This window comes from Gossypium hirsutum, chromosome D11 (assembly GCF_007990345.1).
Source record: "Gossypium hirsutum isolate 1008001.06 chromosome D11, Gossypium_hirsutum_v2.1, whole genome shotgun sequence".
Taxonomy (NCBI): Eukaryota; Viridiplantae; Streptophyta; class Magnoliopsida; order Malvales; family Malvaceae; genus Gossypium; species Gossypium hirsutum.
The window spans coordinates 68,407,309-68,478,867 of NC_053447.1; the positions used below are offsets into that span (position 1 = coordinate 68,407,309).

General features: G+C 33.9%; 5 protein-coding genes across 7 annotated transcripts; 4 read left to right on the forward strand and 1 right to left on the reverse strand.

The window, feature by feature from the left end:
* Window positions 1-334: 334 nt before the first annotated feature.
* LOC107963165 (probable ADP-ribosylation factor GTPase-activating protein AGD14) lies at window positions 335-5,965 on the reverse strand. 2 transcript variants are annotated; one of them, XM_016899745.2, is made up of 14 exons: window positions 5,619-5,965; window positions 5,016-5,077; window positions 4,417-4,504; window positions 4,266-4,327; window positions 4,084-4,180; window positions 3,527-3,979; window positions 3,311-3,445; window positions 2,218-2,892; window positions 1,941-2,051; window positions 1,747-1,863; window positions 1,559-1,645; window positions 1,010-1,118; window positions 883-928; window positions 335-783 (listed from the first exon to the last, which is right to left on the reverse strand). In XM_016899745.2, the coding sequence occupies exons 1-14, from the start codon at window positions 5,712-5,714 to the stop codon at window positions 729-731; spliced, it is 2,193 nt and encodes a 730-aa protein (XP_016755234.2). In that variant the 5' UTR covers window positions 5,715-5,965; the 3' UTR covers window positions 335-728. The 2 variants fall into 2 exon arrangements, with proteins under 2 accessions (XP_016755234.2, XP_016755239.2); XM_016899750.2 differs by lacking the exon at window positions 3,311-3,445.
* A 6,278-nt stretch (window positions 5,966-12,243) lies between these two features.
* Window positions 12,244-19,946, forward strand: LOC121223484 (TMV resistance protein N). Of its 2 annotated transcripts, none has more exons than XM_041105013.1 (8): window positions 12,244-12,937; window positions 13,214-14,315; window positions 14,414-14,454; window positions 15,133-15,373; window positions 15,516-16,601; window positions 16,697-17,463; window positions 17,813-17,899; window positions 19,534-19,946. In XM_041105013.1, exons 1-6 carry the CDS (start codon window positions 12,450-12,452, stop codon window positions 17,456-17,458), a joined length of 3,720 nt encoding a protein of 1,239 aa, XP_040960947.1. In that variant the 5' UTR covers window positions 12,244-12,449; the 3' UTR covers window positions 17,459-17,463; window positions 17,813-17,899; window positions 19,534-19,946. The 2 variants fall into 2 exon arrangements, with proteins under 2 accessions (XP_040960947.1, XP_040960948.1); XM_041105014.1 differs by having other exon boundaries at window positions 19,559-19,946.
* Window positions 19,947-21,820: 1,874 nt separating this feature from the next.
* LOC121223280 (disease resistance protein RPV1) lies at window positions 21,821-23,256 on the forward strand. The gene is made up of 2 exons (XM_041104435.1): window positions 21,821-22,305; window positions 23,142-23,256. The coding sequence occupies exons 1-2, from the start codon at window positions 21,821-21,823 to the stop codon at window positions 23,254-23,256; spliced, it is 600 nt and encodes a 199-aa protein (XP_040960369.1).
* Window positions 23,257-24,487: 1,231 nt separating this feature from the next.
* On the forward strand, window positions 24,488-30,333 carry LOC107963290 (disease resistance protein RPP2B-like). The gene is made up of 7 exons (XM_041104436.1): window positions 24,488-24,839; window positions 25,022-25,551; window positions 25,644-25,737; window positions 26,472-26,560; window positions 28,980-29,419; window positions 29,509-30,052; window positions 30,085-30,333. Exons 1-7 carry the CDS (start codon window positions 24,488-24,490, stop codon window positions 30,307-30,309), a joined length of 2,274 nt encoding a protein of 757 aa, XP_040960370.1. The 3' UTR covers window positions 30,310-30,333.
* Window positions 30,334-42,068: 11,735 nt separating this feature from the next.
* On the forward strand, window positions 42,069-47,188 carry LOC107954954 (disease resistance protein RUN1). Its single transcript, XM_041105015.1, has 6 exons — window positions 42,069-42,575; window positions 42,851-43,952; window positions 44,051-44,091; window positions 44,750-44,990; window positions 45,135-46,223; window positions 46,314-47,188. Exons 1-6 carry the CDS (start codon window positions 42,088-42,090, stop codon window positions 46,893-46,895), a joined length of 3,543 nt encoding a protein of 1,180 aa, XP_040960949.1. The 5' UTR covers window positions 42,069-42,087; the 3' UTR covers window positions 46,896-47,188.
* The last annotated feature ends 24,371 nt before the right edge of the window (window positions 47,189-71,559 follow it).

Below are 71,559 nucleotides of genomic sequence, written 5' to 3' on the forward strand. Positions count from 1 at the left end.
AAACCCAAACCATCAGATCATAAGTTTGACATATCTGTTTGGTTCAAAATAAATACATTATTAAAATTTTTTAAAAATAAAAAAAATACTCAGAGATCAACCAGATTGGTTCCCAAACCACACAAATTCTCTTAAATCTAAACCACCAAATTTTGGAAGCTACAAAGCAGAAAATACCAATCAGATCATCGATTGAGACGTGAAGGAAGGCATTGAAATGTTTACAGAAAGCAAGTTTGCAGTCTAATATCAAAACCAAAAAAAAGAACACAAAAATTCAAGTACTCAATACTAGAATAAAAGTAAAAGCAAGTATGCATAACCTGTAGAAGGATTCAAGCAAAAACCGGTTCAAGATTGCTAAAAACCTCTCCAAATTTGCAAGTGAAACAGTCAAAAATAGAAAGTTGCTAACAATTACAATACCATTATACTTTGTCACCCTAAGCACCATTAAACCAAAGCCTATCTCCCCCTACAACTCTTTCCTGGGTGCTTCTAACAAGTGAATCACATACAAGCATGAGGCCTCCAAGACACAAAACACTAAACGGAATTTTCAGCCTCAACAATGGTATTATTTTTCACCAAGGGAAAAAAAAAATGGGAATCACTTCATGGTAGAATTAGTTCTAATGTACGCACTGAAAGATTGATTCCATTCTGGCAACCAGGTAACTACCCAGACTGAAAATGTACTAAAAAAAGCTATTGTTGCCAAGTAGTTTCTACGCGAAAGGATTTCCTCCGATGGAAGCAACAGGACCTTGAGCTGGGACATTCCTGTTAATATAGAAGTTGCATATAATCGTGCATGGTTACTTGTGTATGAATATTGTATTGACAATGTGAAGTTGCCTATAACATAATAAAACAACTTACGGTAATTGCGAACTTGGTGTTTGGCCTGACATGTAGACTAATCCACCTGCAGAAATAACATCCATTAGCCAAGTATGAAATTAATAATTATGGCTCTTTTTCCAAGAAGACAACATTAACTACCTACCTTGTGGTGGTGCGGGATTCTGAGGAAGCCACGGTTGCGATACACCAAGAAAGGTGGAAGGCAACTGAGCATTAGGAAGTGTGCTTTGTAATGAACTCATATCAAAGAACTGCAGTATGCCATAAACCAGTAAGAAGTTGATTAGAATAAATATTACATCTGCCGTATAACATAAAAACAAAAGATTGTCTCTTCTCCCTACAAAACCTAAACCATTGATCTTGAAAACAATTAATTAGCATTGAAAGCAAGACTCAAAGATTATGTCATCTCTCTCTCCCCCATAACCTTTGGCCTTGAAAGAGCGCAACTTCTCAGCAAAACCAACGAAACACAAAGTGAACAAAAGCATGCAATAACAAATATAAAATCACAGTAAATATTCCATTGAAAGAAATCATAAGCAAACCAAATAATCCATCTCCATAGGACAAGTGCAAAAAGATTAACCATTTTTAGAGAGAGAGAAAAAAAAACTAAGTATAAAGATATTGAATGATCAACATGTGTCATATATTATGTTAAAAAACACACACATGTATGATATACCATATCACTTTGTTCCAATTCAGAATCAAAAGGAAGATCAAATGGGTTGGTTGGTTTAAGATCAGCAGCTTGCGTCTCTTTCTCTCCCTGCAAAATTAAGTTTAGAACCTAAATTAGATTAAAGAAGAGCTCAATAAGAATCCATATGATATAAAGAACAAAAGAACCAGTAAGTTAAAAGAACAAACCGGAAGTGGATTCATCGATGGAGCATATAATGGTGCTATGCCATTCTCTGATGGTAGAGTAGCAGCAGGAAAACCAATATGGGAGTCAGCAGCTTGGATGCCATAATTATCATGGTTCTGCGAGAATAGATATTTTAAACATAAATACAAGAAATGTGAACTTTTTGGCATAATTAGAAATAAAAGTAGCAAACCTCTGAAACTGCTAAGCCCAAATGTTCATCAGTGGTGGCCATATGTTTGTAGGCTACTACTTGAGGTTCAAGAGGAAGTGATTCAACCGAATCATTAAAAGCATTCCATGACTGTTCAAAGACAAAGGGTCACTTGAGCATGCAATTGACAGGAGAGAAAATTTTATATTTCAAACCGTAACCATATGTAGACGAAGCAATAAAGCCGTTGAATAAATGCATGCTTAAAGCATCATTATTTCTTATTCTTCACAAAACTGCATGTGAAATGGCTTACCTGAGTGCCAGTTGCAACAGGGGGGGCTTGGCCCTCATGTCCATCTTGCCATCTAGTAGACATTGCTGAAGTATCCCCAAAAGCACTAAAATTTTCAAAAGGTGACCACTGCATGGTTGTGTTTATGGATGACTGTTGGTCAAACTTCACTGACAAATCTTCATCACAGGGCATCACAGCAGGTAAAAGATTTTTGGATACTGGATCAGATACTGCAGGCTGAGGAGTATCAAATGTTGCCCATCCTTCATTTTTAGGTACAGGTAACTCAGGTGATTTTCCATCAAAACTTGTAGCGGGGTGCTGCTCAGCAATCTCAGCAAACAAGTCTATAGATGGAGTAGATGAGGGAGGTTTATATAAATCCCCAGGTGGCATTGAAGATACAGCTGTAGGTTGAAATAAATCTTTGGAAGATTCTGATGATGTTGCAGGTAACTGAAAAAAATCTAGTGGTGGAGAAGCAGAAGCCTCAGGTGTATTAAAGAGATCCAGGGCACCATAATTCACAGGAACAGATGATTGCATAATAGTAGATGTTTTAGTATGATCGAACTGATCAATTTGTTCAGGTTCAGAGACAACATCAGGTCCAATTCCAATGCCTGAACTACATGACTTGACAGGCATGGCATTGCCATCAAATGACCCATAACTTTCAATGGATTTAGTTCTCTAGATAAAAGAAGAGTTCTGATGTCAGCTTATGACGAGATGATTTAAGATATAAAAGTAGTGTTGAGATTGCAAATGATAATGCATGTATTACTACTGCAAACAAAGAAAAACAGTTTTTTCTTGAAAACACTTGCATTTCACACATTCGGTAACATTATGGTCATGCCGACCTGTATTAGCGTTCTTCTAATAACACACATTAAGAACATTAGCTAGATTCATATTCCACCAATCAAAAAGTAAGCAAAAACAACATTGCTACTTACAAGAAACACCGATATTATCTCTCAAATGAGAATATACTTATAGGTCTTTGTATATGCATCGTGCATTCATAGGTAGCAACTCACTATAAACCAAGCATTCATCATGTCTGAATTTTGAATGAAATGATGGAAAGAACTGGAGGCTCAACTGCAATATTTTTAGATATGTTATGAGCTACATGATTTATCATGAAGGTTGAGCTCTTTTCTTGATGTTTATAATCACCATATGGAACTTTCCCACTAGAGTACATCAAAGTCAGCATGCCGTTCCCATAACAATCCTTCAAATATCATATATTTTGAGATTTAGTGAAGGACTTGAAAAGAAACTTCTCACTAATTAAAAGTATGAGATATGTGACCTGTCGGGGTGGAATCCCTCCACCATTGTTTTGGGAACTTGGGTCCAGAGAAGGATTGATCATTTGATGATGTGCATCTTCACTTAAAACATCTCTTGGAGGTTGAAAAGTTGGGCTGCTAAATCCAATGTCCTTCCGGTAATTCGGTGACCCTGTACCAGATGCGAATGGATCACCTCCACTAGATACAGAGTAGTCTGAAACCCTAGGAGCAGATCCCTCATTTGCAAACCTGTCCTCAAACATTTGATCACTTAAGCGACCAGGGCTGTAGACAAAACTAGAAACTTTCCCCACATAGTGCCCTCGATCTGAACCAGGCTTCCTAGAAAGTGCAGCAGCAACTTGTTTACCATAACGCCGATCCTCATATTGATAATCATATGGTGGACTTTGAGAATAAGAATGATAAGAACTGGCACGTCTTACTTCATCTTCATGGTTTCTATTGCTCTGTCAAATTCATTTAAGAATCCCGCATTTAAACAACTGCTCCAGGATCTAGAAAGGTGTACTCAAATAAAACTCAAAGAAACCCTAATATCAAAAGAAATTACCTGCATGTCTCTAGGAGGCTTGTCGGATGATTTTCCTCCAGCATATTTTCTGTCCACATATACATTCTTTATAAACTCTCGGATTTTATCAGCATTGCTGCAATGAGAAAGAGTTATTAGAAAATCCCACACCTATCAAGAACAAGCCTAGAACTTTAAGTGAGAAATCACATATTTTGAACCTGCTGTCCGGCAATCTTTGCCTCTGCAGGTCCCAATCCTTAAGATAAATATCTCGTGCACGCTAAAAAAGTAAAAAAAAAAAAAAAAAAGGTATTATAATAGGCATCACAATCTTGCTTAGATAAAAACAAATGTAACAGTAGTTCAAACCTGATTACCACCATTCTGAAGAGCTTCAACTTCCTGTTTAGAGAACTTTGACATTGATACAGACTTTACGCGATGAGTGAACTCACGGCTACAATACACAAATGAATCCAGAAAAAGACAAAGAAAGGGTAAAGATTTGAAAGGTTCGATATGTGGTGACGTGTCACTCCAACATAATCACGCAAAGTAAATAGAAATGAATTATCAAGGATCAAATAGGAAAAGAATGATGCATTTACTCCTTTCAGTTAATGAAATTTAAAATCATCACATGAGCAATAACTAAAGCTGCAAAAAACTTTAAATTTCAGAAATCATAAGGCATCGATCTATGTTGCCCCTATTCTTCATCTCAAGTACCCGTGTCCAACACTCATGTCCGATAAAAGGATAAGGGCATATGAAGGATCCTCCAAAATATGGAAAACCTCGGAAAACTTATCCGTGTTGGATACATACCATATATGACATTCACACCCGAGTTCGAATAACATAGCATTGACAAAGTTAAATACTTCCAAATACGCAAAGGTTAGCAAAGTGAAATAATTTCCAAGTCAAGATAGTAGATACTGAAATAACTAAAACAAAATACTCACTGAATCCCACTGCATGTCATGCAAATGAAAGTCCAGAAATTTGTGCAAACATACTGAGGACCCTGCAACAATAACCACAAATTAATATCAAAGAAATAAGGGATACTTGAAAAAAGAAAACCCTTTACATTAAAACATAAATAAAAAGCTAATCTAAATCCATCTTCAAAATCACTATTGAGAGATGCATTGCATTCAAGAAATCAAGAAAACCTCAATTTCAAAAACCATTTCTAAACCCCAAATCCATCATCTTTAATTTTTCCTTTTTCATTTTCCTAGCCTCCAAACAAACGTTGACTATCAAAACGGTAGTTAAAGAAATTACAAAACAATCAAGAAAAGGAAAACCCAATTGCAAAAACCCTTTTTAATAACCTCAAGTCTATCTCATTTTCTTCTCCTATTCTTCTTTTCAAGCTTAATTATAATACCCATCTGCTGAAACCAATACTTCCAAGAGAGTTTTAAAAAAAAGAAACCATTTTTCCACTTTACCATATTTTGCCAGCATCACTAGCCGACCTTAACTACAGAAACCCACAATCCAAAAGCTTTTTTTAATCTAAAAAATAGGAAGAGAAGTTTGAAAAAAAAAATTACCAAGCTGTTACAGTTAATGCAACGACGATTTGGAGGCAGTTTCATGAGACCTCTTATTATCTTCTCGTTTCTTTCTTCTTCTTTTCTACTTCCCATTGCTGAAAAGAGATATTTTTCGATCTTCCAAAATTAACAAAAGCCTCAAAAGAACCCTAAGAGCTTCAAATTTTATAAAAAACCCAGTAGGAATTTGTAACTTTTGGCTCGAAATAAACCTTGTATGACAGAAATGAAAGAAAATTGAGAAATTTAGAGGTTTCGGGTTTTGGCCTTTCGAGGGGATTTTTTTTGTTACAAGAAAAGGAAAGTCTTTGTTTTAGTCAGCACTCAGCAGTGATAATTAATTTAAGGGAAAACAAAAAATAAAAAAGGTTATTTATTCATTTCTTCATTGATCATCTTCTCTAAGTAGTCCTTGTAGTACACATTTCTTTCAAATTTAGTCCATCTATCTTAATTTTAACAATTCTAATTCCTTTTTATATATATATAAATCTCATTCATGTCACGAGTGAATAAAATATCAATAATTAAAAACGTATTATTTTTACAAATTAACAAATATTACTAACAAATATTTTTTTATCTTTTATATTTTTATAAAAAATTTACAAAAAAAACTCACAATAAATCTAAAAAAACATTAAATATAATAAGACTTCAACTTAAATATGCCTACATAATTTTTTTTTATATTGTGGGGTGTGACTCGCATTTATCGAACATTTTACAGGCATTTACGACAAGCAAGCGACAACATTGTGACGAGGGTCATTGGGACAAGCAAAGATCTCTTGAGGTAGGAGCAGGGGTGACGTCACGAAGAGGAGAGTCATGATGTCACAACGATATCTCACCTAATGTAGCTGCATTTTAGACTTCAAGCATGATGTCAAGACGAGCAAGCGGCAACGTCGTGACGAGGGTCATCGTGACGAGCAAAGATCTCTTGAGGTAGGAGCAGGGGCGATGTCACGAAGAGGAGAGTCATGATGTCGTGACGATATCTCACCTAATATTGTAGTTGCGTTTTAGACTCCAAGCAGGACTTCTTCTCTCAGTTGAACTCTAATTACTTCAGTGATATATATTTTAGTCATTTTAGCCCTTCTTTCTCTGTCTATTTAAAGAGGTCATTGTATCCCTATTCTGATACGCGAATCAGTAATGGCTCTTTTTTAAGGGTGACAAGATGTAGGTACATATGTAGTTTTAGTGAGAGTTTAAGAGGATTTTATGAAATCTCTTTTGTGAGAGCTTTGGGTGTGAACTTTGTATTCGGAGTTTGGGTTTTAGTGTTCTCATTGTACTCTTGTTTTGTTTACTCCATTAATGTTAAGTCGAAGCTTCCTTTGTCCGTGATTTTTATTCTCTTTAGAAGAGTTTTTTTATTTAAAATAATTGTGTTCGTTCTTTTCCACTTTTATTATTTCATTGTTTATACAGACAATCCCTAATATATATTATGAGTGAAACTTGAATTTCATCAAACGTTTAATATTTTTAATATTAAAATATATATCCTTTTAAAATACGTGAATTTAGGTCAAATTAAAAGAAAAGAGGAACTGAATTTCAAATTAGGTGTTAATGGAATCTTTGATTTTAATACAAGTGCTTTGTTAGTTCATATATGGCTTAGTTAGTTTATGGTTACGCATGGATTAAATGAAAAAAAATTAAATTTATTAAGTTGATAAGTATTAATTTATCAATAAAAATTAATTTAAAATTTTTTATAAATTAAATTAAGTGAAATAAAAATTTGTATCGAATTTATTTGAGTTAATTTAGAATTTTAATCAAATTAAGTTAAAACATTTTTTAATTTATTATTTAAAATTTTGGATATCCAAATTATAAAAATCAAACTCGACTCAAATCCAAAAAAGTCGGAAAACTTTAATATTTCCCTAACTCAAACTAATTTAGCCACCCATTAAAACCACTCTATCAAAGCCACACCATCGTACCAAATCATAATAAAAAGAAATTTTTTAAAAATTACAAAACCAATCCTTAAAATTTTAGATTATCAAAAGTCAAAACTTATCTAAAACCTAAACTCGATGATTTTAATGGTCAACCATGTAGGTACCAAAGTTGGTGCCTTTATCATGCTTTTTCTTCTTCTTTCTCTACAGGAGTTTTTTTTTTTTAAATTTACATATTTTTTTACACATTAAAAATTAATTATATATATTGGCATATTGTATATGTATGTCATGTTTACATTACTTACATATTATAATATATTTTATATAGCTTGTCATAGTTATTCAATATATTCGTTTCATTGTTTATATTTGAAGCTCGTGACTATCCTCCTAATAATATTTGAAGTCGCGCTTATTCTTTAAAAATATTTATATTTATCTTGAATTTTACATAATTTCTCATATTCATTTAATATGTATATTTACATTATTTTTTTTCTTCGAAGTACTATAAATTTAAATAAAATTTGACATGGTAATGATTCATTTTACGTGAGAGTTTAACATATTTGTTATTTGTGTCATGTATATATAATCTTGATGGCAGCAGAACTATGTGTTTTAATTATTTTACATTATTTTATTATGTAGGTCTTAAAATATTGGGATAAATCTTAAAATTATACATTATACATTAACTTTGATTCAATGTGCAATTTGATAAATGAGCTTTGATTTGGTGTAATTATACACGTAGAACTTTGATTTTGATTTAAATGTATACATGAAAATTTGATTGTGATTAAATCATACACATTTAAAGAAATAAAATACAACAATCTATATTTATATTGGATAAATATGATTGTATGTGTATGCAATATATTAACATAAAATGATACTGTATTAATAATTTGTGAGAATTGGATACAAATCAAATTTTCATGTATAAAATTGCACATTAGACCAAAATTCATGTATAGTTTTGAGATTTATCCCCAAATTATTTCATATATTTATATTTAAAAAATTCCATTTATCCTCTTTCATAATAATTTAATTTTAAATCTAAATTTATTTACTTAAAATTATATTATTACGCTAACATATATTAATATAATGGATTACGTGATGTGACAGGTTGTTACAAAGGAGGTTGTCATCATGGAGCACTTAAAGATCGTGTGTTGTAGGGTCCATTATGGTATTCATTTAGGCAGTATGAAGTTGTTATGCATAAATGAGTCCTATTGATTGCTCAAGAGAATGTTCACACTGAAAAACGAGTTGCTAGACCATGGTGAGCAAGTAGCTAAGTATAGTAGGCTAGGAGGTAGATCGATTGAGGGCAATCCGGATGAGTGGATAGATGTAGGACATTCTCTATTGTCTAGATGGAGTCTCCTAGATGTGCCATGTGTCAGGCTCGGGTGATAAGTATAACAAAAGTTCATGTACAAGTATTAGTCTTGCTTTTGCCAGTAGTCTTGTTTTTCTAAATATTTTTAGGGATAAATTTATCTTCTTCCCTTTCAGTTTAGTAAATACTTAGTTTTCTTACTGATTTTGCCATCACTTTGGACTCTTGGGATTGGTTTTCTTATCATGTTAGTTGCTTACAGTCACTTTAGATATGTCGTGTCTGAGTCGTGACAAAATCAGTTGTCAACATATTGTAATGTTCTATTCTTGGTATGTTGAAGTCTTTGTTTGTGTTGATAGAACTTGTCCATTATCAGTGACAGTGAGTGTTTGTTGTATCTTTATTTTTCTCCGAATTGTGTGGTCCCATTCATGAATGAATTAATTTTTCTTTCACTTTTCTTCATATGATATAAATCGTATATATAAAATAAATGAAAACTAATATATGATAAACTTAAAAATTGGTTGAGTTGAGTTGAGCTTTGAATATTAAAGGCTAAATTCAACTTATATTTTAAACGAGTCTAATTTACCCAAATCTAATTTAAGCCTAATATTTTTGTTCAAATTCTCTTAAATTTTGAACAAGCTTTTGGACTTCAACGATTTACTCTTGAACAAATCTAATATTTTTTAAATATTTTATACAACATTATTCGAGTCATATTTTGAATAAAATCTTTTGTAATAGCATGGCTTGCTATTATGGATGGTGGAACCAGGGTTTGCTGAATTTACTACCTCCACACCGTATCCATAGAAACTAATAGCATTCCACTATCCACTGCTTATAAAGTAATACCGATATAATAAAATTTATGCTAAAATCAATTTAATGTTTTTTAAATCGAATTTGTAATCGAATTGGATAGGTTATTAGTTTGTTGGTCCAATGATTAAAAATTATTAAAATTTAAAAATATTAAAATAGAGTTTCGGTTCATTTAGTTTGTAAAAGATTGAATCGGTTCGTATCAATTTTCAATCTAATCAATTCAAAATCACTTTTTGAACCAATACTCTATCGGCTCCTGATCTAATCCATCGATCAATCCGATTCAAACAAGACTGAACCAACAGATAAAAGATGAGAATAGTTCTTAACAACCTATAAATTATGAGATTAATTATATCTCAAATTGATCCTACATAAAACAGGTAAAAAGAAAAGGTTTCAACAACTCTTCCAATACATATTATGTATTAGTGATCCCACACCATGTTAATGAGCTGCGTACTGCACCTTCCTCGATGGGCAAGCATATTTCCCACACAGGGTTCCCACTGGCACTACCACACAGCCACCCTGCACCGTCGGCAACATATAGGAATCACAGCTTCTTTACTGCAACAACATGGGAAAAAAAAAAACTTGATAGAAATAATTTAAGATCAAAATTAAACACCAATATATACACACATTGAAGATAAAGAGAAACTTAGAGCTAACATATATATACACATAGATATACACATACATACGTTCGGTATTTCCAGCGTTTTGGCCAGTTCTTCTTCTCTTCTACTTCTTGCATGTAAAAGTAAAATTCCCATGCCGATTGGAATATACATATACATATACGTTAGTTTTTTGATTGGAAATGAGACCCTTTCATTTCTCTTTTCACACACTCGCTTTGAACAACAATGGAGGGGAAATAGAGTAAGAATTAGTTCATTGATCCTTGTTTTAGCTTATTTTAATATGAATGATTGAAATTTGATTATGATAAGAATATAAAAACAAAATTGAGGTTTTTTTTATGTTTTTTTATTGCTTTTTAAGTATTGTTTTCAACAGCCCATATATAAGTTGAAAGTGATCAACTTTAAAGGGTTCCAGAACCTGATCAATACCCCAGACTTTAAAATTGTAAATGTCCATCCATCATTGGGAGTGCTTAAGAGGCTTAAACTTTTGAATTTCAAAGACTGCAAAAGTCTTAGGAGTCTTCCAACCAGAATTGAAGTGAAATCCCTTGAAACATTGATTCTTTCGTGTTGCTCAAATCTTCAAAGGTTTCCAGATATCGATGGGAAAATGAAATGTTTAAAAACTCTTAGGGTGAGTTTGGATGGGCGGTGCGTTTACCTGCGGTTAGTGTAAAAACAGCGGTGGCGGTGAGATTAGACATTGTAGCGATACTGTAGCATGAGACAAAAAGTAAACTAAACGCACCGCACCGCATCCAAACCCACTATTAATCTTTCTGGTTTTTATAGAGTTGAATTACCAGAGAATTTGCGGCAAGCGAACTTTTTAGAAGAACTCGATTTAAGTGAAACAGCCATAACAGAGCCACCATACTTCACTTTTCAATCTAAAAATCTTAAATTTAGCGTGTTTGGCCTGCCCTACCGGCATTGATTGCCTTAGAGCCACTGACTGCTACAGATTGGCTGAGAACATCAGTCCATTAATCTTGCTAATTATTAAATACGTAAAATACAAACCATCCAACATTTTTAATTATTACTTATAGTTAAAGTAGACTCCACTTTGCCAACGCTCACCTTCTTGGAAACAACATCCATCGCTCATCTTTGACCCCTAATTTCCACCCCCTATGCTCATATACTTACCTTTTCTAGTTTCTTTGTGGATATTGGGCGATCTATTTACTGATTTTGAACACCAGATTGAGATATCCTTCTCCTTTCATACATCCTCATGTTGTCGTTCCCTTCAACTTCTTCCTCCATTTCTAAAAAGAAATATGATGTTTTCTTGAGTTTTAGAGGTGAAGATACTCGCAACAACTTCACGGATCATATGTCTAACTAATAACATTATAAAAATATATGATTAAATTAGGTTAGAAATTAAATCTTAAATTTAGGCCTAATAAAAAAACTAGAATTGAAATTCTAACATTTTCTTATAATGTAAAAGAAAAAAAATCCTGTACATTAAATTAATAAATTGAATTCGTACATAAAATATTATGATAGTGAGTAAATATAAGTTATTTTAGTCTGCACCTAATGAACATTTTAAATGCTTCAAATAGAACTTAATCATATAAAAGGCAAAATGTGAGGGACCGAATTTAAAATAACGCATTGTCCTCCCTGGACAGGTGTCTCCAAATACTCCTTTAATATATAGTTATATAGACATTTATATAATTATGTAAATGAAAGTCAAACACAAACCGTCCAACACTTTACTTATTACTTAGAATTATTGTAGGCTCCATTTTGTCAACACCCACCTTCTTGGATTCTTCCTGGAAAGAACATGCATCACCCAATGTCCACACCTACTCGTATTCATTACGAAAATGAAAAGGTTATAGAGAAATTGCTTAGAAACGTCCTTTATTCTTCCCTGGAATTTTCATCTGTTTTTCTCAATCTTCACTCTCATATACTTACTGTTTCTAGTTTCTTTCTGGCGTATTGAGCGATCGATTTTCTGATTTTGAACACTACATCCACATATATATTTTTCTTCTCAAACATCGTCATGTTGTCATTACCTTCAACTTCCTCATACATTTCTAGAAAGAAATATGATGTTTTCTTGAGTTTTAGAGGTGAAGATACTCGCAAAAACTTCACTGATCATCTCTATGCTGCTCTAAAGAGGAGTGGGATCGTCACTTTCAGGGATGATCCAAAGCTGGAGGCCGGCGAAGAGATCGCGCCAGAACTCTTTAAAGCAATTCAGCAATCATGGTGCTCGGTAATCGTTTTTTCACAAACTTATGCCTTTTCAAGTTGGTGCTTGGAGGAGCTTGCTGAGATTGTTCAACAACATAACAACGACGACCATAAAGTGTTTCCAATTTTTTACGATGTTGATCCATCTGATTTAAGAAAACAAAAAGGCAAAGTGGAAGAAGCCTTTGCCAGACATGAAGAGAGATACAAAGAAGAAAGTGAGAAGATCCAAAGGTGGCGAAATGCTTTAATTCATGTGGCTGCAATCAAGGGATGGCATTTAAATGACAGGTAATTCTTTCTTTTCTTCTCTATTTTCTTGTTTTTTGGATATATATATATATGTATGTATAACTTTTTTTTTCCCTAATCCCATGTGTTTAATTGAAAAGTGTCATATTTCAATAAAAGAGCAAATTTTGTCTTCTGGCTCCGCAACAGATCTTGCTTTCTTATTCTTGGTACTTGTTTGCTTCCAAACTATATTATGTTTCATGATTCATTGAAAAAGAAAGTGCATTCGAAACATATCAACAAAATTTTACTCAAAATTTCTTTTTTTTTAAGGCATGAATCAGAATTTATTAGAGACATTGTTAAGAAGATATCGGCAAAACTATGTCAGACATATCCAGTTACTCATAGCGACTTGGTTGGTATTAGTGAACGCTTGGAGGATTTGTATTTGAAAATAAACATTGGGGAAGATGATGTCCGCGTTATAGGAATTTGCGGAATGGGTGGCATCGGTAAAACGACACTCGCAAGAGTTGCTTACACTCAAATGTCACCTCATTTTGAAGGTAAAAGCTTTGTTGCTGATATTCGAGAAGTTTCAGACAAATGCGGACTAGTTTCTTTACAGAAACAACTTCTTTCACAGATCTTTCATGGTGAATGCTTCAACTTTTTCGATGTTCATGAAGGAAGTGACATAATTAGCCATAGGTTGTCTCACAAAAAGGTTCTTGTTGTTCTTGATAATGTTGATAACATACAACACTTAAAATGCTTGGTTGGAAGGCACGATTGGTTCGGATTAGGAAGTAGAATCGTTGTAACAACAAGAGACGAACATTTGCTTCGATGTTGCCAAGTTAATGATGTGTATATGCCCACAACACTGAATCCCAAAGATGCGCTTCAACTTTTCAGACTGAAAGCTTTTCATAGTGATACAGTGCAGAAAGATGATTTCATTGAGCTTTCTAAACATGTTGTAAATTATGCTGGTGGACTCCCTTTAGCTCTTGAAGTTTTTGGTTCCTTTTTGTGCGGTAGAGATGCGACTCAATGGAGAAGTGCGATTGAAAGACTTAAAAGAGATTCTAATAAAGAAATTCTCGATAAACTTCGAATCAGTTTTGATGGACTGGAAGAAAGGGAGAAGAATATATTTTTAGATATAGCTTGCTTCTTCAATGGGGAGAATAAAGATTTTGTAATCAAAGTATTGAATGGTTGTGAATTTTTTCCTGATATTGGAATTGATGTTCTCGTTAAAAAATCTCTCCTAAACATCGATGAACACAACAAATATTTGAAGATGCATGACTTGTTGCAAGAAATGGGAAGAACAATTGTTAAAGAAAAATGTATTGATGAACCTGGAAAACGTTGCAGATTGTGGGAGGAAAGGGACGTCCATCATGTCCTAACAAAAAACACTGTAAGTCATTCAACAAAAGTTACATACTATTTCTTTTCTATCCTACATTATTCACCATTTATTTTATTTTCTTATTGTCTGTTGTTGATTTTTTTTAGGCTACAGAAATGATTGAAGGCGTAATCATCGATAATAAAAGGTAAGAAGACACACATAAATTTATATCTATGTGTACTGTAAATAATTATTATTTTTAAATATGATAAAAAAACTATAGCAAAACTATTGACATTCAATATTTCAATGTTTAATTATGAAATTTATCTAGCAACATATTTACTTTTACAAAAGAATCAAAAGAGAAATGTATGTATTTTTGAAATATTAATGTTATATTTTTTTGTGAAAATTAATTGTATATATTTAATGTACTAAAAGCGTATATCAACAAATTAGATTATAACATGTCATTAAATTTTTTTAATAAAAATGGTTTCATTTTTAATTATGTGTCATTGTTTGGTTCATTAACTTGTAAATTATGCATTGTTTGCTGACCAAATATAAATCAACATATTAATTCAATTTTTTATGATTAGGTAATTTAACATCAGATGTGATTGTTAGATATAAGTATCTCTTTAATATGGGTATATTCAAAAAAAATTTAAAAATGATTTTTTTTCACGTATTTGAAAGGTTCTTTTAGATATTGAATGTTTTTATATATTTTGATATAAGTAGTGGATACGAATGTGCATTTGATATAAGTATTGGATACGAGTACTTAAAAAACATATTGATGCAACATTTCTTTTAGATATTGAATGTTTTTGTATATTTTGAAGCTCATTTTTGTTTCGCTCATGGATATTAGGGAATCGAACAAGATGCTCAATTTGAGTGTGAATACCTTCTTGAAGATGAAAAAACTGAGATTGCTCAAAGTGCTTTGCCTTTCAAATTGTGATGATCTCAAATATCTTTCTAATGAACTACGACTTTTAGATTTGACAGGATACCCTCTAAGATACTTGCCTTCAAGCTTTCAACCGGATAACCTTGTCGCACTTCTTTTACCATATAGTCACATTCAACAACTATGGAAGGGAAATAGAGTAAGAATTAACTCATCTTATCCTTGTGTTTTAGCTTATTTTAATATAAATTATTAAACTTTGATTAAGGTAAAAAAAAAAAACAAAAATGAGCATTATTATGTTTTCTCATTTGTTTCTAATTTATTATGGTCTTCAACAGCCCTTGTTTAACTTGAAAATAATGAACCTCAGTGGGTCTCAAAACCTGATCAAGATACCAGACTTCACAACAGCATCAAATCTTGAAGTTTTGATTTTGAAAGGTTGTACCAAATTAGTGGATGTTCATCCAGCAATCGGGGTGCTTAAGAGCCTTAAACTTTTGAATTTAAAAGATTGCAAAAGTCTTAGGACTCTTCCAACCAAAATTGGAATGGAATCCCTTGAAACATTAATTCTTTCGGGTTGCTCAAGTCTTGTAAGGTTTCCGGAGATTGATGGGAAAATGGAACGTCTAAAAACACTAGATCTTTCCGGTTGTTATAGAGTGGAAAATTTATCGGAGAATTTACAGCAAGCAAAGTTTTTGGAAGAGCTTGACTTGAGTGAAACAGCCATAACAGAACCACCATCCTTCATTTTTCAGTTTAAATATCTTAAAGTTCTGTCTTTCAATGGGCGCAAGGGACCAACATATAAGTTACTACCAAATTTGCCTTCTCTTTTCGAGCTAATCCAAGGAAGAAGGACGAATCCCATGGCTCGGATGTTGCCTTTGTTGTCAGGTTTGAGTTCTTTAAGAATGCTAAAACTAAGGGACTGCAATCTTTGTGAAGGAGATATTCCACCTGATATGTCTGGTCTATCCTCTTTGGGAAGTCTTGATCTTAGTGGTAACAATTTCATCAGCATACCTGCATCTCTTACTCGACTCTCAAAGCTTTGGTCTCTTGAATTATCAAATTGCAACATGTGCACTCTTGGTGAAGCAGATATTTATGGTCTATCCTCTTTGAGACATCTTTATCTTGGGGGTAACAATTTCATCACCATTCCTTTGGCTCTTACTAAACTTTCCAGGCTTGAATCGCTTCAATTATCAAATTGTATGAAGCTTAAATCGTTGCCCGAGCTTCTAACAAGCATACGAATTGTGTGGATAAATGGTTGTTCTTCACTTGAAGTAGTTGCAAGTCCGTCAAAAGTATGCAATATTTTATTGGGATCGGCTGGCATTGCAGCCATTAACTGCTTCAAATTGGCTGAGAATATGAATGCATCAACACTGCTGAAAAAACATATTAAGGTCGATTAATCTCTGTAATTTCTCCCTTACAAAATCTCATACTTGAGAATTTATGGTTTTAGTAACCGAACAACTTGTGTTCTATTTTGCTGCAGGCATTTGCAAATTCAAGAGAAATATTTTCTATTTTTATGCCCGGAAGTGAAATTCCAGAATGGTTTAGCCAACAACAAAGTGGCTCTTCAATTAAGATACCTCTACCTATCAACATTCGGAAAGATAGTCAATGGATTGGAGTTGCTAGTTGCTGCATTTTTGTCAATAACGTTGCTCCAAGGGATGACGAATATGGTATCGGTTGTGAAGCATATATCTATTGCAGAAATTCTGAACAAGCCAGCTGTAGGGGATATATTTTTCGAGGTAGAAATCCTCGACGGATTATTAGCAGTTGCTGGGGTTTGCGTCCAGTAATGAAAGATCACCTTAGTCTTCGTTATTGGTCGCGTGATAAACTATATCCAATTTCTATGGAGGATAAATGTGGTGACTGTGAAACCAATAATTTATGGACAAGAGATTGCTTAGATAAAAAATGCGATGAGCTTGAGGTGTCTTTCTTGGGATTCGGTAAAAACAATAATTTTCCTTTGCAGGCGAAGAAGTGTGGTGTTAGAATAGTGTATAAGAAAGATTTGGAAGAAACAAAAGAGTTGCAGTGCCATAGCACTCAATCTTCTCCAAATTTTAAACACATCCACCAACACTTTGCTCACAACCATGGATGGGTAAGTAGCACTTCTCACATAAAACGAAAACGTAATATCTACGAGGAAGAGGAGGAAGAAGGGCCGCAACCAAACCGGATGCAAAAATTGTTCAAGTTTATAATGGGCCAATCGGGGAAGAAGCATTAACTGTGGTAAACTACTTAACCAACCTATCCAATTAATTTTTGTTATCTACATTTTTTATTTCATTTAAAGTAATCACTCTAGAGTCTAGACTTATTTAAAAATGAGATATGATTCTTCCATTATATATAAAAAAAAATTAAAAATTTTACTCATGCACATGAGCTTATATTCTATAGTATCCCAAATGTTGATAACATAACTTTTTTTATACTATTTAAAATTTTAGTCACTTAATTCATTCATTTTTACATAATTGAAATGTGTAAATTTTGATTGGTTTCATTTTTTTATATATTAAAATTTTATTTTCAATATATGTATATATATTCAATTACAGCTGTATTTTATTTGTAGGTGAAAAATGGATAGTTTCTCTGATGAAGTAGGTCATAAAAAGGTGAAAGCTCTTTTAACGATGATTAGATCATAATTTTAATTGAGGTAAAAACCTTTCCTTGCCTTTTTTTTGGTTGTTCAATATTATTTATATTCAATATAAATTTAATCGATTCAATTAAATTTAACTTGATTTTTATTTCATTCGACTCAATTTGATATTGTAACACCTCTTACTTAGTTCGGTCGCTGGACTCGAGTTACAGGAAGTTACAACAACTATCGAAACTTATACAAATGCATATACAATAACAAATAAGAGTATTGGCTACCACAACCAACCTTTAGAGATGAAATCATGACTAATTAAACAATTTAAGAAATAATAGAAATAGAATTATTTGAGAAATAAGGACCATTTTAAAAAATTTAGAAATCAAACTTAAGTATCGATTCTAAACAAGAAGGTATCGATATTTATGTGTTAGGTATCGATACTAAAGTAAGTATCAATACCATTCTAGCTCTCTGCCTATTTTTGGTTAAAAACATTTTATCGATACTTTTGCAGAGGTATTTATATTTTTATCACGAGTATCAATACCAAATTTGTTTACTGTCGATTTTTGAAAACTTTCCATTCGCAAGGTATTGATATTTCGATCCCGAGTATCGATATCAAATTTATTTTTATTAAATTTATTTTTAATTTTTAAACTTTGAAAACCAAAATTACACTTTATATTCAATCTTTAATTGCATTTTCATTTTAATTTAAACTATTCAAAATTATAGATGAACAATATCTTATTATTTTAATGATTTTTTACTTGAACATAAGAATATTTTTTATTTATTTCTGTTATTTTTAATATTATATTACAACTAAATAAATAATTAAATAATTTGAAAAGCTAGATGAAGTCTGATAAATATTGATTTACATTATATATTCTTCTTTAATTACATTTTCAAACTATTCAATTTTATAAATAGAAATATTTTATTATTTTAAATAGTTATTACTTAACCTAAGAAAATATTTTTATCAATATATTTAAACTAAATCCCCGTTTAATAAATGAAAAAAATAACTTTTGAATTTAAGTTATAATATATATGATATATTACTTAAAATTAAGTATTAAATATAATTAGATTATTGATAAATACAAATATTAAATTATAAAAAAATTATTTTACAGCTTTATTCTTAATTTTTAAACATTGCAGATTACTTTAAACAAAGTCATATATTAAATAACGTAACTGTAAATATGAAACATTTGTAGTAAATAATAGTATTACATATAAAATATTACAAACATAATGAAAAATAAATATTACACCGAGAATTAAAAAAAATGAAGGTTGATGTTTCATAAAAAAATTTGTTGAGTAAAAGAACAAAGCGAAGAAAAAATTAAATTTTGTGTGATGGCCTGATAGTTAGGGTATTCATTATCTTAGGTGTAGTCTGAGTTTAGGTCACGCTAGTCGCATTGTGTTGTTCGAGTTTTGCCCTGTTATTATAATTCACCAACAAAAATGAAAAAAAAATATTAAGTAGTTTTTATTAATGGTTATCAAACGTATATAATTAATGAAGTAAAAATAATTAGATGTATGTTACATGAGAAACTAGTTAAGCATGTAAAACACAATTAGTTAATACCTAATAATTATAATGTAAAAATGAAAATGTAAAACACTTGAATTATTACTTGTAATTATTATAGGCTCCATTTGGTGGACTCTTTCTAGGATTCTTCCTGGAGACAACATCTATCACTCATCTATCATCCCCCAATTTCCACACCTACACGCTTTCATTTGGAAACAAAGGAAATGGTGGGGAACCAGGCCAGAACATCGGCTTGCAGAATCAGGTTGGTTACCAGATGAGAATAATGGTCCCAACTACTGATGTTGGAAGCTGACCAAGATTCTAGTATGATGGAGTTGGGGAATCCTAGTTCTCTATGAACAGGGGTATCTTTTTAGTTACCCTTAAGGTGCTGAATGTCAGTCTTGTATTTTGGAATTGTCAAGGAGTATAATACAGAATTCCAGCAGGACTTGTGTGCCTTCCTTGAGCCTCGCATTAGTGGGTGAAGGGCTGATGAAGTTATCAATAAATTGGGTTTTTATCCTTCTCATAGAATTGGAGCCCAGTGGGCTCATTGGTTTGTTTGAAGGAGTCGGTTAATGTTGAAGTCTTTTAACCGTACACAACTCGTTCATGTTCCACTACAATCTACCACTTTTCACTCAAATTTTCTTCTCACTATAAAAACAAAATTTGTGACAACATTTTCAAACACTCCACGTTTAATTCACACATAAGTAAGCTATTTAAATTATAAAATTCATTAATAGAGATTAGATTAGAAGTGTTCGACCCGACTCAAATTTAAATGTGAATTTAGTAATTTGATGAAAAAAAAAGGATATTCTCGTCAGTTTAAAAATTTTTTCAAACTTATACTTTTATGTATATTATATTATATAGATTGGGTAATGGTACCCTCTCCCGTTACGGCCAAATCTAAGCCACTTTTTTGAGGGTAAACTAACCATTAGTCATTAAACTATGGGTAAGTTTTCATTTTGATCACTTAAAAACGTTAAAATTAGGTCACTAAACTTTTCTAAATTATTTCTCTTGGTCACTCAATTGTTAAGTGACACTTTTTTAGTTGATAAAATAGAAATTTTTAGTCCTCAATTTTTATATTTTGTAAATTTGACCTTGGTTCATTATAAAATTTAAAAAAAAACTCAAAACTATTTAAATAATGGAAAATTCTATATGAAAATTATAGAAAAATAAAATCTCAAAAATGTTTTTTAAGAACTAATATGAATGAAAAATATAGAAATTTATTATTCAATAGAATCCTACAACAAATTAAAAATAGAACAAAACCAAAAAATGTTAGATCATTACACGCTTATTCAATGTTTCTCGAAACCAAATTAGTAATATTTTCAAGTTAAGTTTCATACCCCTAAAGAACATTCAGAATTGATATTAGTGAAATCGACTCTAATGCCATTTTTTAGAAACAAAAAATACAAAATATACCACAAAAAATTTTTTTAGACTCGATTCAAAATTTTAATTCATTTAAATTTTTTTTACAAATACAAATTGTAAAAACAAATTACATTTTGAATTTTGAATAATTTATAAAGAAAAAAACATGTCAAGTAACAGAAGAGGTAAAAAACAGTGAACCAATAATTGTACTTAATATTTTATTTTTTTCTATGTTTTCGAAAGAATTGGTATTGGATATTTTTATAGAGATAATACAAAGAGAAATTTTGGAGGGTTTAAAAGCAAATTTCACTCATTTTCTCTCACTTTATCTATTTTTGAAAATTTTATTTAATTTAAAATTTTAGAGTTCTCTAATTTTTTTAAAAAGAGAATTTCAAATTTTATCATATTACATATAATCAAGGTGAAATTGACAAAAAAAGTATAAAAATTGAGGACTAAAATTATTATTATACCAACTAGAAAATGTCACTAATAGATGGGTGACAAAAAAATAATTCTAAAAAATTCAGTGACCAAAACGAAAACTTACGTACCTATAGTTTAGTGACTCATGTAGTAAGTACTAAATTTTAAATTTATAAAAGTACAAGTACTTCGGCATATTTTAAGAGAAAGAACTCTTAAAACTGTATAATTATAACTCTTAAAACTGTATAATTATTAGATGTAATTAAAGTATGCACCAATTGTCAAGTCTCACCTTCTTGGAGTCTTGCCGGAAAGAACATCTAACTCATCTATGTCCCCCGAATTATTATCAAGACAGATTCATTTGGAAAAGTAAAAGGTGGGAAACGTATACACAAATTTCGTAGAAAAGTCCGTTGTTGACTTGTTTCCTGTAAATTTCATCTGTTTTTCTCCATCCTCATGCTCATATACTTATTGTTTCTGAGGTATTGGGCGACTGATTTTGAACACAAGGTTGAGATATCTTTTTCTTCTCAAACATCCTCATGTTGTCGTTGCCCTCAACCTCCTCGTCCATTTCTAAAAAGATATATGATGTTTTCTTAAGTTTTAGAGGTGAAGATACTCGCAACAACTTCACAGATCATCTCTACAATGCTCTAAAGAGGCGTGGGATTGTCACTTTTAGAGATGATCCCAAGTTGGAGGCGGGCGAAGAGATCGCACCTGAACTCTTTGAAGCAATTCAGCAATCATGGTGCTCGATAATCGTTTTTGCAAAAACCTATGCCTTTTCAAGTTGGTGTTTGGAGGAGCTTGCTGACATAGTTAAACAAAAAAAGGATAAAGAACATAAAGTATATCCAATATTCTACGAAGTGGATCCATCCGATTTAAGAAAACAGAAGGAAAAAGTAGAAGCGTTTGCGAAACATGAAGAGAGATATAAGGAAGATGGAGAAAAGATCCAAAAGTGGCGAAATGCTTTGAGGGAAGTGGCTAACATCAAGGGATGGCATTTAAATAACAGGTCATTCTTTCTTCTCTTTCTTCTAGTTTTAGTGTCTAACAAAATTGTTAATTTTTGGATTGATATATATATTATAATCCTATGTGTTCTGTGGAATCAGTACTTAGGTCTGTTAGACTATTTTTTTTATAAAAAAATCGAGTCACTGTGTGATTAGTCACCTAAAAACGTGTACATCAATAAAATTTTAAAATTAAATTAGAAGTTATTAAAAAGATAATATTTGATTTGTAAAACAGAAAATGAGCTTGAGAGGAAGGTATTAGTATCCTCACAACATCGAGTAAAAAAAAAATCACTTAATCATGTGTTATCCTTAATTTTAAAATAATGAATCTACAACTAATATCTAAAAATAAATACTGTTATAAAATAATTTTATCATGTATGAAATGAATTTATTTTAAAAGGAAAGATGAAATTTCATGATTAAATTTTTTTAAAAGAATCAGCTGGAGTAATCTTTTACGATATATAATTACCAAGTATCCCAACGGTAATTTCTTTGTCTTTCTATTGGCTCACTCTTTCGGTGGGTGTGTCTTGTTTTATTTCCTTTTCTTTTTAACTATTGCCTTTCCTCTTTATTAGTAAATAATAATTCTAATTCTAATTCTAATTAATAATAAAATTAAAAAACTATGAAATAATAATATTTAAAAAATAAAATAAAATTCCAACTCAATTTGAGATTGTCCCCAACAGAATATAATTACTACATATTTAATTGTAAAGTTTAATATTTCAACTAAAGAGAAAGTTGTGTATTTTGATGTCGTAACATATCTTGCTTTTTGTTTGCTTACAAACTATATTAAAATGACATTTTGTTGTAGGCATGAATCAGAATTTATCCAAGACATTGCTAAGAAGATATCGGTGAAATTATGTCAGACCTATACTATTGTTCATTATGAGCTGATTGGAATTAATTTACGTTTGGAGGAGTAGTATTCGAAAATAGACATTGGGGAAGATGATGTTCGCATTACAGGAATTTGTGAAATGGGTGGCATCGGTAAGACGACTCTTGCAAGAATTGCTTATACTCAAATGTCACTTCATTTTGAAGGTAAAACCTTTCTTGCTGACGTGCGAGAAGTTTCAGATAAATGTGGACTTGTTTCTTTACAGAAACAACTTCTTTCCCAGATCTTGCTTGATGAATGCTTCAATTTTCTGAAATATGATAATAAAAAAAAAACTATAGCAAAACTTTTGACATTCAATATTTCAATGTTTAATTATGAAATTTATCTAGCAACATATTTACTTTTTCAAAAGAATCAAAAGTGAAATGTATGTATTTTTGAAATATTAATGGTATTTTTTTGTGAAAATTAATGGTATATATTTAATGTACTAAAAGTGTATATCAACGAATTAGATTATAACATGTCATCAAAATTTTTTAATGAAAATGGTTTCATTTTTAATTATGTGTCATTTTTTGGTTCATTAACTTGTAAATTATGCATTGTTTGCAGACCAAATATAAATCAACTTATTAATTCAATTTTTTAGGATTAGGTAATTTAACATCGAATGTGATTGTTAGATATAAGTATCTCTCTAATATGGGTATATTAAAAAAAATTAAAAATTATTTTTTTTCACGTATTTAAAAGGTTCTTAAAGTATCATATCTTAATACCCAAATACGAATGTGCATTAGATATAAGTATTGGATACGAGTACTTAAAAAACAATATCGATGCAACATTTCTTTTAGATACCGAATGTTTCTGAATATTTTGAAGCACATTTTTGTTTTGCTCATGGATATTAGGGAATTGAACAATATGCTCAATTTGAGTGTGGATACCTTCTTGAAGATGAAAAACTGAGATTGCTCAAAGTGTTTTGCTTTTCAACTTGTAATGGTCTCAAATATCTTTCTAATGAACTACGACTTTTAGATTGGATAGGATACCCTTTAAAATACTTGCTTTCAAGCTTTCAACCGGACAACCTTATTGCACTTCTTTAACGACATAGTCGCATTCAACAACTACAGAAGGGAAATAGAGTAAGAATTAACTCATCTTATCTTTGTGTTTTAGCTTATTTTAATATAAATTATTAAACTTTAATTAAGGTAAAAAAAAAGAGCATTATTATGTTTTCTCATTTGTTTCTAATTTATTATGGTCTTCAACGGCCCTTGTTTAACTTGAAAATAATGAACCTCAGAGGGTCCCAAAACCTGATCAAGACACCAGACTTCACAACAGCATCAAATCTTGAAGTTTTGATTTTGGAAGGTTGTGCCAAATTAGTGGATGTTCATCCATCAATCAGAGTGCTTAAGAGCATTAAACATTTTACTTTAAGAGATTGCAAAAGTCTTAGGACTCTTCCGACCAAAATTGGAATGGAATCTCTTGAAACATTAATTCCTTCGGGTTGCTCAAGTCTTGTAAGGTTTCCGGAGATTGATGGGAAAATGGAACATCTAAAAACTCTACATCTTTCTGGTTGTTATAAAGTTGAAAATTTGCAGCAAGCAAAGTTTTTGGAAGAGCTTGACTTGAGTGAAACAGCCATAACAGAACCCCCATCCTTCATTTTTCAATTTTTAAAAATCTTAAAATTCTGTCTTTCAATGGGCGCAAGGGACCAACATATAAGTTACTACCAAATTTGCCTTCTCTTTTCAAGGTAATCCAAGGAAGAAGGACGAATCCCATGGCTCGGATGTTGCCTTTGTTGTCAGGTTTGAATTCATTAACAAAGCTAAATCTAAGGGACTGCAATCTTTGTGAAGGAGATATTCTACGTGATATTTCTGGTCTATCCTCTTTGATAAGTCTTGATCTTAGTGGTAACAATTTCATCAGCATACCTGCATCTCTTATTCCACTATCGAAGCTTGAGTTTCTTATATTGTCAAATTGCAACATGTGCACTCTTGGTGAAGCAGATACTCATATTGATATTTCTGGTCTATCCTCTTTGATGCATCTTCATCTTAGTGGTAACAATTTCATCACCATTCCTTTGGCTCTTACTCAACTTTCCAAGCTTTATTCTATTACATTGTCAGATTGCAAGATGCTTAAATCGTTGCCTGAGCTACCAACAAGTATAGGAAGTGTGATAATAGATGATTGGTCTTCACTTGAAGTAGTTGCAAGTCCATCAAAAGGATGCAATTTAGTGGGTGGTGATAACATTCGTGCCATTAACTGCTTCAAATTGGCTGAGAAAATCAATGCATTAGCACTGCTGAAAGAACATATTAAGGTCTATTAATCTATTTTTTCTCCCTCTTACAAAATCTCATACTTGAGAATTTATGGTTTTAGTTACCAGACCACTTGTGTTTTATTTTGCAGGCACTTCCAAATTCTAGAAAATGGTTTGATAATGGCTTCTTTGATATTATGATGCCCGGAAGTGAAATTCCAGAATGGTTTAGCCAACAAAAAAGTGACTCTTCAATTAAGATACCCCTACCTATCAACATTCGGAAAGATAGTTAATGGATTGGCGTTGCTTGTTGCTGCATTTTTGTCAATAATGATGGCATAACGAGGCTATCGGATGTAATGCATCTAGTTTTCAAGGTAGAAATTGTCGACCAATTTATTGGAGAAACCGGATTTGACATACCCATAATGAAAGATCACCTTTTTCTTCGTTATTTTCCGCGTGATCAATTATATCCATTTTCCTTGGAGGATAAATATGGTATAATAACGGCTAAGAATTTTATCTGATTCCATGATTCAAGAATTCTTTCTTTTCTGATTCATACCTCAAAAGATAATTTAAGGGAAAACAAAAAATAAAAAAGGTTATTTATTCATTACTTCATTGATCATCTTCTCTAAGTAGTCCTTGTAGTACACATTTCTTTCAAATTTAGTCCATATATCTTAATTTTAACAATTCTAATTCCTTTATATATAGAATATTCTATATATATATATATAAATCTCATTCATGTCAATAATTAAAAACGTATTATTTTTACAAATTAACAAATATTACTAACAAATATTTTTTATCTTTTATATTTTTATAAAAAATTTACAAAAAGAAACTCACAATAAATCTAAAAAAAAAATTAAATATAATAAGACTTCATCTTAAATATGCCTACATTATTTTTTTTCATTTATATTGTGGGGTGTGACTCGCATTTATCGAACATTTTACAGGCACTTATCAGAAACAGATGCATGATGTCATGACGAGCAAGCGGCAACATCGTGACGAGGGTCATCGGGACAAGCAAAGATCTCTTGAGGTAGGAGCAGGGGCGACGTCACGAAGAGGAGAGTCATGACGTCGCAACAATATCTCACCTAATGTAGTTGCGTTTTAGACTCCAACCATGAAGTCAAGACGAGCAAGCGGCAACGTCGTGACGAGGGTCACCGGGACGAGCAAAGATCTCTTGAGGTAGGAGCAGGGGTGATGTCATGAAGAGGAGAGTCATGATGTCGCAACGATATCTCACCTAATGTAGTTGCGTTTTAGACTCCAAGTAGGACTTCTTCTTCTCTCAGTTGAACTCTGATTATTTCAGTGATATTTTAGTCATTTTAGCCCTTCTCTCTCTGTCTATTTAAAGAGGTCATTGTATCCCTATTTTGATACGCGAATCAGTAATGGCTCTTTTTTGAGGGTGACAAGATGTAGTTACATATGTAGTTTTGGTGAGAGTTTGAGAGGATTTTGTGAAATCCCTTTTGTGAGAGCTTTGGGTATTAACTTCGTATTCGGGGTTTGGATTTTAGTGTTCTCATTGTACTCTTGTTTTGTTTACTCCATTAATGTTAAGCCGAAGCCTCTTTTGTCCGTAGTTTTTATTCTCTTTGGAAGAGTTTTTTAATGTAAAATAATTGTGTTTATTTTTCTCCACTTTTATTATTTCATTATTTATACCGACAATCCCAAATATATATTATGAGTGAGACTTAAATTTCATCAAATGATTAATATTTTTAATATTAATATATATATATCATTTTTAAAATAAGTGAATTTAGGTCAAATTAAATGAAAAGAGGAACTGAATTTCTAATTAGGTGTTAATGGAATCTTTTATTTTAATTCAAATATAAAATTTTAATGTATAAAATTGCACATTAGACCAAAATTCATGTATAGTTTTGAGATTTATCCCAAAATTATTTCATATATTTATATTAAAAAAATTCCATTTATCCTCTTTCATAATAATTTAATTTTAAATCTAAATTTATTTACTTAAAATTATATTATTACGCTAATATAATGGATTACGTGATGTGACAGGTTGTTACAAAGGAGGTTGTCATCATGGAGCACTTGAAGACTGTGTGTTGTAGGGTCCATTATGGTATTCATTTAGGCAGTATGGAGTTGTTATGCACAAATGAGTCCTATTGATTGCTCAAGAGAATGTTCACACTGAAAAGCGAGTTGCTAGACCATGGTGAGCAAGTAGCTAAGTAGAAGGGGAAGTGTTTCCCATATAAGCAAGTGGTCTATAGTAGGCTAGGAGGTATATCGATTGAGGGCAATCCGGATGAGTGGGTAGATGTAGGACATTCTCTATTGTCTAGATGGAGTCTCCTAGGTGTGCCATGTGTCAGGCCCAGGTGATAGGTATAACAAAAGTTCATGTACAAATATTTGTCTTGCTTTTGCCATTAGTCTTGTTTTTGCAAATATTTTTAGGGATAGATTTATCTTCTTCCCTTTCAGTTTAGTAAATACTTAGTTTTCTTATTGATTTTGCCCTCATTTTGGACTCTCGGGATTGGTTTTCTTATCATGTTAGTTGCTTACAGTCACTTTAGATATGTCGTGTCTGAGTCGTGACAAAATCAGTTGTCAACATATTGTAATGTTCTATTCTTGGTATGTTGAAATCTTTGTTTGTGTTAATAGAACTTGTCCATTATCAGTGACAGTGAATGTTTGTAGTATCTTTATTTTTCTCCGAATTGTATGGTCCCATTCATGAATGTTTCTTCATATGATAAAAAATCATATACATTAAATTAATAAATTGTATTCGTACATAAAATATTATGATAGTGAGTAAATATAAGTCATTTGAGTCTGCACCTAATGAACATTTTAAATGCTTCAAATAGAACTTAATCATATAAAAGGCAAAATGTGAGGGACAGAATTTAAAATAACGCATTGTCCTCCCTGGACAGGTGTCTCCAAATACTCCTTTAAATTATTTTTTTCACGTATTTGAAAGGTTCTTAAAGGATAATATCTTAATACTCATATACGAATGTGCATTAGATATAAGTATTGGATACGAGTACTTAAAAAACAGCAACATTTCTTTTAGATATTGAATGTTTTTCTATATTTCGAAGCTCATTTTTGTTTTGCTCATGGATATTAGGGAATCGAACAAGATACTCAATTTGAGTGTGGATACCTTCTTGAAGATGAAAAAACTGAGATTGCTCAAAGTGCTTTGCCTTTCAAATTGTGATGATCTCAAATATCTTTCTAATGAACTAAGACTTTTAGATTGGACAGAATACCCTTTAAGATACTTGCCTTCAAGCTTTCAACCGGACAACCTTGTCGCACTTCTTTTACCATATAGTCACATTCAACAACTACGGAAGGGAAATAGAGTAAGAATTAACTCATCTTATCCTTGTGTTTTAGCTCATTTTAATATAGATTATTAAACTTTGATTAAGGTAAAACAAAAAACAAAAACAAAAATGAGCATTATTATGTTTTCTCATTTGTTTCTAATTTATTATGGTCTTCAACAGCCCTTGTTTAACTTGAAAATAATGAACCTCAGAGGGTCTCAAAACCTGATCAAGACACCAGACTTCACAACCGCATCAAATCTTGAAGTTTTGATTTTGGAAGGTTGTACCAAATTAGTGGATGTTCATCCATCAATCCGGGTGCTTAAGAGCCTTAAACTTTTGAATTTAAGAGATTGCAAAAGTCTTAGGACTCTTCCAACCAAAATTGGAATGGAATCTCTTGAAACATTAATTCTTTCGGGTTGCTCAAGTCTTGTAAGGTTTCCGGAGATTAATTGGAAAATGGAACGTCTAAAAACTCTAGATCTTTCCGGTTGTTATAGAGTGGAAAATTTATTGGAGAATTTGCAGCAAGCAAAGTTTTTGGAAGAGCTCGACTTGAGTGAAACAGCCATAGCAGAACCACCATCCTTCATTTTTCAATTTAAAAATCTTAAAGTTCTTTCAGTGGGCGCAAGGGACCATCATATAAGTTACTACCAAGTTTGCCTTCTCTTTTCAAGGTAATCCAAGGAAGAAGGACGAATCCCATGGGTCGGATGTTGCCTTTGTTGTCAGGTTTGAGTTCTTTAAGAGAGCTAAAACTAAGGGACTGCAATCTTTGTGAAGGAGATATTCCACCTGATATTTCTGGTCTATCCTGTTTGGAAATACTTGATCTTAGTGGTAACAATTTCGTCAGCATACCTGCATCTCTTACTCGACTCTCGAAGCTTGCATATCTTATATTGTCAAATTGCAACTTGTGCACTTTTGGTGAAGCAGATACTCATAGTGATATTTCTGGTCTATCCTCTTTGAGTTATCTTAATCTTAGTGGTAACAATTTCATCAGCATACCTGCATCTCTTACTCGACTCTCAAAGCTTAAGTCTCTTGAATTGTCAAATTGCAACATGTGCATTCTTGGTGAAGCAGATACTCATAGTGATATTTCTGGTCTATCCTCTTTGAGTTATCTTTATCTTAGTGGTAACAATTTCATCAGCATTCCTTTGGCTTTTACTCAACTTTCCAGGTCAAATTGCTTGAATTGTCAGGTTGCAAGATGCTTAAATCGTTGCCTGAGCTACCAACAAGTATAGGAAGTGTGACAATAGATGATTGTTCTTCACTTGAAGTAGTTGCAAGTCCATCAAAAGTATGCAATTTAGTGGGTGGTGAAAGCATTGATGCCATTAACTGCTTCAAATTGGCTGAGAAAATCAATGCATTAGCACTGCTGAAAGAACATATTAAGGTCTATTAATCTATTTTTTCTCCCTCACAAAATCTCATACTTGAGAATTTATGGTTTTAGTTACCAGACGACTTGTGTTTTATTTTGCAGGCACTTCCAAATTCTAGAAAATATTTTGATGATGGCTTCTTTGATATTATGATGCCCGGAAGTGAAATTCCAGAATGGTTTAGCCAACAAAAAAGTGACTTTTCAATTAAGATACCCCTACCTATAAACCTTCGGAAAGATAGTCAATGGATTGGAGTTGCTTGTTGCTGCATTTTTGTCAATAATGATGCTTCAAGGGGTGACGAGTTTATCAGCTGTGAAGGATCTATTTTTCGAGGTAGAAATTGTCGACGAATTTGTTGGAGAAACCGGTGGGTAGGTCGATACTTTGACAAGCCCATAATGAAAGATCACCTTTTTCTTCGCTATTTTCCTCGTGATCAATTATATCCAATTTCCTTGGAGGATAAATATGGTGACTGTGAAACCAATAATTTATGGACAACAGATTGCTTTGATCAAATAGGCGATGAGCTTGAGTTGTCTTTCAATCCCGGAATTGGACCAAATTTCCCTTGTGTTAAGGTGAAGAAGTGTGGTGTTAGAATAGTGTATGAGAAAGATTTGGAAGAAATGGAGGAGTTGCAGTGCGATACCACTCAATCTTCTCCAAATTTTGAACACATCCACCAACACTCTGCTCACAACCATGGATCAGTAGGTAGCACTTCTCACATAAAACGGAAACCTAATATCTATGAGGCAACGGAGGAGGAAGAGCCGCAACCAAAACGGATGCAAAATATTTTCAATTTTGTAAAGGGCCAATCAAGAAAGAAGCATTAACTGTGGTAAACTACTTAACCAACTTTGTCCTATTAATATCTTTTTACACATCTTGTATTTCATTTAAACAATTATTCTAGACTCGTTTTGCATATGAGATACGATCCTTCCATTATATGCCAAAACATGTACGTATCTCAAATGTTGATAACATTGTTTTTTATACCATTTAAAATTTTAGTCACTTAATTCATTCCTTTTTACATAATCGAAACGTGTATATTTTGATTGGTTTCATCTTTTTTTTATTAAAATTTTATTTCCACATTATATATATATATTCACTTACATCTATATTTTATTTGTAGGTTGAAGATGAATCAAATTAAAACAAAATTGTGAGACAAAAATGGAGACGAAGCAAGTAATGATAAAATGAAAATCCTCTAACAAGGATCGATCATAATTTCAACTGAGTTAAAAATCATTTTATTTTTATTGGAGACCAACTTATGTGTTCAATTTAATCAGTCAAAACTGTTTTTATATATTTGAAAGATTAAATATAAATCCTTAAAGGTACTTAAATAGATTTAATCTCTTCTAATAAAGTATCATTTAAATTTCATGGCTTGAAGTAGAAATAATATTATTCCAACTCCTCAGTTTATATTTTTTTATAAAATATTTATGTTTAGACATTTATTTTTAATATTTATTCAAATATGAATATAAAGTATGCACTAATATTCCATTAGAAAATCTTTTGTGCGTAAGACACTTATTCATATTTTTTTCTTTTAAAAAATTCAATAGATTCATTTATCTCTCCTCGCTGGACCTCCAGCTGGTTTCGCCATTATAATCTGCAGACATTGAATCCACGGCATTACTGAGCTTAGTGGAAGAAAATGTTGGGAAAATGAAATACAGATGCGATCCTAAGCAACAAATACAGCTTTGCATGAGAACCTAATCCCATCACATTGCTTATATATATTGGCATATTGTATATGTATGTCATGTTTACATTACTTATATATTATAATATATTTTATATAGTTTGCAATTGTCATAGTTATTCAATCTATTCGTTTTATTGTTTATGTTTGAGGCTTGTGACTATTCTCTTAATAATATTTGAATCCGCGTTCATTTTTTAAAAATATAATGTGACTTACCACTACACTCAACATTTATATTCATCTTCTATTTTACATAATTTCTCATATTCATTTAATATGTATATTTACATTGTTTTTTTTCTTCGAAGGACTATAAATTTAAATAAAATTTGACATGGTAATAATTCATTTTACGTGAGAGTTTAACATATTTGTTATTTGTGTCATGTATATATAATCTTGATGGCAGCAGAACTATGTGTTTTAATTATTTTATATTATTTTATTATGTAGGTCTTAAAATATTGAGATAAATCTCAAAATTATACATTAACTTTGATTCAATGTCAATTTAATAAATGAGCTTTGATTTAGTGTAATTATACATGTGGAACTTTGATTTTGATTCAAATGGATACATGAAACTTTGATTGTGGTTAAATCATATACATTTAAAGAAATAAAATACATCAATTTATATTTATATTGGATAAATATAATTGTATGTGTATGCAATATATTAACATAAAATGATACTATATTAATAATTTGTGAGAATTGGATACAAATCAAATTTTCATGTATAAAATTGCACATTAGACCAAAGTTCATATATAGTTTTGAGATTTATCCCCAAATTATTTCATATATTTATATTAAAAAAATTCCTTTTATCCTCTTTCATAATAATTTAATTTTAAATCTAAATTTATTTACTTAAAATTATATTGTTACGCTAACATATATTAATATAATGGATTATGTGATGTGACAGGTTGTTACAAAGAAGGTTGCCATCATGGAGCACTTGGAGATCGTGTGTTGTGGGGTCTATTATGGTATTCATTTAGGAGGTACGGAGTTGTTATGCATAAATGAGCCTTATTGATTGCTCAAGAGAATGTTCACACTGAAAAGCGAGTTGCTAGACCATGGTGAGCAAGTAGCTAAGTAGAAGGGGAAGTGTTTCCCATATAAGCAAGTGGTCTATAGTAGGCTAGGAGGTAGATCGATTGAGGGCAATCCGGATGAGTGGGTAGATGTAGGACATTCTCTATTGTCTAAATGGAGTCTCCTAGATGTGCCATGTGTCAGGCCCGGGTGATAGGTATAAAAAAAGTTCATGTACAAGTATTAGTCTTGCTTTTGTCAGTAGTCTTGTTTTTGCAAGAATTTTTAGGGATAGATTTATCGTCTTCCCTTTCAGTTTAGTAAATACTTAGTTTTCTTATTGATTTTGCCCTCACTTTGGACTCTCATGATTGGTTTTCTTATCATGTTAGTTGCTAATAGTCACTTTAGATATGTCGTGTTTGAGTCGTGACAAAATCAGTTGTTAATATAATGTAATGTTCTATTCTTGGTATGTTGAAGTCTTTGTTTGTGTTGATAGGACTTGTCCATTATCAGTGACAGTGAGTGTTTGTTGTATCTTTATTTTTCTCCGAATTGTGTGGTCTCATTCATGAAATGAATGAATTAATTTTTCTTTCACTTTTCTTCATATGATATAAATCGTATAATATATAAAATAAATGAAAAATAATAAATGATAAACTTAAAAATTGGTCGAGTTGAGTTGAGTTGAGCTTGAGCTTTGATTATTAAAGTCTAAATCCAACTCATATTTTCAACGAGCCTAATTTACCCAAACCCAATTTAAGCCTAATTATTTTTGTTCAAATCCTTTTAAATTTTGAAAGAGCTTTTGGACTTGAACGATTTACTCTTGAACAAATCTAATATTTTTAAATATTTTATACAACATTATTCGAGTCATATTTTGAATAAAATCTTTTGTAATAGCATGGCTTGCTATTATGGATGGTGGAACCAGGGTTTGCTGAATTTACTACCTCCACACCATATCCATAGAAACTAATAGCATTCCATTATCCACTGCTTATAAAGTAATACCGATATAATAAAATTTATGCTAAAATTAATTTAATGTTTTTTAAATCAGATTTGTAGTCGAATTGGATAAGTTATTAGTTTGTTGGTCCAATGGTTAAAAATTATTAAAATTAAAAAAAAAAGTTAAAATAGAGTTTCGGTTCATTTAGTTTTTAACAGGTTGAATTGGTTCGTATCAATTTTTAATCTAATCAATTTAAAATTTCTCTTCGAACCAATACTTTGTCGGTTCCTAATCTAATCGACCGATCAATCCAATTCAAACAAGACTGAATCAATAGATAAAAGATGAGAATAATTCTTAACAACAACCTGCAAATTATGAGATTAATTATATCTCAAATTGATCCAACATAAAACAGATAAAAGGAAAAGGTTTCAACAACTCTTCCAATACATATTATGTATTAATGATCCCACACCATGTTAATGAGCTGCGTACTGCACCTTCCTCGATGGGCAAGCATATTTCCCACACGGGATTCCCACTGGCACTACCACAGCCAACCTGCACCGTCGGCAACATATAGGAATCACAGCTTCTTTACTGCAACAACATGGAAAAATAAATTAAACTTGATAGAAACAATTTAAGATCAAAATTAAACACCAATATATACACACATAGAAGATAAAGAGAAACTTAGAGCTAACATATATATATATATATACGCATACATACATTCGGTATTTCCAGCGTTTTGGCCAGTTCTTCTCTTCTACTTCTTGCATGTAAAAGTAAAATTCCCATGCCGATCACCGGTCCCTGTACAACAAAACTTTAAAAGCAATGAACTACATAAATATACGTTAGTTTTTTGATTGGAAATGAGACCCTTTCATTTCTCTTTTTACACACTCGCATTGAACAACAATGGAGGGGAAATAGAGTAAGAATTAGTTCATTGATCCTTGTTTTAGCTTATTTTAAGATGGATGATTGAAATTTGATTATGATAAGAATATAAAAACAAAATTGAGGTTTTCTTTTATGTTTTTTTTATTGCTTTTTAAGTATTGTTTTCAACAGCCCATATATAAGTTGAAAGTAATCAACTTTAAAAGGTCCCAAAACCTTGATCAATACCCCAGACTTTAAAATTGTAGATGTCCATCCATCATTCGCAGTGCTTAAGAGGCTTAAACTTTTGAATTTCAAAAACTGCAAAAGAATTTAGGAGTCTTCCAACCAGAATTGAAGTGAAATCCCTTGAAACATTGATTCTTTCGTGATGCTCAAATCTTCAAAGGTTTCCACATATCGATGGGAAAATGAAATGTTTAAAAACTTTTAATCTTTCTGGTTATTATAGAGTTGAAAATTTACCAGAGAATTTGCAGCAAGCGAAGTTTTCAGAAGAGCTCGATTTAAGTGAAATAGCCTTAACAGAGCCACCATACTTCCCTTTTCAATCTAAAAATCTTAAATTTAGTGGGTTTGGCCTGCCCTACAGGCATTGACTGCCTTAGAGCCACTGACTGCTACAGATTGGCTGAGAACATCAATCCATTAACATTGCTAATTATTAAATACCTAAAATACAAATCGTCCAACTTTTTTAATTATTACTTATAATTAAAGTAGACTCCACTTTGCCAACTCTCACCTTCTTGGAAACAACATCCATAGCTCATCTTTGACCCCTATGCTCATATTGTTGATAAGTCAAATTAAAAAGGGGTTGAAAAGTCAAAAATGGGAGGTGCAAGTGGCACCGAAAGAAAAAAAAAAGTGATAGGCAAGTTGTTTAAAGTTGAATGGGATAATTGCAATTTTGGTCCCTAATTTTTTAGGCCATTTGCAAGTTAGTCCATGAACCTCAACTATAAATAGGCCTAACCATTTCTCATTTCAATCATCCTAACCAATCTTTCTCTCTTAGTTTTCTCTCTTCTCCCATTTGAGAATTCTTAAAGAATTCTATTTGTTTGTAATATTTTGGAGATAGTAAAGTTATCATCTGGTGTTAGTGCCCGAGGACGTAGGTATAATTTACCGAACCTCGTTAAAACTCTTGTGTTCTTTCTTGTCCTATTTTTCTTTCAATATTTGAGGGTATAATAGTAGTATTTAATTGTGCTATTAAATTACTATAGAAGGGATATTCTGTCTAAGGAAAGACTTGGTATTTAAGAGATCCATGTGATCCACCTCTCTTTCCTGGGAATTGAACTTTGTGTGATTTTTTAGTACAATAATTTACACGCTTCCGACCCTATTGGAACAACAAGTGGTATCAAGAGCCGAAGGTTAATCGTAGTATGCTCTGTGGTTGCAGTTTAAACTGATCTTCCACATCAGAAAAGATTTCCTTAGGTATATTGAAAGATTATGGAGAAAACGGTCGGTGTAGGAGCTTCAACATCGTCCATGTGGACAAGACCGACAATTGCAAATGCAAGACTGGCTGTGGAGATCTTTGATGGCACAGGCCATTTTGGTATGTGGCAAAGTGAGGTTCTAGATGCCCTTTTTCAGCAGGGTCTAGACATTGCCATTGATGAAGAGAAACCAGATGATGTACAGGAGAAAGATTGGAAGGCGATCAATCGGTTGGCATGTGGCACAATTCGATCAAGCCTTTCTCGAGAGCAGAGGTATGCTTTTTCAAAGGAGACTTCTGCAAATAAGTTGTGGGTGGCACTTGAAGAAATTTTTTTAAAGAAAAACAGTCAAAATAAGCTCCACTTGAAGAAAAGACTGTTTCGCTTCACATACGTCCCAAGTACCACAATGAATGATCACATCACCAAATTTAATCAGTTAGTCACTGATTTGCTGAATATGGATGAGACATTCAAAGATGAAGATTTGGCTTTGATGCTGTTGGGGTCACTTCCTGAGGAGTTTGAGTTCCTAGAAACTACTCTACTTCATGGCAGGAGTGATATATCTATGAGGGAAGTCTGTGCGGCCTTATACAGTTATGAACAGAGAAAGAAGGACAAACAGAAAAACTCAATCAGAGATACAGAAGCTTTAGTAGTCCGAGGTCGTTCATACACTCGGAAGAAAACTCAAAAGGGGAGATCAAAGTCAAAGTCCAGACTCGGGAAAGATGAATGTGCTTTTTGTCATGAGAAAGGCCACTGGAAGAAAAATTGTCCAAAGCTGAAGAATAAGGGAAAAGCTGCTGTAGATGCTTGTGTTGCTAAGCATGATACTAGTGACTCTGAACTATCACTGGTTGCATCATCATCGTCGTTCCATTCAGATGAGTGGATATTGGATTCGGGTTGTACCTATCATATGTCCCCTAACCGGGAGTGGTTCTCTGATTTAGTAGAACTAAATGGAGGAGTTGTTTATATGGGCAATGACAATGCCTGTAAAACTGTTGGGATAGGTTCAATCCAATTAAAGAATCAAGATGGATCAACCAGAGTTCTGACTGATGTTCGGTACCTGCCCAGTTTGAAGAAAAATCTCATCTCATTGGGAGTCTTGGAATCCAATGGTTCAGTTGTTACTATGAGAGATGGGATTTTGAAAGTGACATCTGGCGCACTTGTGATATTGAAGGGCATCAGGAAAAATAACTTGTATTACTACCAAGGTAGTACAGTTATTAGAGCAGTCGCTACAGCTTCCGGTAGCAAAGAATTGGACTCAATGCAGTTGTGGCATATGAAGTTGGGACATGCCAGCGAAAAATCCTTGCAAATTCTGGCAAAGCAAGGATTGTTGAAAGGTGCAAAGGCTTACAAATTAAAATTTTGTGAGCATTGTGTTCTGGGAAAGCAAAAGAGAGTGAAATTCGGTACTGCTATCCATAATACAAAAGGTATTTTGGAATATGTTCACTCAGATGTGTGGGGGCCTTCCAAGACACCTTCATTGGGAGGAAAACACTACTTTGTTACTTTTGTTGATGACTTTTCCAGAAGAGTTTGGGTGTATACCATGAGAACTAAGGATGAAGTGCTTAGAGTTTTTCTTAAATGGAAAACTATGATCGAAAACCAGACTGGCAAGAAAATCAAGCGGCTTAGGACGGACAATGGAGGGGAATATAAAAGTGATCCATTATTCGATGTGTGCCAAGAGTATGGTATTGTTCGACACTTCACAGTTAGGGATACACCACAGCAGAATGGATTGGCAGAGCGTATGAATCGAACATTGCTTGAGAAAGTTCGATGTATGTTGTCCAATGCTGGGTTGGGCAAGCAATTTTGGGCTGAGGCTGTGACATACGCTGGCCATCTTATTAATTGTTTGCCATCATCTGCATTAGAAAGAAAAACTCCTATGGAGGTATGGTCTGGAAAACTGGCTACAGATTATGATTCCTTACATGTGTTTGGAACCACTGCATATTACTATGTGAAGGAGTCAAAGTTAGATCCGAGGGCAAAGAAAGCTCTCTTTATGGGAATCATTTCTGGAGTGAAGGGATTTCGTCTTTGGTGTTTAAGCACAAAGAAAATGATCTGTAGCAGAGATGTTACCTTTGATGAATCTGCCACATTGAAAAAGGTAGCAGATAAAGATATTCAGACGAGCAATACTCCACAGCAGGTGGAGTGTACTCCAAAACAGGTGGAGTTTGAGCAGATGGGGATTTGCCCAGTTAATAAGTCTAATTCTCCAGCCACAATGGAGGAATTAGAGGTTGAAGAGGTTCTGACCCAAGAACCACTAAGTACACCAGAACCAGTTGCAGTTGCAAGGCCACGGAGAGAAATTCGTAAACCTGCTCGATTTACTGATATGGTGGCCTACGCCCTTCCCGTTGTTGATGATATTCCTATCACTTATCAAGAAGCAATGCAAAGCTTAGAAAGTGATAAATGGAAAAGCGCCATGGATGAAGAAATGCAGTCTCTCCGGAAGAACAATACTTGGGAGTTGCCGCAATTACCGAAAGGTAAAAGGGCAATCGGATGCAAGTGGGTATTCGCAAAGAAAGATGGATCTCCTAGCAAGAAGGATATTCGCTACAAGGCAAGATTGGTAGCTAAAGGCTACGCTCAGAAGGAGGGAATTGACTACAATGATGTATTTTCCCCTGTTGTGAAGCATTCCTCCATTAGAATTTTGTTGGCCTTGGTAGCACAGTTGAATTTGGAGCTAGCTCAACTTGATGTTAAGACGGCTTTCTTGCATGGTGAGTTAGAAGAGGAGATCTATATGACTCAGCCCGAAGGATACACAGATGCTGGTGGTAGAAATTGGGTTTGTAAGCTTAACAAATCGCTATATGGATTGAAGCAATCCCCGAGGCAGTGGTACAAGCGATTTGATAGCTTTATGAGAAGGCAGAAGTACACAAGAAGCAAATATGACAATTGTGTATATTTGCAGAAGCTGCATGACGGATCTTTCATTTATCTACTCTTGTATGTTGATGATATGTTAATCGCTTCAAAGAGCCAAAATGAGATAGATAAGCTGAAGGCTCAGTTGAATCAAGAGTTCGAGATGAAAGATCTAGGTGAGGCCAAGAGGATTCTCGGCATGGAGATAAGTAGAGATAGACTGAGAGGCAAGCTCTGTTTAAATCAGAAGCAATATCTGAAAAAGGTATTACAATGTTTTGGTGTAAATGAAAACACAAAACATGTAAGTACCCCACTTGCTTCTCATTTGAAACTTAGTGCTCAATTATCTCCGAAGACTGAAGATGAAAGAGAATATATGGCGAAAGTCCCATATGCTAATGCAGTTGGGAGTTTGATGTATGCGATGGTGTGTACGAGGCCTGACATTTCACAAGCTGTTGGAGTTGTGAGCAGGTATATGCATGATCCTGGAAAAGGACATTGGCAAGCTGTGAAATGGATTCTACGGTATCTTCGAAAAACTGTAGATGTTGGTTTAATTTTTGAACAGGATAAAGCACTTGGTCAGTTTGTAGTTGGATATGTTGATTCTGACTTTGCTGGTGATTTAGATAAACGTCGTTCAACTACGGGGTATCTGTTTACTCTTGCGAAAGCCCGAGTGAGTTGGAAGTCTACCTTACAGTCTACAGTAGCTGTGTCTACTACAGAGGCAGAATATATGGCAGTTACAGAAGCTGTTAAGGAGGCTATTTGGCTTAATGGATTATTGAAAGACTTGGGAGTTGTTCAAAGTCACATTAGTCTATATTGTGACAGTCAGAGTGCTATTCATTTAGCGAAAAATCAAGTCTATCATTCAAGAACCAAGCATATCGACGTAAGATATCACTTTGTGCGGGAAGTCTTTTAAAAAGGAAAAATTCTACTTCAGAAGATTCCGACAGCAGATAATCCCGCAGATATGATGACCAAGGTGGTAACAACAATCAAGTTTAATCATTGTTTGAACTTGATTAACATCCTGAGGATTTGAGCACCTTTAGGTGTATGGCGCTCGAGAGCGCATTTGGAGGCACTACAAAAGATAGCTTTATCGAATTTGGGGAGTTGAAGGAAGTGTGTGAAGATGTGATTATCCTAATCAAATCTTCAAGGTGGAGATTGTTGATAAGTCAAATTAAAAAGGGGTTGAAAAGTCAAAAATGGGAGGTGCAAGTGGCACAGAAAGAAAAAAAAGTGATAGGCAAGTTGTTTAAAGTTGAATGGGATAATTGCAATTTTGGTCCCTAATTTTTTAGGCCATTTGCAAGTTAGTCCATGAACCTCAACTATAAATAGGCCTAACCATTTCTCATTTCAATCATCCTAACCAATCTTTCTCTCTTAGTTTTCTCTCTTCTCCCATTTGAGAATTCTTAAGGAATTCTATTTGTTTGTAATATTTTGGAGATAGTAAAGTTATCATCTGGTGTTAGTGCCCGAGGACGTAGGTATAATTTACCGAACCTCGTTAAAACTCTTGTGTTCTTTCTTGTCCTATTTTTCTTTCAATATTTGAGGGTATAATAGTAGTATTTAATTGTGCTATTAAATTACTATAGAATGGATATTCTGTCTAAGGAAAGACTTGGTATTTAAGAGATCCATGTGATCCACCTCTCTTTCCTGGGAATTGAACTTTGTGTGATTTTTTAGTACAATAATTTACACGCTTCCGACCCTATTGGAACAACACATATACTTACGTTTTCTAGTTTCTTTGTGGATATTGGGCGATCTATTTTCTGATTTTGAGCACCAGATTGAGATATTCTTCTCCTTTCATACATCCTCATGTTGTCTTTACCATCAACTTCTTCCTCCATTTCTACAAAGAAATAAGATGTTTTCTTGAGTTTTAGAGGTGAAGATACTCGCAACAACTTCACGGATCATCTTTATGATGCTATAACTAATAGAAAAGTCAACAAAATTAATTATATGTCTAACTAATAACATTATAAAAATATATGATTAAATTAGGTTAGAAATTAAATCTTAAATTTAGGCATAATAAAAAAACTAAAATTGAAATTCTAACGTTTTCTTATAATGTAAAAGAAAAAAAAATCCTATACATTAAATTAATAAATTGTTTTCATACATAAAATTTTATGATAGTGAGTAAATATAAGTTAATTTAATTAGTCTGCACCTAATGAACATTTTAAATGCTGCAAATAGAACTTAATCATATAAAAGGCAAAATGTGAGGGACCGAAATTAAAATAACGCATTGTCCTCCCTGGACAGGTGTCTCCAAATACTCCTTTAATATATAGTTATATAGACAATTATATGATTATGTAAATGAAAGTAAAACACAAACCGTCCAACACTTTACTTATTACTTAGAATTATTGTAGGCTCCATTTTGTCAACACCCACCTTCTTGGATTCTTCCTGGAAAGAACATGCATCACCCAATGTCCACACCTACTCGTATTCATTTCGAAAATGAAAAGGTTATAGAGAAATTGCTTAGAAACGTCCTTTATTCTTCCCTGGAATTTTCACCTGTTTTTCTCAATCTTCACTCTCATATACTTATTGTTTCTAGTTTCTTTCTGGCGTGTTGAGCGATCAATTTTCTGATTTTGAACACTAAATCCACATATATATTTTCTTCTCAAACATCGTCATGTTGTCATTACCTTCAACTTCCTCATACATTTCTACAAAGAAATATGATGTTTTCTTGAGTTTTAGAGGTGAAGATACTCGCAAAAACTTCACCGATCATCTCTATGCTGCTCTAAAGAGGAGTGGGATCGTCACTTTCAGAGATGATCCAAAGCTGGAGGCCGGCGAAGAGATCGCGCCAGAACTCTTTAAAGCAATTCAGCAATCATGGTGCTCGGTAATCGTTTTTTCACAAACTTATGCCTTTTCAAGTTGGTGCTTGGAGGAGCTTGCTGAGATTGTTAAACAACATAACAACGACGGCCATAAAGTGTTTCCAATTTTTTACGATGTTGATCCATCTGATTTAAGAAAACAAAAAGGGAAAGTGGAAGAAGCATTTACCGGACATGAAGAGAGATACAAAGAAGAAAGTGAGAAGATCCAAAGGTGGCGAAATGCTTTAATTCAAGTGGCTGCAGTCAAGGGATGGCATTTAAATAACAGGTAATTCTTTCTTTTCTTCTCTATTTTCTAGTTTTTTGGATATATGTATATATATGTATGTATGTATAACTTTTTTCTTTTTTTCTAATCCGATGTGTTTAATTGAAAAGTGTTTCAATAAAAGAGAAAATTTTGTCTTCTGGCTCGGCAACAGGTCTTGCTTTCTTATTCTTGGTTCTTGTTTTCTTCCAAACTATTTTATGTTTCATGATTCATTGAAAAAGAAAGTGCATTCGAAACATATCACTCAAAATATTAAAATTTCTTTTTTTTAGGCATGAATCTGAATTTATTGGAGACATTGTTAAGAAGATATCAGCAAAACTATGTCAGACATATCCAGTTACTCTTAGCGACTTGGTTGGTATTAGTGAACGCTTGGAGGATTTGTATTTGAAAATAAACATTGGGGAAGATGATGTCCGCATTTTAGGAATTTGCGGAATGGGAGGCATCGGTAAAACGACACTCGCAAGAGTTGCTTACACTCAAATGTCACCTCATTTTGAAGGTAAAAGCTTTATTGCTGATATTCGAGAAGTTTCAGACAAATGCGGACTAGTTTCTTTACAGAAACAACTTCTTTCACAGATCTTTCATGGTGAATGCTTCAACTTTTTCGATGTTCATGAAGGGAGTGACATAATTAGCCATAGGTTGTCTCACAAAAAGGTTCTTGTTGTTCTTGATAATGTTGATAACATACAACACCTAAAATGCTTGGTTGGAAGGCATGATTGGTTCGGATTAGGGAGTAGAATCATTGTAACAACAAGAGACGAACATTTGCTTCGATGTTGCCAAGTTAATGACGTGTATATGCCCACAACACTGAATCCCAAAGATGCGCTTCAACTTTTCAGTCTGAAAGCTTTTCATAGTGATACAGTGCAGAAAGATGATTTCATTGAGCTTTCTGAACATGTTGTAAATTATGCTGGTGGACTCCCTTTAGCTCTTGAAGTTTTAGGTTCCTTTTTGTGCGGTAGAGATGCGACTCAATGGAGAAGTGCGATCGAAAGACTTAAAAGAGATTCTAATAAAGAAATTCATGATAAACTTCGAATCAGTTTTGACGGACTGGGAGAAAGGGAGAAGAATATATTTTTAGATATAGCATGCTTCTTCAAGGGGGAGAAGAAAGATTTTGTAATCAAAGTATTGCATGGTTGTGAGTTTTTTCCTGATATTGGAATTGATGTTCTCGTTAAAAAATCTCTCCTAAAAGTCGATGAACACAGCAAATATTTGAAGATGCATGACTTGTTGCAAGAAATGGGAAGAACAATTGTTAGAGAAAAATGTGTTGATGAACCTGGAAAACGTTGCAGATTGTGGGAGGAAAGGGACATCCATCATGTCCTAACAAAAAACACTGTAAGTTATTCAACAAAAGTTACATATTATTTCTTTTCTATCCTACATTATTCACCATTTATTTTATTTTCTTATTATCTGTTCTTGATCTTTTTTAGGCTACAGAAATGGTTGAAGGCATAATCATCAATAATAAAAGGTAAGAAGACACACATAAACATATATCTATGTGTACTGTAAATAATTATTATTTTTAAATATGAGAAAAAAAATATAGCAAAACTTTTGACATTCAATATTTCAATGTTTAATTATGAAATTTATCTAGCAATATATTTACTTTTTCAAAAGAATCAAAAGAGAAATGTATGTATTTTTGAAATATTAATGGTATATTTTTTTTGTGAAAATTAATAGTAAATATTTAATGTACTAAAAGTGTATATCAACGAATTAGATTATAACATGTCATCAAATTTTTTTAATGAAAATGGTTTCATTTTTAATTATGTGACATTGTTTGGTTCATTAACTTGTAAATTATGCATTGTTTGTGGACCGAATATAAATCAACATATTAATTCAATTTTTTAGGATTAGGCAATTTAACATCGGATGTAATTATTAGATATAAGTATCTCTTTAATATGGGTATATTAAAAAGAAATTTAAAATTTTTTTTCACATATTTAAAAGGTTCTTAAAGGATCATATCTTAATACCCATATACGAATGTGCATTAGATATAAGTATTGGATACGAGTACTTAAAAAATAATATTGATGCAACATTTCTTTTAGATATTGAATGTTTTAGTATATTCTGAAGCTCATTTTTGCTTTGCTCATTGATATTAGGGAATCGAACAAGATGCTCAATTTGAGTGCGGATACCTTCTTGAAGATGAAAAAACTGAGATTGCTCAAAGTGTTTTGCCTTTTAAATTGTGATGATCTCAAATATCTTTCTAATGAACTACGACTTTTAGATTGGAAAGGATACCCTTTAAGATACTTGCCTTCAAGCTTTCAACCGGACAACCTTGTCGCACTTCTTTTACGATGTAGTCACATTCAACAACTATGGAAGGGAAATAGAGTAAGAATTAACTCATCTTATCCTTGTGTTTTAGCTTATTTTAATATAAATTATTAAACTTTGATTAAGGTAAAACAAAAAAAAACAAAAATGAGCATTGTTATGCTTTCTCATTTGTTTCTAATTTATTGTGGTCTTCAACAGCCCTTGTCTAACTTGAAAATAGTGAACCTCGAAGGGTCCCAAAACCTGATCAAGACACCAGACTTCACAACAGCATCAAATCTTGAAGTTTTGATTTTGGCAGGTTGTACCAAATTAGTGGATGTTCATCCATCAATCGGGGTGCTTAAGAGCCTTAAACTTTTGAGTTTAAGAGACTGCAAAAGTCTTAGGACTCTTCCAACCAAAATTAGAATGGAATCTCTTGAAACATTAATTCTTTCGGGTTGCTCAAGTCTTGTAAGGTTTCTGGAGATTGGTGGAAAAATGGAACGTCTAAAAACTCTAGATCTTGCCGGTTGTTATAGAGTGGAAAATTTATCGGAGAATTTACAGCATGCAAAGCTTTTGGAAGAGCTCGACTTGAGTGAAACAGCCATAACAGAACCACCATCCTTCATTTTTCAATTTAAAAATCTTGAAGTTCTGTCTTTCAATGGGCGCAAGGGACCATCATATAAGTCACTACCAAATTTGCCTTCTCTGTTCAAGGTAATCCAAGGAAGGAGGACGAATCCCATGGCTCGGATGTTGCCTTTGTTGTCAGGTTTGAGTTCTTTAAGTGTGCTAAACCTAAGGGACTGCAATCTTTGTGAAGGAGATATTCCACCTGATATTTCTGGTCTATCCTATTTGGTAATACTTGATTTGAGTGGTAACAATTTCGTCAGCATACCTGCATCTCTTACTCGACTCTCAAAGCTTGAGTCTCTTGAATTGTCAAATTGCAACCTGTGCACTCTTGGTGAAGCAGATACTCCTAGTGATATTTCTGGTCTATCCTCTTTGAGTTATCTTTATCTTTGTGGTAACAATTTCATCACCATTCCTTTGGCTCTTACTCAACTTTCCCAGCTTCATTGTATTGTATTGTCAGATTGCAAGATGCTTAAATCGTTGCCTGAGCTACCAACAAGTATAGAAAGTGTGATAATTGATGATTGTTTTTCACTTGAAGTAAGTCCATCAAAAGTAAGCAATTTAGTGGTTGGTGATAACATTCATGCCATTAACTGCTTCAAATTTGCTGAGAAAATCAATGCAGTAGCACTGCTGAAAGAACATCTTAAGGTCTATTAATCTATTTTTTCTCTCTTACAAAATCTCATACTTGAGAATTTATGGTTTTAGTTACCAGACGACTTGTGTTTTATTTTGCAGGCACTTCCAAATTCTGGAAAATGGCTTGATAATGACTTCTTTGATATTTTGGTGCCCGGAAGTGAAATTCCAGAATGGTTTAGCCAACAAAAAAGTGACTCTTCAGTTAAGATACCCCTACCTATCAGCCTTCACGAAGATAGTGAATGGATTGGAGTTGCTTGTTGCTGCATTTTTGTCAATAAAGATGCTTCAAGGGCTATCAGATGGGATGGATCTATTTTTGGTGGAAATCATCGACCAATTGGTTGTAGAAACCGGTGGGTCGCTCCATTCTTTGACAGGCCCATAATGAAAGATCACCTTTTTATTCGTTATTTTCCGCGTAATGCAATAGATCCATTTGACTTGGAGGATAAATATCAACTACGCGATGAGCTTTATTTGCCTTTCAATAACGAATTAGGAGTAGATGACCCTCGTGTTAAGGTAAAGAAGTATGGTTTTAGAATAATGTACGAGGAAGATTTGGAAGAAATAAAAGAGTTGCAGTGCCATACCACTCCATCTTCTCCAAATTTTGAACACATCCACCAACACGTTGCTCTCAACCATGGATCAGTAGGTAGCAGTTCTTGTTGAAGCCATGGCCTGCATTGCAACAAAGAACCAACAGCAACAATTTGGTCAAAAGACCAACAGCAGCGAATTGTACAAGTTTAGCTGCTATACTGTTTTGTAGCAAAGAAATGGAGTTGGTTCAATTATAGAATTACTTTTTGAATATTTTGTTCCTATGGAACTTAGCCTAAATCTTTGTAATGAGTTAGCTAAGATAGTAGGAAGTTTGACTGATGTAATAGCTGGTATGCCAGCTTTCTTTTGTAAGCAAATTGCTATGTTTTAGTATGTATTAAGTAAGGGCAGTTAAATTAGTAGGTAACTGTCAAATTGTTTGTAACCTTCATATATTCAAAATTTGAATGAAAAATATATGACTTCAGTTACAATTCTTTGCTGAGTTTTTTTTTAGTTCTCTTTTTGCTTCCATTCGGTTTGCTTCTTTGTACTGCCATTTATCCAACAAATGGTATCGAGAGCTTTCAGTCTTTGAGGGCCTTGGTTGTACACTATCATTAAGCAAATTGTATTTGAAACAAAAGAAGAAGAGGTTGTTTTGCTTGCTGAAAAATGAGCTTTACACCACCTCCTCCACCTGTCTTTGATGGAGAAAATTACAACATCTAGGCAGTGAAAATGAGAACATATCTGCAGGCACATGACCTGTGGAATGTTGTTCTCAATGACACTGAGCCACCACCACTAAGAGCCAACCCAACCATAGCCCAAATCAGGCAGCACAATGAAGACTGTGCCAAGAAGTACAAGGCTATGTCGTGCCTTCAAAGTGGAGTCTCTGATGTTATTTTCATAAGAATAATGGCTTGTGACACTCCAAAACAGGCCTGGGATAAACTCAAGGAGGAGTTTCAGGGGTCTGACAAGACCAGGCAACAGTAGCTAATCAACATGAGAAGAGACTTTGAAAATCTCAAAATGAAGGACTCAGAAACCGTCAAGCAGTATGCTGACAGAATCATGGCTACTGTCAACAACATAAGGCTGCTTGGGGAAGAATTCAGTGACCAAAGAGTGGTTGAGAAGGTCATAACAACCTTGCCAGAGAAGTATGAGGCAAAAATTTCCTCCCTGGAAGATTCAAGGGACTTATCAACGATCCCTTTGACTGAGCTTATAAATGCTCTTTATGCTCAAGAGCAGAGAAGGGCAAATAGGCAAGAGGACCACTATGAAGGAGATTTTCAGGCTAGAGGCAGAGAAAGCTCAAGTGCAAACTTAAATGCCAAAGGCAAGAAGCCTTGGACTGAGAAGAAGAAGAAAGAACCTGTCAAAAGGAAGTTCCCACCTTGTGTCCATTGCAAGAAGACTACTCATCTTGAGAAATACTGCTGGTACAGACCAGACATTCAATGCAGAGCCTGCAAGCAATTTGGCCACATTGAAAAGGTCTGTAAGAGCAAGTCAAAAACACAACCACAATTTCAAAGCCAAGCTCAAGCTGCAGAAGAGGTTGAAGCACCAGAAGAGCATGTTTTTTCAGCATCATGCTTTGCAAGCTCGAGCAAGGTTAGCAAAATTTGGCTGATTGACAGTGGATGCACCCACCATATGGCTTCTGAGAAGAGTATATTCAAGGAGGTTGACACCACCTTCAAGTCCAAAGTCAGAATTGGCAATGGTGAGCTACTGGAGGCAAAAGGGAAAGGCAAGGCTTTGATAAGCACCAAGTCAGGTATTAAAACCATTTCAGAGGTTCTCTATGTACCTGATATTGACCAAAACTTGGTAAGTGTTGGCCAGTTATTGGAGAAAGGCTATTCTCTGATTTTTGAAGGCAAGAACTGTTTGATCAAAAATGCTGCTGGTGAAGTGTTAACCACAGTGGCTATGTAAGACAGGACTTTCATTATAAATGTGAATCAGCTTCAGGCTAAGGCATATGCATCTCAGTCTGATGAGACTGATTTGTGGCACAGGAGGATGGGGCATGTGAACTACAATTCACTGAACATGTTGCACAAAATGGATCTGGTCAGTGACATGTCCAAAATCGAGCAAAAGGATGCTGTATGTGAGGTCTGTCAGCTAGGCAAACAGACCAGATTACCCTTTCCAGTCAACAAGGCATGGAGAGCACAAGGGAAACTTCAGCTTGTTCATACAGACATCTGTGGACCAATGAAGACTACCTCCTTAAATGGCAGCAGGTACTTTGTACTCTTCATTGATGATTATTCAAGGTTCTGTTGGGTAAATTTTTTGAAGCATAAGTCAGATGTTTATGACTCTTTCTGCAAATTTAAAGCCTTGGTCGAAAACCAAGCAAATTGCAAACTGAAATGTTTGAGGTCTGACAATGGTTTTGAGTATGTATCTCAGAAGTTTCAAAAATTGTGTGATGATGCTGGAATTCAACATCAATTGACTACTGTGTACACACCACAGCAAAATGGTGTTTGTGAAAGGAAAAATAGAACGGTCCTTGATATGGCTAGGTGTTTGTTATTTGAGGCTAAAATGCCTAATGTTTTTTGGGCTGAAGTTGTGAATATAGCTGTTTATTTGTTGAATAGGCTACCAACTAATGCAGTCAAGGGTAAAACACCCTTTGAAGCATGGTTTGGACAGAAACCATCTGTCTCACAATTGAAAGTATTTGGCTGTTTATGTTTTGTGTTGGTACCTGAGGAGAAAAGAACCAAGTTGGACAGGAGGTCCATGCCAGGTGTGTTTGTTGGCTACAACAATGTAAAAAAAGGATACAGAGTCTTTGATCCACTGACCAAGAAGATTGTAGTGAGTAGATATGTGAAATTCAGTGAAACAAGTAGCTAGAAATGGGATGGAATTGAAGCAAATTTGCCTGAGGCAGATCAGAATGATGTTGATTTGCAGGAAGCTGAAAATGAAGCAATAACTGAAGATGACTATGATGATGAACCTGTTCGAGGCACCAGGACATTAGCAAACATTTATGAAAGATGTGCAGTAACTCTAGTAGAGCCTTCATGTTTTGAAGAAGCTGCAAAAGAAAGGTGCTGGCAAGAGGCTATGGAAACTGAATTAAGTATGATTCAGAAGAATGACACTTGGTGTCAAATGGGTCTTTAGGACTAAAAACAATGCTGATGGTACTTTGAACAGACACAAGGCCAGATTGGTTGTGAAAGGGTATAGTCAGTAGCAAGGGGTTGATTTTTCTGAAACCTTTGCACCTGTTGCAAGGTTGGATACTATCAGATTACTGCTTGCTTTGGCAGCTCAAAAGCACTGGAAGGTGCATCATTTGGATGTTAAGTCAGCCTTTTTAAATGGCTTTCTTAATGAAGAAATATTCATTGAGCAACCTGAAGGTTTTGATGTCCTTGGTGAAGAACAGAAGGTTTACAAGTTGAGAAAGGCCTTATATGGCCTAAAGCAGGCTCCAAGAGCTTGGTATGAGAGGATTGATGGCTACTTGGCAAGGCTTGGGTTCACAAAGAGTGTCAGTGAGCCTACACTCTATGTTAAGAAGGATCAAAAGGAAACTTTACTAATTGTTTCCTTGTATGTTGATGATCTGCTGGTCATTGGCTGCAAACATGAACTTATTGAAGACTTCAAGAAGCAGATGCAACATGTCTTTGAAATGACTGACCTTGGTCGAATGACTTATTTTCTTGGTATGGAAATCAAACAAGGAAGTGATGGTATTTTCATAAGTCAACAGACATTTACTTCCAAAGTGCTTGAAAAATTTTGCATGATGAAATGCAAATCAGTCACAACACCAGCTGCATTGGGGGAAAAATTGTCAAGTGTCAGTGAGCATGATCGAGTAGATGAGAGAACATATAGAAGCTTAATTGGTTGTCTGCTTTATTTAATAGCAACTAGACCAGACATTGTCTATGCTGTTAATCTACTCTCAAGATTTATGCACTGCTGCAATGTGGCACATTTGAAGGCAGCAAAAAGAGTGTTAAGGTATGTCAAAGGAACCATCAATGCTGGTGTGAAGTTTTGGAGGGCAAAGGAGCTGAAACTTGTAGGCTATTCTGATAGCGATTGGGCAGGGTCAGTTGATGACATGAGGAGCACTTCAGGTTATTTTTTCACTTTAGGCTCAAGTGTTTTCAGCTGGAGTTCAAAGAAGCAACAAACTGTTGCACAATCCACAGCAGAGGCTGAGTATATCTCAGCTGCAGCAGCAGTAAATCAAGCCATTTGGCTTAGAAAGATTTTGGATGACTTGAATGAAAATCAAGCTCAACCTACTGAGATTAGAATGGATAATCAATCAGCAGTGGCCATAGCCAAGAATCCAGTCTTCCATGGTAAGACTAAACACTTCAAAATCAAATTCCATTTTGTTAGAGAAGCTGAGCAATCGAGGGAAGTTAGCTTAGTTCATTGCAGCTCAGAAATTCAAATAGCTGATATTTTAACTAAATCATTGGGAGCCAACCGATTTAATGCTTTGAAGGAAAGGATTGGTGTTTGTTGCATATAGTCCAAGGAGGAGTGTTGAAGCCATGGCCTGCATTGCAACAAAGAACCAACAACAACAATTTGGTCAAAAGACCAACAGCAGCAAATTGTACAAGTTTAGCTGCTATACTATTTTGTAGCAAAGAAATGGAGTTGGTTCAATTATAGAATTACTTTTTGAATATTTTGTTCCTATGGAACTTAGCCTAAATCTTTGTAATGAGTTAGCTAAGATAGTAGGAAGTTTGACTGATGTAATAGCTGGTATGCCAGCTTTCTTTTGTAAGCAAGTTGCTATGTTTTAGTATGTATTAAGTAAGGGCAGTTAAATTAGTAGGTAACTGTCAAATTGTTTGTAACCTTCATATATTCAAAATTTGAATGAAAAATATATGACTTCAGTTACAATTCTTTGCTGAGTTTTTTTTTAGTTCTCTTTTTGCTTCCATTCGGTTTGCTTCTTTGTACTGCCATTTATCCAACAGTTCTCACATAAAACGGAAACGTAATATGTATGAGGAAACGGAGGAAGAAGAGCCGCAACCAAAACGGATGCAAAATTTTTTCAATTTTGTAATGGGCCAATCAAGAAAGAAGCATTAACTGTGGTAAACTACTTAACCTACTTTGTCCCATTAAGTTTTTTTTTACACATCTTGTATTTCATTTAAACAATCATTCTAGACTTGTTTTGGGTATGAGATATGATCCTTCATACTCATATTCAGCATGTACATATCTCAAATGTTTTATACCATTTAAAATTTTAGTCACTTAATTCATTCCTTTTTACATTATCGAAATGTGTATATTTTGATTGGTTTCACCTTTTTTTATTAAAATTTTATTTCCATTATATATATATTCACTTACGTCTATATTTTATTTGTAAGTTGAAGATGAAGCAAATTAAAACAAAATTGTGAGACAAAAATGGAGACGAAGCAAGTAATGATAAAATCAAAATCCTTTAATAAGGATCTATCATAATTTCAACTGAGTTAAAAATTATTTTATTTTTATTGGAGACCAACTTATGTGTTCAATTTAATCAGTCAAAACTGTTTTTATATATTTAAAAGATTAAATATAAATCCTTAAAGGTACTTAAATAGATTTAATCCCTTCTAATAAAGTATCATTTAAATTTCATGACTTGAAGTACAAATTATATTATTCCAACTCCTCAGTTTATTTTTTTATAAAATATTTATGTTTAGACATTTATTTTTAATATTTATTCAAATATGAATATAAAGTATGCACGAATATTCAATTAGAAAATCTTTGCTCGTGAGACACTTATTCATATTTTTTTTCTTTTAAAAATTCAATAGTTTCATTTATCTCTCCTCGCTGGACCTGCAGCTGGTTTCGCCATTATAATCTGCAAACATTGAATCAATGGCATTACTGAGCTTAGTGGAAGAAAATGCTGGGAAAATGTCATACAAATGCGATCCTAAGCAACAAATACAGCTTTGCATGAGAACCTAATCCCATCACCAAACTATTTTAAGTGCTTGGAACTTGAAAATGAGAGCTCTTCCTTATCCTGCTCTATCTTCTGCGACTAATGTAAAAGAGTTACCACAATGCATACACAAACAAAACGAATATGGCGGCCTTCAGCTTCATCAATACACTAAATACGCCTAGATCAATAAAAGCATGGAAGTGGAGGACCAACAGAGGTTGCCCAGTTGAAATGGAAGCAGACACTAAAGTAATAATAGAATCGAGCGATTTGGGGTTTCAAAAATGGGTTATGTTATTAGATAATAATATGTAATGTAATATAAATTATACCATTTTGAATGAACTTTTTTTAATATAGAATGTAAATTCAAATAGTAAAAAATACATTACACTAATAAATACTAAATCTTTTAGAAAGGAAACATAATCTATAAACATATCTTGCATGCAAGTTCTTCAAATTCAGTTCATATTCTTAGTTCGCCAAAGTAATCGGGCCGCCACTTTGTGGTAACTCGCCAATTGAAGGATTCGCCAATATGGGGGAGTTTGCCATAGAAAAAAAACTCAAACTTGGTTTGATAATTATTGAGACGAGCTCAGACTTGAGCTATCAATTGAACCGAATACGAGCTTAGTAATACTCCGCTTGAATAGCTCAAGAGCCTTATTGAGCTTTTCAATTTTAACATACATTTTAAATATTTTTTTATTAAATTACATTATTACTTAATATATATTATTAACCTTAAGTTTAATTATCGAGTCAAGCTCGAGCTCAAGTTCAATCTTGAGTATGAAAATTGATAAACAAGTTTAATCAAGTTCGAGTTTGAGTACAAAAATTGATAAATAAGCTTATTTGAATTCGAGCTCGAGCAACTAGATTATATCTTGAGCTTAGCTTGAATTGAATATCAAGCTTTAAATTTTGAGTCAAGCTCGAGCTTGATAATATTTGGAAAGTAGAAAATAATTAGAGGATGAGATATATGTAGATATGTCAATTGAGAGAGTTGAGTTAATATGGACCGAATCAAATCTGGCTTTAAGTTTTTAGCATAAAGACAAATTTAGCCCTTAATATTTACTCATTTTGTTATTAAAATTTAGTCAAATTGTTTTGTTTTGAATGAAAAAAATTGTCTAAATTGTCAAAATTTTAATGACATTAACATTACAATTTACGTGACAATATGCATGGATCATTTATATTCACAAAAGAGTCAAAAAGAAAATTTCTAAAAAGGAATTTTGGATAACTTTTATTTTATTTACCCAATAAGCAGAAAACGATAATTAGAAAGGGTGAAATGTTTACAAATATCTATAGTATACATTTGTAATTCCCCATGCTATACAAAGTTCTTACTGACTTAATCATTCATGTTCACATTAACCTCTAACTCCTTTATTTTTCCCAAGTAATATATTTCTTAAAGGTGTAATAAAACTAAAAAATAGTTAGAAAACAAGATATATGTAGATTTCTCAATTCAAGTTTGAAGTTTTTTTTTTTTTAACTAAATTTGAATTTAAGTTATTTTAAGTTTGAGGTAGAGTTCCATTTTTATGTGATAATTCAAATCATCTTGAGTTTAAATCCTTTTAGATTTGAATCTTAAATTTTTTAAGTTATAAATTTCTTTGATGATTATGAATTATTTTGGGTTTGACAAAAATATTACATAAATTATTGTCATTCTTAGAATTAGGTTGATGGTGTATTGAAGGTGACAGTCTGGATTTGTTCATATTTTAAGGTTACACTGGTATTCTCCTCACCTAATATACTAAACAACCTACTGTGTAAAGAGTGTATTCAAAATTATATTCTAATTATTATTTTCATAATCTTATAATTAAATACATAAAATACAAACCGTCCAACATTTTTAATGATTAGATATAAATATGTCTTTAATATGAGTATGAATATTTTTTAAAAAGGTCTTTTTTTCATGTATTTAAAGAGTTTCTAAAGGATCATATCTTAATACCATATTCTGATATGCATAAGAATCTTATGATAAAATATAACTATCAGGCACGGGTACTTAAAAAACTAATATCCAAACAACATAGCTTTTAGGTTTTGAATCCTTTGTGTACTTTGAACCTCATTTTTGTTTTGTCCATATTTTTTTTAGGGAATTTAATAATATGTTCAATTTGAATGTCAATGTCTTCTCGAAGATAAAAAAAAAATTGAGATTGCTCAAAGTGCTTTGTCTCTCAAATTATGATGATCTCAAATATCTTTCTAATAAACTACAACTTTTAGATTGAACAAGATATCCTTTAAAATACTTGCCTTCAAGCTTCCAACCAGACAATCTTGTCGCACTTCTTTTACCATATAATCACATTGAACAACTGCCGAAGGGAAATAAAGTAAGAATTAACTAATCATTTAAACTTATTTTAATATAAATGATTAAACTTTGATTAAGGTAAAAACAAAAAACAAAAATGAGCATTATTATGTTTTCTCATTTGTTTCTAATTTATTATGGCCTTCAACGGCCCTTGTATAAGTTGAAAATGATGAACCTCAAAGGGTTCCAAAACTTGATCAAGACACCAGACTTCACAACAGCATCAAATCTTGAAGTTTTGATTTTGGAAGGTTGTACCAAATTAGTGGATATTCATCCATCCATCGGAGTGCTTAAGAGACTTAAACTTTTGAATTTAAGAGATTACAAAAGTCTTAGGACTCTTTCTTCCAAAATTGGAATGGAATCTCTTGAAACATTAATTCTTTTGGGTTGCTCGAGTCTTATAAGGTTTCCAGATATTGATGGGAAAATGGAACGTCTAAAAACTCTTGATGTTTATAGAATTGAAATTTTATCAAAGAATTGGCAACAAGTAAAGTTTTTGAAAGAGCTCGACTTGAGTGAAATAGCCATAACAGAACCACCATCCTTCATTTTCCAGTTTAAAAATCTTAAAGTTATGTCTTTCAATGGAAGCAAAAGATCATCTAAGTTACAACAAAATCTTCCTTCCCTTTTCAAGTTAATCGAAGAGTGTCATGAGTATTAAGTATTGTTAGTTCTGGCAATTAGTGTAATTAGTTAGTTGTTAAGAAAACGGTTATTAGTTTACGTATTAAATAGGTCTGTTATCATTACTCTCATTAAGAAAGAAAGAAAGAAGTTATCTTTTACTATGTTGTTTCTATATCTTGATATGGTATTAGAGCCACAGGTTTATAGTGATTTTTTTCTCGCAAAATTTTCTTTTCGTGTGATTGCTTCAGCTACTTCGATGTCTCTAGATCTGTTGACTGAGTTGCTTCTTGACTGTGAAGCTCGATAGCTGGATATGTTGTCTGAAATCCCTATGCAAGCCAATGTAACTTCCTACTCCAAGAACTCTCATTCTTCTAAGTCCACTGATGGTTTTAATAGTTATGGTTCAAGTTTTAGACTAGGTCCTAGGAAACATGGTAGAGGTTGGTTTCGTGGTAGAAATCACAGTAATGGCAGGGGGTGGACACGTTCTAGACCACAGTGTCAGCTGTGTGGTAAGGTTAGACATGTTGTTCAAACTTGCTATCATCGTTTTGATGAAATTTTTTTTGGTGTGGACACAAATGACTCAAAAACTGTTAACTATCATTGTTATGAGCATAGTTCTTCTCCTTGTTGCAATTCTCATGCACAAGCTCCTACACAGGCTTCTCGGTCTCTTTTTACAGGATCCTCAGTTCAGACGTGGTATTCGAATTTTGGAGCCACAAATCATGTCACTTCAGATGTGACCAATCTCTTGTCTTCTTCTCCTTACATAGGTATGGATAGGGTTTCTATGGGAAATGGTGAGCATGTCTCTATATCTCATGTAGGCTCTTTGACTATGATGTCTGGTTCTAGACTATTTCACCTTAGAAACGTTTTTCATGTGCCTACTGTTTGCAAAAACTTATTATCTATGGGTTAGTTTGCCAAAGACAATTTGGTGTATTTTGAATTTCACCCCTATATGTGCTTTGTGAAGGACATTCAGACAGGGAAGGTGCTTCTAGTGGGCCGCATGCATAAAGGACTCTATAGGTTTGACGTGTCCACAGCTGGTTCTTTCAAGTCACCTGCTGCACCAAGAGTGAATTCTATGAGTGTGTGTAATACTTCGCGTTTTTCAGCACCTTTGTTGTGGCATTAACGGCTCGGGCATCCGTGCAATAGTGTTCTCTCTCAAGTTTTGCGAAGTTGTAATATTTCTTTCAAGGATAATTGTTTGCCAAGTGTTTGTTCCGCTTGTCAGTTAGGCAAATCACATAAGCTTCCATTCAGCACTTCTAAAATAGTGTACTCATTGCCTTTTGAACTTGTTGTATTTGATGTTTGGGGGCCAACTCATGAGAAATCAAATGGATATTCTTACTATGTGTCTTTTGTAGATATGCACAGCAGGTTTACATGGGTGTATTTTATCAAAGCTAAGTATGAAGTGTTGAGTTGTTTTCTTCATTTTCAACGAATGGTGCAAGTTCAATTCAGGTTTTCCATCAAAATGCTCTAAACCGATTGGAGGGGTGAATATCGGTCCCTGTCCACTAAATTGTTCAAGTGTGGCATTCAACGTAGACTTACATGCCCTCATACCTAGGAGAAAAACGGTGTGGTTGAGAGGAAACACCGTCAAGATGATATATATAAGTCAAACATAATATTAAATATAAATACTTTATGAAAAAAACAAAAGGAATAATAAGAGAAAATACCATTGGATGCTTGTAATGTGTGTAGGTGTGATTCAGTAGTGCCTGCTTCTTTAGTATTTAAATAGCTTCATTTTGTAGTTTGTATGGGTGCTTAACAGTACTTAAAAGGGCTAACAGAAGTATCATTTAAACTTCATGGCTTAAAGTAAAATTAATATTACTCAAGCTAAGGATATAGTTTAGATGAGAAAACAGTACATATATGTTTGAATGTATAAAAAGTAAGAATTAGCTTAGAAGTAGATGCATTTCATTGAAAGCAACATGCACTAATTGCTAGATTTAAGTGGTAATATCTCTTCTACCGGGATTGAAACCTTTTCATTTATCACTGATTCTTGGTATGTCTTGTCCAATGTTAGAGTTTAGGAAAATATGTTACGGTTGTCAAGTTTAGTTCCCATGCAAAGGTGGCCATGCACGACATACAAAGGTGGTCATGCTCGAAGAAATAGCAGCAAGTAGTGGTGCCATGGTGTGCAGCAACTGAAGCTTGAAGCTGCCAATCCACTTGCTGTTTTTTTAGTTACATTTTGATTGTTTTGTAATCTAGTTCATGTTGAACTAAGTAGGTAAATGTTTTGATATTGATTGACTGAAAAGTCAGCAATGCAAGTTGTACAAGCTAATCTTGTAAGTTTCAATGCAAATTAGTGGAGTTAGGTAGTTGATTAGGTGATTACCTGTTTGTTTTACTTGTTGACTGATATATGTAATAGCTTAATGCCTTGTTGATGTCTTAATGAAAAAGATCAGCTTATTATTCATTCAAATCTTCTTCTCTCTTTTCTGTTATTCACTAGCTAGTTTCATTTTCTGTTTTCTGCTTCCGAGTTTGTTTCTTCACCAAGGCTCAAGGCTTGCTATTCAAGCAAGATACAAAACAGCCTGTTGCTCCCTCTTGCACCAACAATTGGTATCTAGAGCCGTTGTCTTAGTGGACCTGTTGCTTCAAACCAAGGAACCTGATGGCTTCTTCAGGATTTTCACCAGCAGCCCCACCAGTCTTCAATGGAGAAAGCTTTCATATATGGCTGGTAAAGATGAAGACTTACATGCAGGCCTTTGATCTGTGGGAAGTTGTTAACACAGATGCTGAGCCAGCACCACTGAGGGCTAATCCCACAGTAGCTCAGATCAGACAACATGCTGATGAGAGGACCAAAAGGCACAAAGCCATGTCCTGCATTCAGAACTGTGTATCAGATGTCATCTTTACCAGAATTATGGCCTGTGAGACTCCAAAACAGGCCTGGGACAAGCTTAAGGAGGAGTTTCAAGGCACTGAGAGAACAAGGCAACAGCAACTGTTAAATTTGAGAAGGGACTTCAAGAATTTGAAGATGAAGGAAGAAGAAACAGTGAAGCAGTATTCAAATAGAATTATGGCAGTGGTTAACAGTACAAAGCTCCTAGGTGAGCACTTTGATGAGGCAAGAATTGTGGAGAAAGTCCTCTCCACTTTGCCTGAGAAATATGAAGCAAAGATATCCTCCCTAGAGGACTCAAGAGACCTTGCTAGCATTTCTTTGACTGAGTTAATCAACACCTTCTATGCTCAGGAACAAAGGAGAGCTAGCAGAGCTGAAGATCACCAAGAAGGTGCATTTCAAGCCAAGGCCAGAGAAGCCTCGAGCACCAATGCTCAAAGAGGCAAAAAGCCTTGGAAAAATAGGCCTAAGCCTGATACTGCAAGGAGTAATGACCAGCCCTGCAGACATTGCAAGAGGCCAGGTCATCCAGAAGACAGATGCTGGTTTAGGCCAGATGCAGTATGCCAACACTGCAAGAAGAAGGGCCATGTTGAAAGGGTCTGTAAAAACAGGAGTAAGCCAAGGCAGAATCAATTTTAGCAGTCAAAGGTTGAAGCTCGAGTAGCTGAGGACAGTAGTGACCAAGAAGAACAGGTCTTTGCTGTTTCCTGCTTAGCTGCTGAGAAGAAATACTCAAAAGGCTGGTTGTTGGACAGTGGTTGCACTAACCACATGTCATCAGATGCCTCCTTGTTTAAAACCTTGGACAGAAGTTATAAAACCAAGGTCAAGGTTGGAAATGGTCAGTTTATAAGGGCTGAAGGAAGAGGAGAAGTGCTGATATGTACTCCCACAGGCAACAAGATCATTCCAAATGTGCTGTTGGTGCTAGAGATTGACAGAAACCTTCTCAGCATAGCTCAACTGCTCGAGAAAGGTTATTCTGTTGTGTTCAAGGACAAACAATGCCACATTACTGATCTAAGTGGATCAAGCCTTATGACAGTCACAATGACTGATAAATGCTTTGAGGTTCACTGGGCAAATGACTCAAACTCAGCATACACAACCTCTGTTGATGACTTCAAGCTTTGGCATCAAAGGCTTGGACATGCCAACTTCAGATCAATGGCTCGATTGGCCAAAGAGGGCTTGGCAGAGAACTTCACCAGCTCAGTGGAGCATGATGATGTGTGTGAAGTTTGCCAGATGGGGAAACAGGCAAGACTGCCATTTCCTACAAATTCAGCTTGGAGAGCTACTGAAAGACTACAGTTGGTGCACTCTGATGTATGTGGTCCGATGAGGACTGAATCACTCAGCAAAAACAGGTATTTCATCCTCTTCATTGATGATCTTACAAGGTTTTGCTGGATTTTCTTCTTAAAGCACAAGTCTGAGGTAGCTCAAGTGTTTGTGAAGTTTAAAAATGCTGTAGAAACAGAAACAGGTTGCAAGCTGAAATCGATAAGGACAGACAATGGCACTGAGTACACTTCAGCTCAGTTTCAAGCCATTTGCAATGATGCTGGTATCAAACATCAGCTTACAAATGTCTACACACCTCAGCAGAATGGGGTAGCTGAAAGAAAGAACAGAAGTCTGATGGATATGGCCAGATGTCTCCTGTTTGAAAAGAAACTGCCCAAGACCATGTGGGCTGAGGCAGTAAACACTGCTGTTTACCTTCAGAACAGGCTTCCTACCAAAGCTCTTGCATCCGAGACACCTTTCGAGGCTTGGTTCAGTTTCAAGCCTTCCTTGGCACATCTGAAGGTGTTTGGTTGCCTGTGTTATGCACAAATACCAGCAGCAAAGAGAGACAAGCTCTCTAAAAGGGCTCAACCAGGTGTTCTAGTAGGCTATAGCTCAGTCAAGAAGGGCTACAGGATTCTGGATCCCTTGACAAACAAAGTCCAGGTGAGCAGAGATGTCATCTTTGATGAAAAAGCCTGCTGGAATTGGGAGAAAAATGAGCCAGAAGCAGTTTCAGAAGACCTAGTGCCTAATCAAGCTGAACTTGAGCAGCTAGGACCTGAAATGGATGTTGATGATGTGCCTGTGAGAGGCACAAGGCCCCTAGAAGATATTTATGAAAGGGCACAGGTTGCAATAGCAGAACCTAGCAGTTTTGAAGAGGCTGAGGCAGATGAAGGCTGGAAACTAGCTATGGTCAATGAAATCAACATGATTGAGAAGAACCATACATGGGAGCTAGTTGATAAACTTACTGGAAAGAAGACCATTGGAGTAAAATGGGTCTATCGAGTAAAACAGAATGCAGATGGCAGTCTGAACAAGCTAAAAGCCAGGCTTGTTGTCAAAGGATTTAACCAAAGGTATGGTCTGGACTACCTGGAGACATTTGCACCAGTAGCCAGGCTTGACACAGTTAGAATGATAGTTGCCTTAGCTGCTCAACATCAGTGGACCGTTCATCAGCTTGATGTTAAGTCTGCATTTCTCAATGGTTTCCTGGAAGAAGAGATCTACATCGAGCAGCCTCAAGGGTTTGTGATCACTGGCAAAGAACACATGGTGTACAGACTGAAAAAGGCTTTATATGGCCTGAAACAGGCTCCTCGAGCCTGGTATGCTCGAATTGACTCTTACTTACTCAATTTGGAATTTGAGAGAAGTCCCAGTGAACCAACACTGTATGTGAAGAAGAACCAAGCTGAAACTCAGCTTATTCTGTCACTCTATGTTGATGATCTATTGGTAACTGGAGGAGATAGAAGAATGCTGGAAGATTTCAAAAGAAAAATGATGGAAATGTTTGAAATGTCTGATTTAGGCAGAATGAACTACTTCCTTGGAATGGAAGTGAAGCAAATAGAAAAGGGAATCTTTCTTAGTCAGAGTTCTTTTACTATGAAGATCTTGGACAAGTTCTCTATGAAAAACTGCAAGCCAACAAGCACACCAATGGCTGTTGGAGTGAAGCTTTCGAGGCAAGGGAGTGGTGAACCAATCTGCGAGACTATGTACAAGAGTCTCATTGGTAGTCTGTTGTATTTGACTGCAACAAGGCCCGATATCATGTTTGCTGTTAGTGTGCTATCGAGATACATGAATTGCTGCAATGATCAGCACTTTCGAGCAGCTAAAAGAGTGCTAAGATACATCAAAGGCACCATTGATCATGGTGTATTATTCAAAAGGGCTGAAAACATGAAGCTGATAGGCTATGTTGATAGTGACTGGGCTGGATCGAGTGATGACATGAGGAGCACATCCGGATATGCATTTAGTCTTGGCTCAGGCATGTTTTGCTGGAGTTCTAAGAAACAAAGTCTGGTGGCACAATCAACAGCAGAAGCTGAATATGTTGCTGCTGCATCTGCTGTGAATCAAGCCATATGGCTTAGAAAAATCTTGGCTGATTTAAACCAAAACCAAAAGGAGGCAACAGAGATTTATTGTGACAACAAATCTGCTGTTGCAATTGCAAAAAATCCCATTTTTCATGGCAGAACCAAGCACTTCAATATTAAGTTGCATGTTATAAGGGAGATGGAACAAGCTCATGAAATCGAGCTGATTCATTGCAATTCAGAAGTGCAAATTGCTGATATCTTCACAAAGGCACTCAATGTGTCTAAATTTGTTAAATTCAAAAGGGAATTAGGTGTTACTAGCATGGAAACTAAGGAGGAGTGTCAAGTTTAGTTCCCATGCAAAGGTGGCCATGCACGACATACAAAGGTGGTCATGCTCGAAGAAATAGCAGCAAGTAGTGGTGCCATGGTGTGCAGCAACTGAAGCTTGAAGCTGCCAATCCACTTGCTGTTTTTTTAGTTACATTTTGATTGTTTTGTAATCTAGTTCATGTTGAACTAAGTAGGTAAATGTTTTGATATTGATTGACTGAAAAGTCAGCAATGCAAGTTGTACAAGCTAATCTTGTAAGTTTCAATGCAAATTAGTGGAGTTAGGTAGTTGATTAGGTGATTACTTGTTTGTTTTACTTGTTGACTGATATATGTAATAACTTAATGCCTTGTTGATGTCTTAATGAAAAAGATCAGCTTATTATTCATTCAAATCTTCTTCTCTCTTTTCTGTTATTCACTAGCTAGTTTCATTTTCTGTTTTCTGCTTCCGAGTTTGTTTCTTCACCAAGGCTCAAGGCTTGCTATTCAAGCAAGATACAAAACAGCCTGTTGCTCCCTCTTGCACCAACAACGGTTTTTGGTTGAGACGAGCAAGGATTTTGACAGTTGTGTTTCTTGTGGGATTAACTAAAGCTGCTCGGTTTGAGGTAAGCCAAAATATCAATAACATAGATGATCTGAGTGCAAGAAAATGATCTTGGTGCTTTATGTTGACTGCCTAGATCAATAAAAGCATGGAAGTTCGCTCACTTAGTGGATGCATGGAAGTGAGGGACCAACAGAAGCTGCCCAGTTAAAATGGAAGCAGACACTAAAGTAATAATAGACTCGAGCGATTTGGGGTTTCAAAAATGGGTTATGTTATTAGATAATTACTTCTTTTTAATATGTAATGTAATATAAATTATACCATTTTGAATGAACTTTTTTTAATATAAAATGTAAATTCTAATAGTAATTTAAAAATGACGTTTATTAAAGTTTTTAATTTGTTTAATATAGCGTATTGAATAAATTTATTAATCTTAATCAAAATTAAATGAATTAAAGTAAATTGAAATAAATAAATTAAAGGCTGCCTTCACACTGAATTTATTAATCTTTCACATATTTGATTGAGTTGAGTCGAATCGAGTTAAAAAAATTTATATTAAACCGAAAATTTGGACTTTTAACTTTAGAAAATGTAAACATTTATCAAAACAACATAATTTTACTTTTTCTTATTCGGATTTTCGGATAACTTGAATTGTATAATTCATATTCGAGTTAAACCGAAAAATATGATTTTTTTATTCTAGTTGATCCGAATAATTCGATTAACTCTAATAACTCGAACTATGTAATTCAAAAATTAAATTTTTTATCGAGTTTTTCGAATCGAATTGGATTTTATTCACCCCTAGTTTCACATGTATATTTTTTATGACGTGAAAATTGTAAGTTTTTAAAAGTGTAATAGATACACTTTTAATAAATATAAACAATTAATAGATTACATGATAATTGTTGGAATTTCGATACTAAAGGAGAAATAGTTATAGAGTATAAACAAGAAATTTAGCAACAAAATTGTTTGCTAAAGTTTTATATATTTTACTCACAACATTTGAACAATAAAACAAAGATATTTATAATATAAAAAACTCCTAAATATGGAAAGAAATAAAAAATATTTTATATTAATAAATAAAAAATATATTATGCTAATAAATAATAAATTTTCTAGAAAGGAAACATAATCTATAAACATATCTTGCATGCAAGTTCTTCAAATCCAGTTCATATTCTTAGTTCGCCAAAGTAATCGGGCCGCCACTTTGTGGTAACTTGCCAATATTGAAGGATTCGCCAATATGGGGGAGTTCGCCATAGAAAAAAACTCAAACTTGATTTGATAATTATTAAGATGAGCTCGGATTTGAGCTATCAATTGAACCGAATACGAGCTTAGTAAAACTCCGCTTGAATAGCTCACGAGCCTTACTGAGCTTTTCAATTTTAACATACATTTTAAATATTTTTTTATTAAATTACATTATTACTTAATATATATTATTAACCTTAAGTTTAATTATCGAGTCAAGCTCAAGCTCAAGTTCGATCTTGAGTATGAAAATTGATAAACAAGTTTAACCAAGTTCGAGTTTGAGTACAAAAATTGATAAATAAGCTTATTTGAATTCGAGCTCGAGCAACTAGATTATATCTTGAGCTTAGCTTGAACTGGATATCAAGCTTTAAATTTTGAGTCAAGCTCGAGCTTGATAATATTTGGAAAGTAGAAAATAATTAGAGAACGAGATATATGTAGATATGTCAATTGAGTGAGTTGAGTTATGAAGAAAACTAGGTAATCTTTAAGACTTTCTTTCCAATCTTTGAGAACTTTGTTTACAAAATGAATTTAGACTATTGCTTACTCAATTGGTACTATGTGTCGTTCATAGATATGAGTTCTCGATTTACTTGGGTATATCTAATTCGACAGAAGTCACAAGTTATGACCTGTTTTATTCAGTTTCAGAAACTTGTTTACAATCAATTTGGCAAGACCATCAAGCAGTTTCAGAGTGACTGGGGTGGTGAGTATCGTGCATTGGCTTCGGTTTTAGCGTCCCAAGGCATTGTTCATCGTGTGTCGTGTCCGCATACTTCTTGACAGAATGGTGTTGCCGAGCGTAAATATCGACACATTGTGGATATGGGGCTTACTCTTTTAGCTCAAGCGGGGCTTTCAATGGAATTCTGGGCGTATGCGTTTACATGTGCCATTCATTTAATAAATCGTTTTCCCACATCAGTGCTGGATGGTAAGACACCGTATCGTATGCTTTATGGGCAAGACCCTACTTATGATCATTTGCGTGTTTTTGGGTGTTGTTGCTACCCGCTTCTGCGCCCGTTTCAGCGTCATAAATTAGAATTTTGATCTCAACCGTGTACGTTCTTGGGCTACAGTCCTTGTCACAAAGGATATCACTGTTTGTTACCGGATGGTCGCATTATTGTCTCGCGACATGTTGAGTTTGATGAGTCACGGTTTCTCTCTCCAAGGAATGTATTTCGGTCACGAGAGGTGAGTACTATCCCTACCTACTTTCCTATTCTTGAGATTAATCCTTTATTGGGAAGGAATTATGCTTCTGGAAATGCTTGTCCACCTAGTGTATCTGGGTCTCTGAGTCCTCAAACTGGAGTGGACGTTAGTCCAACAAATACTAATTGTCGTGATACTCCCTCAATGAATGAAATAGCGACTGAAGGTGAAAATGATCATCATGATTTCTTGAATTCTGAAACTCAGTCCTCCACACATGTTGTTCAAGTTCCGTCTGACCCTACAGGACCAGATGTGGTGCCTAATGTTAATATTCATCCTATGACCACTCGTTCGAAGGCTGGTATTTTCAAACCTAAGGCTCTTGCGGTTGAGATTGTCAAACCATCAACAATTGAAGAGGCTGTCACTAGTCCTGAATGGCAAGCTGCTGCTCAACCTGAGTATGACGCTTTAATTCAGAATGGCACCTGGGACCTTGTTCCTATGCCATCAGGTCGCAAAGTTATTGGTTGCAAGTGGTTGTTTAAAGTAAAGAAGAACCCAGATGGCACGGTTGAACGATACAAGGCACGTTTAGTGGTGAAAGGCTGTTCTCAAGTTTCGGGATGTGACTTTCAAGAGACATTTAGTCCAGTTGTAAAACCTGCTACTATAAGGGTTATCTTGTCAATTGCAGTTACTAAAGGGTGGTTAATTCGACAAGTTGATGTTAACAATGCCTTCTTAAATGGTAATGTTGATAGTGAGGTGTATATGCAGCAACCCCCGGGATATGTTAGGCTTGGTTCTGATGGGAGACCTTTGGTTTGTCGTCTAAAGAAGGCGTTGTATGGATTGCGTCAGGCTCCACGAGCTTGGTTTGAGAGGTTGTGCAATTTTCTTGTAAAAATTGGATTTGTTGGCTCTAAGTCGGATGCTTCTCTGTTTGTTCGAGTTCGCTCGGGTTCCACTCTATATGTGCTTGTTTATGTTGATGACATTATCATTACTGGTAGTTTGGCGTCTTCTATTGACTGGTGTGTAAAGCTATTGAATGATGAATTTTCATTAAATGACATGGGTGAGTTACACTATTTCTTAGGAGTTGAGGTTACCAGGTCGTCATGTGGAAGTCTTCACCTTTGTCAACAGAAGTATATTCGGGATATGTTGAAGCGTAGCGGTTTGACAAGTGCTAAAGGTGTTCATACACCCATGATTAGCTCGTTGCAAATCTCTAAGAATGATGGTGAATTTTTATCTGATCCAACTGAGTACAGAAGTCTGGCAGGTGCGTTACAATATGTGGTTCTTACCACGCCTGATATTGCTTATGCGGTTAATCGGGTATGTCAGTTTATGCATCATCCTACCATAGTTCATTTGGCTGCTCTTAAAAGAATATTACGATATTTGTCTGCTACTCTTGATTTTGGAATTGTTTTTCAACGGTCTGATTCTCTTTGTTTAGTTGGGTTTTCTGATGCAAACTGGGGGTTGGATTTCGATGATCGGAGGTCTACTTCGGGGTATTGTGTTTTCTTTGGATCTAATCCTATGTCGTGGTCATCGAAGAAGCAACAAGTGGTATCGCGTTCTACAGCTGAGGCTGAATATAGAAGTCTTGCTGCCGTTACAAGTGATGTTCTGTGGTTATTATCGTTGTTACGAGAGTTGCATATTGGGACTGTTTCTCCACCAAATATATGGTGTGATAGTTCTAGTGCAGTTGCAGTTGCTGCTAATCCAGTATTACACTCCAAGTTTAAACATGTGGAGTTAGATTTATTTTTTGTTCGTGAGAAGGTTGCCGATGGTTCGATTTGTGTAGGAGAAGTTCCTGCGTCAGATCAAGTTGCTGATGTGTTAACCAAATCGTTATCGGTTTCTCTTTTTGCTCGATTCGGAAATTTTCTTTGGGTCTTGACAATAGAGAAGATGGATGCATGTTAAGAATAATAAAACTGAACAATTAGCAGATTAGTTAGTGAAGGTTGGAAAGGTTAGTTAGTTTGTTAAGAGAAGCAAGTTGTTATCTGTAAGTATAAAAACAATGGTCTGGCATTGTATTGAGTAAGCAAATAGTCTAAATTCATTTTGTAAACAAAGTTCTCAAAGATTGGAAAGAAAGTCTTAAAGATTACCTAGTTTTCTTCAAGTTAATATGGACCAAATCAAATCTGGCTTTAAGTTTTTAGCATAAAGATAAATTTAGCCCTTAATATTTATTCATTTTGTCATTAAAATTTAGTCAAATTGTTTTGTTTTGAATGAAAAAGTTATCTAAATTGTCAAAATTTTAATGACAGTAATATGACAGTTTACGTAACAATATGCATGGATCATTTATATTCACAAAAGAGTCAAAAAAAAAATTTCTAAAAAGGAATTTTGGATAACTTTTATTTTATTTACCCAATAAGCAGAAAACGATGATTACAAAGGGTGAAATGTTTACAAATATCTATAGTATACATTTGTAATTCCCCATGCTATACAAAGTTCTTACTGACTTAATCATTCATGTTCACATTAACCTCTATCACCCTCATTCTCACTCACCCCTTTATTTTTCCCAAGTAATATATTTCTTTAAGGTGTAATAAAACTAAAAAATAGTTAGAAAACAAGATATATGTAGATTTCTCAATTCAAGTTTGAAGTTTTTTTTTAACTAAATTTGAATTTAAGTTATTTTAGGTTTGAGGTAGAGTTCAATTTTTATGTGATAATTCAAATCATCTTGAGTTTACATCATTTTAGATTTGAATCTTAAATTTTTTTAAGTTATAAATTTCTTTGATGATTATGAATTATTTTGGGTTTGACAAAAATATTACATAAATGTCATTCTTAGAATTAGGTTGACGGTGAATTGAAGGTGACAGTCTGGATTTGCTCATATTTTAATACGGGTATGAATATTTTTTAAAAAAGTTATTTTTTTATGTAATTAAAGAGTTTCTAAGGGATCATATATTAATACCCATATTCTGATATGCATAAGAATCTTATGATAAAATATAACTATCGGACAAGGGTACTTAAAAAACTAATATCGAAACAATATAGCTTTTAGGTTTTGAATCCTTTGTGTACTTTGAACCTCATTTTTGTTTTGTCCATTTTTTTTAAGGGATCGAATAATACGTTCAATTTGAATGTCAATGTCTTCTTGAAGATAAAAAAAAAATTTGAGATTGTTCAAAGTGCTTTGTCTCTCAAATTATGACGATCTCAAATATCTTTCTAATAAACTACATCTTTTAGATTGGACAAGATATCCTTTAAAATACTTGTCTTCAAGCTTTCAACCAGACAATCTTGTCGCACTTCTTTTACCATATAATCACATTGAACAATTGTAGAAGGGAAATAAAGTAAGAATTAACTCATCATTTTAACTTATTAAGAATTAACTCATCATTTTAACTTATTTTAATAAAAATGATTAAACTTTGATTAAGGTAAAAAAAAACCAAAAAACAAAAATGAGCATTATTATGTTTTCTCATTTGTTTCTAATTTATCATGGCCTTCGACGGCCCTTGTATAAGTTGAAAATGATGAACCTCAAAGGGTTCCAAAATCTGATCAAGACACCAGACTTCGCAACAGCATCAAATCTTGAAGTTTTGATTTTGGAAGGTTGTACCAAATTCGTGGATATTCATCTATCTATCGGAGTGCTTAAGAGCCTTAAACTTTTGAATTTAAGAGATTACAAAAGTCTTAGGACTCTTCCGACCAAAATTGGAATGGAATCTCTTGAAACATTAATTCTTTCGGGTTGCTCGAGTCTTATAAGGTTTCCGGGGATTAATGGGAAAATGGAACGTCCCAAAACTCTTTATGTTTATAGAATTGAAAATTTATCAGAGAATTGGCAGCAAGCAAAGTTTTTGAAAGAGCTCGACTTGAGTGAAACAGCCATAACAGAACCACCATCCTTCATTTTCCAATTTAAAAATCTTAAAGTTCTGTCTTTCAACGGATGCAAAAGATCATCTAAGTTACAACAAAATCTTCCTTCTCTTTTCAAGTTAATCGAAGAGGAAGGACAAATTCCATGGCTTCGATGTTACCTTCGTTGTCAGGTTTGAGTTCATTAAGAAAGTTAAAGCTAAGGGACTGCAATCTTGGTGAAGGAGATGTTCCACGTGATATTTCTTGCCTATCCTCCTTGACAGATCTTGGTCTTAGTGGTAACAATTTCATCAACATACCTGCATCTATTATTCGATTTTCCAAGCTTCATTCTATTAGATTGTCACTTGTCAGATTGCAAGATGCTTAAATCGTTGCCTGAGCTACCAAGTATAAAAGAGGTGTGGATAGATGGTTGTTCTTCACTTGAAGTAGTTCCAAGTCCATTAATATGCAATCCAGTGTACAGGGCTACCGTTAAAGCCATTAGCTGCTTCAATTTGGCTGAGAATATCAATGCATTAACACTGCTGGAAAAACATCTTAAGGTCGATTACTCTATTTTTTCTCCCTTACAAAATCTCATACTTGAGAATTTATGGTTTTAGTTGCCGAACGACTTGTGTTTTATTTTGCAGGCATTTGCAATCTCAAGAAAACCGTTTGATATTGTTATGCCCGGAAGTGAAATCCCAGAATGGTTTGGCCAACAAAAAAGTGGCTCTTCAATTTAGATACCCCAACCTGTCAACCTTCGGAATGCTAGTCAATGGATTGGAGTTGCTTGTTGCTGCATTTTTGTCGGTGATGATGCTTCAAGCGAGATTATCAGTTGTAATGGATCTATCTTGTATAGAAATTTTCAACAAGCCACCCGTAAATTATATCGAGGTAAAATTTCTCTAAATTTTGCTTGGAGTAACTCGTCGGTGGATAGAGGATTTTACCTGCCCATAATTAAATATCATCATTTTCTTTGTTTTTAGCGGATAAAGCATATATTATATCCAATTTCCATGGAGGATAAATATGGTGACTGTAAAACCAATAATTTATGGACAATAAATTGCTTAGATAAAAAATATGATGAGCTCTGGATGTCTTTCTCAGATAGATCTAGAGACGGTAAGGTGGTATTAGAATAGTGTATGAGAAAGATTTGGAAGAAATAAAAGAGTTGCAGTGACATACCACTCAATCTTTTCCCAATTTTGAACACGTCCACCAACACTCTGCTCAAAACTGATGCAAAAAATTTTCAATTTTATAATGGGCCAATCGGGAAAGAAGCATTAACTGTGGTAAACTACTTAACCAACCTTGTCCTATTAATTATTGTTTTTTAGACATTTACGTTGTTTACATCTTTTATTTAATTTAATCATTCTAGACTTATTTACATTCCTTCGTATATATCAAACAAATTTGAATTTTTTGTTCATACTCATATTCAACATGAGCTCATATTCTATACATATCCCAAATGTTGATTACATTCTTTTATACCATTTAAAATTTTAGTCACTTAGTTCATTCCTTTTTACATAATTTAAATGTGCACATTTTAATTGGTTTCATTTTTTTATTTATTAAAATTTTATTTTCATTTTAGTAACAAAACCATAGAAATTTGAGAGGAGATTTTCACCGCTTAAAATGTCCCCAGTATTTCACCTAAAACCTCTGGGAAAAGCCTGTAAAATTACTTGTGGGATTAAAACTTCATTAGTCTGTATACCTCAGTTCTTAACTTCTTTTTTTTTTTTGTAAAAAAAAAAAAACCATTTTCCTAGTCACTGTTCACTCTGACTTTGACATTTCGTGTATCAACTCTTTGATTCCTGAAATTAGGCAGATTTGAATACTTTTATCCTTAATTCCTCACTCTTTTATTTTTTATGTATTCATCTATGCATCTTTGATTAGTTTGATTTTCGCGGAAAAGAATTATTGGAATTTAGAATCCAGGTCGCCGGTTCTGGAAGTAATTGAGCTTGTGCAAATCCCAAATGTTTAAGATATTTGAGAAATTTGAGTAAAACACAACCTTCTTGGAGTCTTCCCGGAAACAACATCAATAACCCCGAATTTCCACACCTACTCCCTTTCATTTCGAAAACTAATGTTTTTAATTATTATCTTTCATTGTTAAGTACATAAAATGCAAACCGTCTCACCTTCATGGAAAGAACATATCACC

What these genes read in the sequence shown, in the direction of transcription:
- LOC121223280 (XM_041104435.1), top strand. Translation starts at nt 21,821, where the DNA reads ATGTTGTCGTTGCCCTCAACCTCCTCGTCCATTTCTAAAAAGATATAT. An exon ending in GGATGGCATTTAAATAACAG is followed by an intron (nt 22,306 to 23,141) that starts GTCATTCTTTCT and finishes ATTTTGTTGTAG; the next exon opens with GCATGAATCAGAATTTATCC.
- LOC121223484 (XM_041105013.1), top strand. Translation starts at nt 12,450, where the DNA reads ATGTTGTCATTACCTTCAACTTCCTCATACATTTCTAGAAAGAAATAT. An exon ending in ATGTCCTAACAAAAAACACT is followed by an intron (nt 14,316 to 14,413) that starts GTAAGTCATTCA and finishes GATTTTTTTTAG; the next exon opens with GCTACAGAAATGATTGAAGG. An exon ending in TGCTGAAAAAACATATTAAG is followed by an intron (nt 16,602 to 16,696) that starts GTCGATTAATCT and finishes ATTTTGCTGCAG; the next exon opens with GCATTTGCAAATTCAAGAGA.
- LOC107954954 (XM_041105015.1), top strand. Translation starts at nt 42,088, where the DNA reads ATGTTGTCATTACCTTCAACTTCCTCATACATTTCTACAAAGAAATAT. An exon ending in ATGTCCTAACAAAAAACACT is followed by an intron (nt 43,953 to 44,050) that starts GTAAGTTATTCA and finishes GATCTTTTTTAG; the next exon opens with GCTACAGAAATGGTTGAAGG. An exon ending in ATAATCATCAATAATAAAAG is followed by an intron (nt 44,092 to 44,749) that starts GTAAGAAGACAC and finishes CATTGATATTAG; the next exon opens with GGAATCGAACAAGATGCTCA.
- LOC107963290 (XM_041104436.1), top strand. Translation starts at nt 24,488, where the DNA reads ATGAACCTCAGAGGGTCCCAAAACCTGATCAAGACACCAGACTTCACA. An exon ending in ACAAGCAAAGATCTCTTGAG is followed by an intron (nt 26,561 to 28,979) that starts GTAGGAGCAGGG and finishes ACTTTGATTAAG; the next exon opens with GTAAAACAAAAAACAAAAAC. An exon ending in GAGAATTTGCAGCAAGCAAA is followed by an intron (nt 29,420 to 29,508) that starts GTTTTTGGAAGA and finishes AAGTTCTTTCAG; the next exon opens with TGGGCGCAAGGGACCATCAT.
- LOC107963165 (XM_016899745.2), bottom strand. Translation starts at nt 5,714, where the DNA reads ATGGGAAGTAGAAAAGAAGAAGAAAGAAACGAGAAGATAATAAGAGGT. An exon ending in GCATTAACTGTAACAGCTTG is followed by an intron (nt 5,078 to 5,618) that starts GTAATTTTTTTT and finishes TTATTGTTGCAG; the next exon opens with GGTCCTCAGTATGTTTGCAC. An exon ending in GAATCCCGCACCACCACAAG is followed by an intron (nt 929 to 1,009) that starts GTAGGTAGTTAA and finishes TTATTTCTGCAG; the next exon opens with GTGGATTAGTCTACATGTCA.